The 60948-nt window shown below is 43.3% G+C and overlaps 1 protein-coding gene across 2 annotated transcripts; it reads left to right on the top strand.

Moving 5' to 3' along the window:
- Window positions 1-3559: 3559 nt before the first annotated feature.
- On the top strand, window positions 3560-20148 carry LOC139344074 (primary amine oxidase, liver isozyme-like). 2 transcript variants are annotated; one of them, XM_070981999.1, is made up of 6 exons: window positions 3560-5170; window positions 5919-6037; window positions 12285-12451; window positions 16545-16677; window positions 16767-17100; window positions 19966-20148. In XM_070981999.1, the coding sequence occupies exons 1-5, from the start codon at window positions 3598-3600 to the stop codon at window positions 17058-17060; spliced, it is 2286 nt and encodes a 761-aa protein (XP_070838100.1). In that variant the 5' UTR covers window positions 3560-3597; the 3' UTR covers window positions 17061-17100; window positions 19966-20148. The 2 variants fall into 2 exon arrangements, with proteins under 2 accessions (XP_070838100.1, XP_070838099.1); XM_070981998.1 differs by lacking the exon at window positions 19966-20148 and having other exon boundaries at window positions 16767-17239.
- The last annotated feature ends 40800 nt before the right edge of the window (window positions 20149-60948 follow it).

The following is a 60948-nucleotide window of genomic DNA, read 5'->3' as shown; positions in this document are numbered from 1 at the left end:
TTAATGAAATTATAGAAAGGCAGACTACATTTGCCCGAAATGATTATCACCATTATGACTACTCCTTAAGATATGTCTCATAAAGCACAATCAACTTAAACACTACGAACCCTAAGATGGCCGGATGGCTCCATGTGGAACCTCAGACAAATTTTGTAAGAAAGTAAAAATCACAGCTTTGTCATTTCATAAGCTACAAATACGGGAAAAGCATTGATATTATACAGATTATGAGCTTAGTAATGTCAAAACATCCAAAGTCAAGTCAAATATAGAGATTCAGTTATCCTGGCAGACTAGAAAATGAGGCACCCAAATCTACAAACAGTTTGTTTCAGGGCTGTCCAATTTACAACCCATCTGCATAATCTGGTTTGTGGATTATTCTGAGGCCTGGCCTTTGTTCTGCTGGTCAGTTTTATTGTCAGTATTTCCTATTGGCCATCATGAGGGAGCCTTAGAATCCTCATGACAAACATTGTGAGCAAGGTAATCTTTGATGTGAAGGTGTTGGTAATTTCCCTTCTTGTTAATAGCGTTGGTAAGATGTCTCTGACCCAGACATCCTGTTTCCTTTTATGGGATAACCTCTACTTGTGGACATTCCAGATGGTAAATAATTCTTAAAAGTTAGTCTGTTTTACAACTGCATTTGTCCTGAGAAATGCAGAGAGGAGGGGAGAAGGTCAGTTAGAGGCCAGTTCTGCTACAATTGTTTGACTTTATCAGTCCCAGAAGAAAGCCACTGTTCACCCAACTTTTCCTCCAGGTGTAGTCAATATGTACAAAGCTGCTCAGAGTGAAATGTACATAAAAAAAAATAAAAATAAAATGTGCTTTTCTTAAAATTAAGATGAAGCGTGGAACTCCACCATTTCTCCATAACAGCATTTGTTTCAAGGTGTTGAGGAGCACTAATGCGTATGTAGTGAGTTGGTCTCCGTCTCAGTCCATCTATTAAACTTAGTGCTATATTCCATGTTTGTACTGCAGATGAGAATACTGTTTGTTTGTGTCACACAAGCATCTTCCTAGTTTCTCTGCCTTTTCCTCTTTTTCACTCAGGCCTCTCTGTGCTGGACAAACAACTGTCTCCAGGAGATTCAGAGTCTCCTTTTCCCTCTCTCGTCATTGTATGTATGCTGTCCTTATCTGTCCCCCCCACGTGTGTTTGTCTTGTCTGTGCTTTTTAAGGGTCTCTATGGTGGAGAAAAGTTTGTGTAGCTCAGATCTGTTTGGCCACACCAAGTTGCTTGATATGCTCCCGGATATACTCTTAATATATGTTTAGAATTGATCTCCAATTTGTCATTGTGCTTGCCCATACTGTAATTTTAGCATGTTGGTCTGCTCTGTATACATGACATCTATTGCATGTCTGTGCACCCTGTAAGAGGGACCCCTCATCACTTTTGTCTTTAATTTTTCCCTGTGAATGGACAGGATAGGCCCAAACATAGGGCTCGCCATATTCTCCACAGATTGTGAAGCTGATTTCTGATTCTGGGCTATAGAAAAATAATTTGACTTGACTTGATTAGCAACAGGCTGAACATTTTACTGATTTGAGGACGGACAGAATCAACACTGAACATCTCTGTCTGACTGATGTGTTCACTTACTGACACAGATACTGAGGTGCATTTGAATTTTTAATCCTTGAACTCAAGTGAATGAAGTGAATCACATCAGCAAAGATTTGTCAGTTACACCTATCATGTTAATTTACGTAGGCTTTGAGTTCATCCAATTCAGAATTATTACTCTCTTCTTTATGGCTTCATCCAGTTAGAGTAACATGTTATTTCACTTAATCGCAATTGGATTTTTGCTTCTATTATTTCACTTTGAGCAAATGCAACTCTTTAATTTAATTATCAGCTTTAGTCAGTCACATTTAGATAAGTGACAGAATTTTCTATATTAGCCTTACGACTTTAATGCTTTATGCAATAAGGGTTCAGGGACTGACTGAAGTGAATGGTTTGCAGTTTTAATTTCAATCAGGGAGAAGAGCATCTCACTCCTCTGAGAGAAATGGATAAAAGGACACATAAGAAGGAATCTTTCTTTCCTCTGATACATAATGTCTCCACCATAACTCTTCATATCATTCCTGCATCATTTTAACTTTAATGCAATGCATGCTGGGAATGATATGTGAATATGCTAAAATTGTTTCTAAATAATTCAATTTGATGAGTTACATAAATGCTCTGTTGGAAAGTTCTGAAAGTGATTGATTTAAACTGGAAAAAGACAAATGTTTCTAATTACATTCAGTTAATAGTTAAATAAAGGCTCATTTAAAACTTGTATGTGAGACTTTGCAATGCAAAGGAGTCTGGCGCTGGGCGCTGACACAAAGTAAAAGGTGTTTTTTTTTCTGCATTTCCCAACTAAAGAGCAGAACTTTCTAATTTGTAATGAATAACAGATAAAGAATTCAAATTACTTGCTTTTGTTGAAGCAAGAGACCAGCTTGATTTGTTAGCATATTTTCAATTGTCACTAGGCTCATAATTTAGTTTTCTAAGGCCGGACAACTTGAAATTGACAGTGTACAACATAGGCAGTGAATACCTCTTGGTGATATTGCTAGAAGTTATCAAGGTTTGTGACAGGAGGAGGAGTGATTTTTCTGATTATACATATAAACATGTGAGATTTTTCATGTTTGATTCTGGAATTTTTTAGACAAAGTATCTTACATTGTTCAGGCAATAAACTATATAATTTAAAAGGGATTTGGAAATCTCCATCAGGAACGCTTACTGGAAAAGGCTGGGAGATTTTAGCTCTGTGTAAGTAGATACGATTATCAGAAAATGTATCTGAACAGTTATTATATAGTGAAAAAAAATGAAAGTTTGTCATTTCTTAATTGTTTACAAAATCAAACAGAATTCATTTGACAGCATCTCTGCTTGGGTAGCTTGGACCCCTGGCTATGACCACAGAAAGTGTATTTAGTGTAGAAAATGATATATGTGGTGCTTCTGACATGTATGACTTTGGACAGTCAGATTGATAAACTCAATATTAACATAACACGAAAAACAGGGTTCATGAAATATATTCAATTTCAGGGGGTGATTATTTTCTCCCCACCCTCCTCAGACTGTGTTCCATTCACCTGTTTGTTTGTTTGTTTGTTTGTTTGTTTGTTTGTTTGTTTGTTTGTTTGTTTGTTTTAATTTTCCTTTTCGCACTGTTCTCCTTTATATGCTTTAGAAACACAAGTGCATTTACTGGTCTCAGACAAAGAAAATAAATTAGTTTTTGTGTCTATGGAACTGTGTATGTGTAACTCATAACCTCGTTGTGACATTTCCATTTCATCTGATCGCGACGATTAGCGCCTATGACTGTGCGTAAAATCATGTTGGTCTGTGCAGCTAACAGAGGTTGGATGAAACCGTACCTCCATTACTCTTCATGCAAGACGGAGGGAGGGGCAGGGGCTTAAAAAATCCATGTGGAGAGGGGTGGGCAACTGCAGAACTGAGGGCGCGCCTCTCCTTACCAAAACGGTCAGACAGCCTTGGTCAGACTAGAACTTATTCCTCTCCGCCTTTTCTCCAAAAGCCGTGCGCAATGGTAGAGAGGAGAATGAACTCTCTCGTGAAATGGGCGCTGATCCTCTTTGTCCTCGTCTCCGTCATCCTCAACATCATCCTGATCGGTATCCACTCCAGCAGGGCGCCCAAATGTACCACTCAGCGTGTCCACTCGCTTCGGGGCAAACATGAGGAACGCAGCCTCGTGTTCGCTGACCTCACCCGGGAGGAGTACCTGCGCGTCCAGCAGTACATGATTAAGCAGAAGGGCTTGGACATATCCACCAACCAGATCACCAAGCCATCGGAAAATTTCTTGTTTTTAATAGACCTATCTCTGCCCAAGAAAGCGGACGTGCTGGCTTACTTGGACGCGAAAGGTGCCAAGCCGGTCAGAGAGGCGACAGTGGTGGTCTTCTACGGCGCGCAAGGCTACATTAAGGAATACATAGTGGGGCCGCTTCCCAACCCAACATACCACAGAGATGTCACAAAGGAGAGGTATAATATGGATCTGCCTATCAATGCGCGCACTGTCACCATCGGGGAATACACCTTGCTTTTCGGGTTTTTTGAGATTGAAATCTTCTCCAAACTGAAGAAGCTCCTGAAAGAGAGCTTCGACGTGGGTGAGGACAAGAAGCTGGACGCGTTTGAGCAGATGCCCCGTGGAGTCCGATCCGGAGACAGGAAGACCTGGGTGTCTTTCTTCAGGAATATGAATGGCATGTATATCCACCCCGTGGGCTTTGAGGTGCTGGTTAACCATGAGAGCGTAAACGCGTCCGACTGGAGAGTGGAGCGGCTGCTTTATAACGGCCAATACTTCGACACCGCAGAAGAACTTAAACAGAAATATGACGCGGGATCTGTCAAGAAGATAGTTTACAAAGAGTCGCCTGACTACGGTTCACTGAAACCCAGACAGAAGCCTCTGCAGATCGGCCCGCAGCTGTTTTACTCCGAGGGGAAGCGCTTCAGCGTCAGCAACAACCACGTCCTGTACCTGGACTGGAGCTTCGCCTTCGGACTCAGCTCTCTCACGGGCATGAGGGTTTTTGATGTGCGTTTCAAGGGCGAGAGGATAGTCTACGAGCTGAGCGTGCAGGAGGCCATGTCAGTGTACGGCTCTGTCACTCCAGGGATGATGCTGACCAAGTTTCTGGATTCAAGCATCGGGGTGGGGCGCTTCGCGCACGAACTGGCCCGTGGCGTGGATTGTCCCTACGAAGCCACCTACGTGGATACATACCGCTACATTGATGTCCCAGCCCCGGTCAGATTTAGGAACTCGATATGTCTCTTTGAGCACAACATGGGTCAGCCCCTGCGGAGGCACTTCTCTGACTTTTTCCACAACAGTTACGGGGGGATGGTGAACAGCGCCCTGGTGCTCAGGACCATCACAGCTATAGGAAACTATGACTACATGTGGGATTTCATCTTCTACCAGAGCGGATCAGTGGAGGCCAAGGTGCACGCCACCGGCTACATCACCTCTTCTTACCTGATGGACGGTAGCCTGAAATACGGACACCAGGTGGCGGATAAGGTGCTGGGGAACATCCACACTCACTTCATCAACTTTAAAGTGGACCTGGATGTGTTGGGTGAGTGGCAGCGCACAGAACACTAAAGAGCAGGGAAAAAACGTTGTCAAGTGATAAAAGTTCTATTAGCACAAAGAGAAGAATCTGATTTCATTATAAACGTTTAGCTATGAAAAAAAACAATTGATGCATCCATGTCCAAGGGACTTCATGACTACAACCATAGCCAGGATCAATTTAAGGTCCCCACATCACTCACAAAACAATCTGAGCCAACACTATGGCTGCTGTGACCTCATGGACCACAAATAGATGTGAAAAAGTAATGCCTTTGATGTCCAGGCTTTACAAAGGAACAGGGATGAACCATTATTAATCACAGAACTTGGCTGTGTGTCTGTTGTGGATTGAGCTGAATTTAATGTGGGAATAAATATGCAAAAATATGAATGGATAAGCAGTATCTAATTTTCAGGCTATACAATCTGAACATAAAAACTGTAAAACCAAAACAATGAGCTGAATGACTGTAGAACACTTTGTAAAGCTGAGGGGAACTTCAGATTTGGTGATAATTCACTCTGGGTTCATCAGAACAAGAACCCCTTTTACACATGGCCATTAGGTCCACTGTTGACTAAAAATATTGATTAGTGCAGTTTGAAAATTAATTCTTAAAAGAAATAAAGAACCACCTGACATGGAGCTATAGGAGCATGCAGGTCCAATGCAGCTGTCTTATTGCTTGGAAACTACAGAACAGAAAACAATAATTATTGCAGACATTTTTGCATAATTTCCTCTGCAGGGGTGAGGAATGTTTTCCAGACCAAAGACATGGAGTATGTCAATGTGTCACTGCCATGGATGCCTGATCACTACGCTATGGTCCCTCAGCTAGTGGAGAAGCAACTCAAAACAGAACAGGTCTGGCTTCGTCTTCTTTTACTTCTTTGAAATGTTTATTTACATTCAGGTTTCATTGAACCACATTAAGGAGTACAGTAGGACAGTAAGGACTCCTTAAGGATAGTAAGGAGTCACAGTCATGAGAAGTTCTTTCAGGCTTTTGTGAGCGTGAAGAAAGCATGAACAGTTCTCTGCAAAGGCACAGTGTTATTTATTTTTGTGAAGACTTCATGTCTGTGAACAGTGTTATTGGATATTAACTGATTTGTTCCACTTTTCCAGTTTTCTGAGTATGTGTTTCATTGTCCAAATATTGTAAAAGTAACAAGGTATGATTAGAAATTATCATTTGTTGTTACTTTGTCCACACTAGCAGACTCATATTCACAACACAGTTTGAATTTTAGATGCACCTGTTGCTTGCATTTGCATATTTATGAATCCACTGTATCCACTGCCCAGCAGTAGCTCTGACAGACAGAACTGCTGACGCCAGTTTGCAGGATGAATAGTTCATTAGGCAGTCAACACAGCACATTGTAGCACATTAAAGGTCCCATATTATGGAAAACTCACTTTTTCTGGAATTTGGGGTGTTATTTTGCATCTGGTATTGTCACACGCATACAAAGTGTGAAATAAGACCATCCATGCTTTTTTGAGTGAGATACGAATTTCTGAAAACACCCTGCCTGCAGATTCCAAACAAGCCAATCAAGTTCGGCGCCTACACTGACAAAACAAGCAGGCACATTTGCATATCCCCACCCACTTTGAGGCTGACTATTTCTCCAACCTTGAACAGTAGAAGGCAGGATTAGCCAGGAGACTTTTTCTAAACGAGGGGTTGTAACAATTCTCCTTATTCATAAAAAAAACCTAAGGGGAAAAGCTGCTACGCGCTAATATACAGCTCACAGGCAGATTGGATGTATGCGAGTCAGGCCACCCCAAGAGACTGATCAAACAAATTACACTCATAAATTCAAAGCACAAACATGAACCAACCCACAACCAAAATGAATGTTGAAATTACTAATTAACAAAAGTGCTTCTGAAACTTCTGATTACCAGAATTTATTCATGAAAACAAACTTAAATCGCGTCCGCTGCCGTACGGCAAAGACAGTGCAGGTAGTCGCCATAAACAATTCAAAAACAACATAAACACATACACCCAGTTCAGTCAAATCAGTCAAATGAAAGATTGATTTCCCCCCAGAAGTCTGAGTCCAAAGAAAAGAACCAAAAAATGTCCCGTTAGAATCCAGGTCCCATTTGCAGTGATGCAGAGATACAATTCAGACCCCAAAAACAACACTTCATACCTCTGTTAGAGTCTTCAAACCAAGGAAAGTTAGGCTGATTGTCCTCCCATGCCGCTGACCTCCAAACGGCGACATAGCCTTGTCTCTTCTTCCTCTCTGTCTGTGTTTCCCGACCAATGTCACTTCCTGTTTTAACACCTCCGAAGCAAATAAAATAAATAACAACAAAAAGTCTATTTCATAGTCCCTTGTATTCATGCTACAGCAATATGGCCACTGAGTCTGAGTCTGAGGTTTTGTAGGAGCCTCCCCTCCGTCCTCAGGATCCGATTCAGGTTTGAACACATATGATTAAACTACTGAAAAACTAGGTGTGTTCATTGCCGACATGTCTGTTACTTTCACACGGCAAGTGCTACGTCTACACTCCCCCGTTACCATGGTAACAATTTATGAGTGGGGCGTGGGCAAATGAGCAGTAGTTCATTTGTATGTAATGGGCAATGGCTCATTTGCAATTAAAGCTACAGACACCACAAACAGCACATTCTGAAAGGGACTGAAACAGAGGGAAATAGAGGTAGGTGAGAATCTCTTCCTAAAAGCTTTTTCCAGCAAACAGCTTCAAAAACATATTTTCTAGAACCCATAGGCCCATGTTAATTTGTTGAGAAAGATTTATAATATGGGACCTTTAAAAACCATGTGTGGTGAAAGATACATCTTGCGGATGTATCTGGATTCCCTGTGCAGGACTTTCGTGTTCTTCACACCATGAACTCTTCGGCGAGGCCACTGAATGGAAGCTGCAGGACGCTACTTGTGCCATTCAGAGCAGAGACTGCATGGTAGACCAAGCCATCTTCGCAGGTAGCTGCTGATGTTCCTCTCCATGGCCGCAACTGTTGTCATGGGTAATGTGACAAGATGGAATGCTGGTAAATCCAGGCCTTGAACCTCCCTGGCAGACCTGATTTGTCAACTTGAATCAGCCAGTCCTCAAGTTCTTTGCTGGTTTTCTGGATGTACGCAGAATCTTTGAGGCTGCAGTCAAAGTACTGGAATTCTCAAGGCTCTTAACTGGCTGCTCTGTGATGGATGGGATGGCGGCTCCAGATAGTGAGAAGCGGAAGTTGTCCACTACTTTTCCCCTCTTGAGCACTAGAGACCTTGATTTTACTGGGTTAAAGCTCATTCTTGCCCAGGTGATGAGCTTCTCTAGGCCTTGGAGAATCCATCTACTGCCTAGGACAGATGTGGTGGTGAGAGTCAGAATGATGTTTTTGGAGTCCTCGTCCTTGAGGATCCACACACCCTCTGCGCACAGCCATTGGCCTGCAACTTTTCCCTGCGCCAGATCACCCTCAAGATCTTCCAGGTGTCGAAGGTGTTGGGGGCAGCACTTGTACACGGTGTATGGAACACCGTTGGGGCCTGGGGATGAAGCTGTTCTGGCTCCCTTCACAACCTCCTGAACCTCAGTCCAGCTAGGCTCCCTTGTTACAAAGTTCACTGTTGGAGGCTGTGAGCTTATGAGGGCCCTCTGCGGACCAAGCTCCTGGTCTCTCTCTGGGTTGCTCAGGGTGTTATGCAGGAAGGAGTTTGCATCCTTGGTTGAGTACATGAGGTTGCTACTACGCCTGTCCCCCAGCAGCTTCTTGGTGAAGGTAAAGGGTTGGAGATGAAAGTGGTGCGCTTCCTCACTCTTTCGTTCCCCTGCCTTCAGTGCCACTCTGCCGTTGCGAAGCTCAGCAAGCAGTTGTTTTTCTTCTGCGCTAGCCACCTTGTGCTGTTTTCTGAGGCTCCCAAGTTCTTGACGCAGTTTGTGAATCTGGGTGGCTCTATAGTTCCTGTAGTTGGTCTTGACATTCCTGCTCTCACTGTGGCCAAACCTCTCAGCTGCATACCTGACTATGATTGCCATCATAGTCTCAAGACACGGGTCCACCTCCCCCTTGGCTGTGGTCTCCAAGATCCGACTCACATCTGCATCAAACTGTGTCCACACTGCCTGGCTGTTAGCTGAAGGCCAGGTGATCAGCTTTTGTTGGTCTGTTCTGCAGACATTTGGAGGCTCTACTGCTTGTAGGGATTGGACTTTGTGGGGTGATTCCTGGCCGGGCTCCTCCTGCATCTCACCAAGATCTGATCCTGTGCATTGCAATATATTCTCCTGCTCCCTGCACTTCATCCTGGCCAGATGTATTTTTAGGCCATGCGGGTTCTTGCACACTTTTCCACAGATGCAGCTTGCATTCATGGTCGAATTTTTGTTCGCATGGGTCAGTATCGTTAGGTCCGTCCTTTTAGGGCTGTCATTCTCCCCCCTTCTCGGGCTCCCTTGGGGGTATATCTCAGAGGGCCTTTTTGTAGCAATTTGGGTTTCTCCCTCGCGGAAGATACAGGTTGGGGTGCTAACCCTCCCTGTCTCAGGTGCCGTCTGTTCGAGCCGTCAACTGTCTTTCCAGTCGTCACCAAACTGTCCCTGGTTGCCACCCAGTCTGTCCCTGAGTGTCACTGGCTAGGCCAGATTGACAGGTGAAAGAAACATCTTGTGGATGCGCTGGGACACATCATCAGTAATGTATGCATGTTAACATAGCTGCATGTTTTCTCAGTCAGTTTTGAGGCTGGGGTCATGCTGTCTGCCTGTGGCCTGTAAGCTACAGCACAAACTCGTTTACTTTGCCCCGCGCCCCCTGTTGGGGTTCAGGCTGTCGGCTCCGCTGTCAATCAAGCACAGACATCAACATGCTCCCTCAGAGACTCTAATATTATTTTTTACACGAAAAAACCAGCAACGAGTCGGCCCAGGCCAAGTTGTGTAAACAAAGAAAAATCTTTTTTTTTTTTTTTTAATTAGTGATTGTCATTGGTGTTTCTATGGTGAATTTGGATGGGTCGCTGAGCTAATGACCGGCATAACCATGCAGTTCACCGTTCCATCTGATGAATGAGCAGAGCATTCACAGAGGACTCTGCTCAGCTGCTTGAGGTGTTATTTTACTGTTTTATTTGCATTTCGTCTTTTTATGAGAGCTAAGAACAGTAGCAAGCTGAAAAGAGGCTGAAAAGTGTTTTCAACAGAGGAGTTTAACAGTACTCTGCCCTGATGCACCTAAATGAGCACCTGGACATACCTGTGTTAAAACATCTGTACAATTGCTCAGGTTCATTTTTTTAGCATGCACTTTTGCACAGTCACCTTTTTGTCGAGTAAAAATTCAGCCAGATACATTGAATGGAGTGGACTTCATTTTTGTTATGACAATGCTACAATTATGTTAGGCTTCTATAGACCTATATGCACAGCATTTTTTTTTAAATGACGGTAATGAAACTGATACCGTTGCTATTTTTAGATATTGCAGGATACCTTATTACCAGATTACCGCCCAAACCTAATACTGGCTTTCTTTAGCTATTCATGTGCTTCTGTTCTTTTTTTGGCCAATCATCTGCATGTTAAAAGGGAACCACATGGCTATTTATGCAGCTTCTGGTTATGCTGACGGTGATCTCACTTCTGATTCTGAGCCCGAACTAGAAGAGGAAACTGAAGAAATCGATGAGAGCGACTGCATTACACTGGAGAACATCCCTAATCTATAGTTGCGCACCAATGTGCACATACAGTCGTGGGACTCTTTTTGACATCGGCAACACAGCAAACTGCAAATTAAACCCGGCACACGTTAAGTTAAGCTGAGTTACTTGACCTCAGCCTACTCCAGTGGCCTGTTTCGACACCAACCCCCACTACTGCAGCGCACCGACAGAGGAAGTGCCACAGGCGTTGTGAGAGAAGGCGGAAGTGGGGAAAGCACGTGGGTATCCGGGCTAGGCTAGCGGCGAATCCACACAAGCCAGCTATACCATCTATCGTACTCACCAATGTATGCTCCTTAGACAACAAACTGGACTATATACACCTTCTGAGATCGACCCAGTAGACCGTGATAGAGTGCTGTGTTTTCATTTTTATGGAAAAATGACTCAATAACAGCATACCGGACTCCGCCATCCAGCTGGACCGGCTAACATGCTAACACCACGGCGACGAGGTCTGAGTTAACATCAGGGATGCTTGGTGTCAAGAAGCTGTGGTGATTTGTAGACACTGTTCACCCCTCATGGAGTTTATGATCATCAAGCGCCAGCCTCTGTTAATGTCCTGTATGTATAGCAACATTGACAATAAAGTTGACTTGACTTGACTCATTCAGGTCATTCAGAAACAGACTGATCCATCCCACTGCACTGCAGAGTGACAGAATTTATTTTATTGTATTTAATATTTGAAATAAGTATTTACATTTGCTCCTTCTAACTCTTAAGTATATTACCTTTCTTGTTTTAAATTTTTATTCAGGGGCTTTTTGTAACAAAAGAATTTCCATTTCCATTTGACAACCATTGTTCAAACTACTACAATAGTTTGAACAATGATTAGGGGGTTGGACTTATGTAAATGAGATGCAATGAGCAGCACTGTGTTACCTAGCTCCCCTGGTAGGTGAGAATCTTTCAGGCTCGATTTCTCAAAAAACTAGTTTGAGGAGTGCCTAGATTCAAATGGCCACATCTTCCTCAAATATTTTCAGTTTTCCATATGTTAGACATCATTGGAAAGCTTAGAAACTACACACAGAGTCTGTAAATAACTGAAAATGTCCCCTGGGAGACTTGTTGCTGGTTTTCTCGTGGCTGCCATTGTTTTTTGGTTTTTTTTCGAAAGTTATTAGTTGTAATTTCATTTGGACTTAAATTAATCAGTAATTTCAGATGTACAACTGTTTATGTTCTATTATTGTGGTAATATTGCAGGATATCAGGCAGCTGAAAAGGCTGTCTATTTAATCGTACAACTTGTCAAATAACCCATTTCTTACTTATTGCCAGCAACCCATGATGCAATTCTTAATCCTCCAGTGCTACAGTCAAGAAAGTATCTCTTGAATCTTGTGACACTAATGTCTACTGTGACACCTCTGCAGGAGGCCGCTCTGCGTTATGACACCAAGAGTCCTCGCTACCTCCACGTTGCCAGCCAAAAAACCAACCGCTGGGGTCACCAGCGCTCCTACAGGCTGCAGGTGTTCACCTTCGCTGGAGATCACCTCCCAGAGAGCCAGGCCGAAGAGAGGGCCATGTCCTGGGCAAGGTGAGACCTGACATTTGCAAAGTCAAGAAAAAACTGTGACCCAAAAGTTGATGATTGCGAACACTTCTTTTGTTTTCATGATTATTGGTTGTCGGACAAAATGTTTTGTTTTGTTTTGTTTTTTTTCAAAAATATTTATAGGGATATCTCAGAATATCACCTGCAGCAGGTTCAGTTTAAACTGAAGGTAAACATTTCTGGAAATAATTCCTCTGAAAATCACAGTCAGTACCTGTTATGCAGCATGGCTAGAAAGTAACAATGAGAGGATGATAATCCCTGTGGACAAGGAAGTCCTGGAGCCAGACTGCTTTTTCTCCAGTAAAGTGCTATGCAGGCAGGAAGAGACACATGCGCTCACTGACGCCAGAATAAATTTGCCAAATTTGGGTGTGAGATACACGCATTTCAACCTATTCACACACTCATACGCCACACCTTGTATTTCTCATGCAGAGAAATTACCAGGATAATGCCCACCAAGTTGCGCCGCTATTTTTTTATAACAGTGGAACAAGTAGAGGAATTAGTGATGTGTCGGTCATGGACGAAACTGCTCTTAGAGCCGCTCTTTGAAGTGAACGATCAGAGCCGGCTACTGCCTTGGAGCCGGAACGGGTTTGTTTTTTATTGTTTTGTTTTTTTTCTCGACTTTTTTTCTGTTCAAGCTGCACATGACTGGTCAACTGGTGGTGGCTTCTGTGTGTACACACTGAGCAGGAGGGGGAGGGGCGAAGGTTACAGTCACAGCACACACACGCCTGCACTAAGAAATGCTGAATTAAATAAATATTTTACTGGTATGAATTTATGTGTCATTTATGAGATCAGACCCTCCGTCCCCGTTTAAAAAGTAGGGAAGAAATGTTTAAGTCAAGTCTGATGCACAAAAGAATGATCCCAGTCTTTTCCACACAATGAGAAATACCGTTTGTTAGGTAATTCAGCACTGTTTTTCTGTATCAGCATTTGATCAGTATAGGCTGATTACTAAACCTCATATATCGGTATCGGTATCAGAGGTAAAAAAAGTAGATTGGCGCATCCCTAGCTGTTAAGTGCTTTGAGTGGTTGGTAAGACTAGGAAAGCAGTATATAAAGGCAGTCCATGCAACAGAAGTCTGTGGAGTACATCAGACTTTCATGCAGGAGACAAGCATTAATGTCTCATCATTAAAAGTTAAATGTTTTACCAGCGGTAACCACAATCTTTCCCTAACCTTAACTATGAGGTAGATAACAGCTTGCATTCTTGCTGCCATTGTTTTTATGTACTTTTCGACAGTCTCTTTTGTTATTGAGTTCCAAATAGTTTCCAGCTGTTCCCACAGACTTGCTTTAGATCAAACTTTTGTGCGATCAATCTTTGAATCTACTAAATCCCAAATTTGTTCAATAGGATTCAAATATGGACTTTGGCCAGTCCATCATTTCCAGTACTCCAGATTCCTTTTTCTTGGTCAAATAGTCTCTGTGCAGCTTTGAATTATGCTTGGGGTCATTGTCTTGTTGGTATATGAACCCACGCCCAGTCAGATTCAGTCCAGAAGGGATTCCATGAAGCACTGAGATGTTGTGGTAGACGGTCTTGTTCATGATACCGTCGATTTTCACTAATTTGCCCAGGTCGTTTCCACAAATGGAACCCCATACCATAATGGAATCTCCACTGTGTTTCACTGTCAGTGCAATTCATCTGGCATCAGAACGTTCTCCAGCTTTTCTTTGGACATAAACATGACGATGCTGACGGAAGAGTTCAAACTCGTCCGTCCAGAGTTCCTTCTTCCAGTCATCAACAGTTCAGTGTTTGTGCTCTCTAGCAAATCTGAGGCATCTCTGGATGTTTGCAGGCCTCAATAATGGCTTCTTAGCAGCTGTTATTCCTTTTAAGCCTTGTTCCATCAGTCGTCTGCTTATGGTCATTCTGGAGACTTTCTCAGACTCTGATCTAGAAGTATCTCTGCCTGAAGATCAGATCTGTCTCTAGTACTTAAAATCTTGATGTGTCTGACATCTGCTTCAGTTAACTTTTGTTTCCTGCCTCTTCCTTGGCGCATTTTGTAATTATCAGTCTCGGCAATTGACTCCAAAGCATACTTGACCACACTGTGAGAACACTTCATGTCTTTCCCTATTTGTCTCAGAGACCATCCAGCATCATGAAGTGCTTTAATGCGGACTCTTTCATTTTCAGTGAGCTCTCAGCGTTTTACCATTTTGAACAGGAAAGAGGAATTTCAAACCGAATTCACCTTTTTATACCCAAATTTGAGCCGGCTCACTGGGCTTCTCTGAGAAGTCAGAAATTAATCAAGCATAACATTCAACCACTAAAACAATTTTTTATGTTCAGGAATGCAAGTAAATAACTATAATTTGACATATTAATAAAGAAATAATAATAATAATAATAATAATGTGCTTTACTATTTTTTCAGTTTTTTTATAAATCAGTAAATTTGAAAATTCATGGTTAACAATAATATTTATGTTTTAGCATTAAAAATATCATTCCGGTTAAAGAGCTTCTACATATTGGTGTATTAACCATTGCAGAAACATAAAAAGTGTTGAAATCACCTATTAACCACAAGGGGCTCTATTTTCGACTCCGCTGCGCCGCGCCGCCGACACAGTAGTATTTTCGAGCGGCATAGGCAGGCACACGGCGCACTTGGTATTCTGGTAAACTAAGGCGTACAGAGGTGCGCCAGGATGGGCGTTGCGGCGCAGTAGGGAGGAGGTGTCGGCATAATGAGCCGGCGCATTGGAATTTTTGACCATTTTGGTCTGTGCCGGCGGCGTAAAAGTGCGCTGAAAGCTCGCCACCTCAGACCTGGTCAACTCTGTGTGCCAGCGGCGCAAGTGGATTTTCGTAAACCGGCGGAGTCGTGCGCTTACGTCACCAACACCTCACAGGCAGGTTTCCACAGTGTCTGGCATTTCACTGCAATCAATTATTAGCAACAGCCACAATTCAATGCAACTATCTGAGTCAGCACATGCAGTCAGACCTAAATTTATATACTTTGATCAGCATCTCATCTGACGACATCGCAAGCGCGTTCGGCACGTGTAATGGTCACTCACCCTGACCGAATGTACACAGGTGAAACAGGGATGCGAACTAATTGGTTAAAGTCGCTGTGCCAACCAGAAACGTGGAAAGCTGTGAAATCCTACAGAGCATATATACTGCATCTATCTCAGAGCACTGGAGAGACAGAGAGAGACAGACACATGGAAAAAACATAAGTGATGATCGTTGTCCGCTATTACCCACGTCATTTCATTCCAAATACCAATGTAATCATAGTAATGCTTAACGTTATCTCCAAAGATGGAGTACATCATTGCTTTGAGGAGGATGAGGAGTATGCTGAAGATTTACCATCTAAGGACCTCATATTTAGACATCAGAATCAGAATCAGAATGAGAAATTCTTTATTTATCCCCGAGGGGAAATTGTTTTTCTTGCAGTGCTCCTTTTAAGAATAGAATTAGAATAAAATTAGAAAAGAAAGAAAAGAGAGAGAACTATATATATAAAAAGCAAATATAAAAACAAAATATTCATATTGAGAATATATACATCAACAAAATATACCACAAAATATAGAACAGAATATAAAACAATATATAAATACTGAGAAAAAATAAACAGTATATACAAACGGGTGTGCAAAGTAATACAAACGGATGTCAGGAGACATGAGTGACATCAGTCTCCTGGAAACTTGCCATGCGCCTCACCAGCGCCGTTCTTAAAGGTGAGGCGAGGAGCTGCTGTGATTGGTGAAGATTTGACTCGGATGTGCCAAACCCACTCCACGCCTTCTCCCCTCCCTCTTTCCAAGTTGCACCGCTAGGTGGGACTGAGATGAGAAGGAGGAGGAGATGCGCCGGCGGCGCAGTGCACTAAAATACCAAAGTCTGCGCTACCACGCCCCATCGGCACAGCGGACGTGACTTTGCGCCACACTGCGCCGGCGCCGCGCCGGCAGTGGGGTCGAAAATAGAGCCCAGAGTCTTCATGCATGGCTCAGCTGACCATCCATTGCCATCTTTCTCTCTTCTGTCTGGCTGCAGGTATAAGGTTGCTATCACCAAGCATAAGGACTTAGAGCAGACCAGCAGCAGTCTGTACAGTCAAAACAACATCTGGACTCCAGCTGTTGATTTCAGCAAGTATATTGAAGACAACGAAGGCATCGAAAATGAGGTGTGTTGAGATAATGCAAACACATATGAGTCTGAAAGTGGATAACTTAGCTGAAAGAATTTCTGATGTGTATGAAAATGTGCCTGCAGGACCTGGTTGCCTGGGTGACCACCGGGTTCCTCCACATCCCTCACTCTGAGGACATCCCCAACACAGTAACAGTGGGCAATGGGGGTGGGGTACTCCTGCGGCCCCACAATTACTTTGATGAGGACCCATCCATCCACTCTGCTGATGGGGTGTACATAGAGGTGGGCAGTGAGCACAGCTGTGACAACAACAGAATGGCCTGCCTTGCTCAAGAGACCTGCAGCCCCGTGCTGGAACCCTTCACTTTCCAAGGCTTCGATGGAGTCATGAAGTTTGAAAATTGGACTGATTGATAGAGCACTATTTAGTTTAAAAGCCCTGGTGAACACAGATGTAAACTTTGGGTCGTTTTCTGATCTATCAAGAAACTGTCAATTTTAGCATGTGTATGAAGACAGCGTGGGACAGCATCTTTTCTGCCATAATTATGTGTTTTAAAGCTGCAGCAGGCAATAAATTGAGTAAAGGGCTGTTCCACCATTTTGGAAAATATGCTCATTCGCTTTATTATTATTTGGGAATATGTACCATGTAAATATAATATCACTGCAAGACTAGGTAACAATGCCATTTCCAACTCATGGGACTTATTTCTTTGTTGCTTTTCTTTATATAGTGTATTAGTGGTATATATTACCAAACAAGTTGATAAAAATCATCACAGCATGATAAATAAACCTGGGTGCCTTTGGGCTCCTAGGCTAGTTTTTGTTGCTGGTTGTTAGTCCAGCCTTGGCACAGTTCACAGTTAGATATGTAGAGCAACATGTGGGGATTGAATCAATTTAAAAAGATTGATAATTATAGTGATAGAATTCTAATCTGGAAATCCACATAAAAACAAAACATCTGATAATGTCACAGTTATAATTAATAAGTTAAGAATGTGGCCTTTTGTTCTCTCACTGTATGAATAGTACAGTGAAAGAATCCTTACTATCAGCAGTCTAAGCACATACTGTAGAGACAAGAGCCACACTGCCTTACCTGATGACATTTCATTTTCTTTACAAATAACCCTCAACTTTGCTATCTGCAATTAATTTACTGCTGCTGTTCAGCTTGGATCAGTGAGAAATCATCATTCATAAGGCTCCTGTTGTGCTATGTTTTTCCTATTGTCAGCAAATCCCATGAAATATTCATCTCTCAATATGTTCTCCTTACTCTCACTCCAAAGACAATTCATTCCTACTCAAGACAAATCTTCAAAAAAAGTCTCCCAAAAAAATTGTAAAAAATTTTTTAAGCCAATTTAGGAAATCAGCCCAGTGATACTCACTCAAACAGAAGAATAACTTGTTGGGCATTTTTTTTCTTCAGCAGAGTAATCCACATGTGGGCTCTAGTGAGTATTTGGGTAAGCAGGACTGTGTATGTGGAATCCCATGTGCATCTTTTTCAAGGAATAAAAACCTGTATAAACAGATACAGTAGTGGCATATGAATGCAGAATCTGTAGGCAAGGGACAGGATTTTGGTATCACAAGTAGTACTGACCAATCACGTTTGAGTGGGCTTTGGTTACATGCATGTAAACAGTCTCTGTGGAGAGCAAAAGAGGTGGATTGCATTGGTCAAAACATAATCTGTGGATTTGCTCAATCATTATCCAGAATATGCCACTGTGGTCACCACACATCTGACATTGCTTTTATTCAACAGTTGTGCTACGATGGTATTGGACAAACCATTGCAGTGTTAAATGAAGAGATAATGTTACAACTGGCCTCTGCCACCTTATTTCCTAAACCATCACATGTTGCTAAGCAACAGTAAACAAAACTAGGAGCTTGTAGTTATCGCTACAATCTATAAAACTGATAGTAGGCTGGTACTCTCAATAATGTTTTAATGAGAAAAAAGTTCTGATCTCCACATCATTTTTTTTGCATTGGTTCTTGCACACATTATATCCCGCAGGACCACCTAAATTAATATTTGTTCTGCTGACCATTGCCCCCAAAGGTTAAACTGTTGTCAGATGATAGTCGATGGGTTCCAAGATCAAGGAATAAGATGTATGGGATTTGCTGCCAATAAGAAAAATAGAAACATCACCAGACTAACAAAATGTTCAAGAATCTCCTCTGCATGCCATAAAGAATTGAAGTAATACAGTACAGCAACTGTTTAAATATAAATGATACAAATGAACATGCTTCTCTGTTAACACAGTAATTATTACATGACTGAGGTCAGTCGCTCCATCAGTCGCTCTCTTTAGTCCAGACTGAAATATCTGAATAATTATTGAATGGACTGATTCATGGACATTCAAAGTTCCCAGAGGATTTTTGACAAAATATCTGCAAAACTAATTTACCAGATTCAGCTGTGTTCAGTCCTATTACGTCATGTTACCATGTTAACATACTAAACTAAGACAGCTAACACAGAAAACATTATATATGCTTTACATCATGCTAGCATTGACTTTGTGTACATGTTAGCATGCTGTTTTTAGCATCTAGCTCCACTGTGCATGAGCACAGCCTCATGGAGGTGCTAGTATGGCTGTGGGGCATGTTTTGTTTTGTTTTGTTTTTTGCGGGTTTTTTTCTCTTTTTTCTTTTTTTGGTGGTATCAACAAAGCTAGCAATTCATAGTGATGGATTTTGTTAATTTTTAGTTATTAGTAGTAAGTAGTAAGTAAGTTTAGTAATTGTATTTCTAAAACTAAATGTGAATTTGTCATTGAAATAAAAGGTGAAGTTGTAGGTATAATTAGGTTCACAGGAATAAGGTTTGTGCCACCACAAGTTATATTTTATTGGAAATGAATTACTTTACATGTACTTCCAAGAATGTTCTTGCTAAGCTGATACTTTATCAGCAGCCATTGTTACCAGGGATTCATCACTATTTTTTTTTTTTTTTTTTTCAAAATCATTTGAAGACATCCTCAGAAATGTGACATGGTTTTAGATTTTGCAAGCAAAGAGGCTATCATCTATCATTTCAGAAATGTTTGCAATTGGAAAGACACAATTCTTTGTTTTTGCTCTCTTTCTTTCTTGCTGATGAACTGCTGTGATATAAACTGTGATAATACATTGTGAACTGACACTGTATAGTCAGCTGTGAGTAAATGTGTGCACTGACAAATATGAACCATTCAGCCCAAAACAGGGTCAGTCTCTAATGTGGCCTGAGGCTGGGGTTACGAATCTGACTGATATCTGATTCATTTTGTAGATTTTTGGCTTGACCGCAGAAGAGCGGGGCCAGCTCTATGTTAAGCATAAACAAAGCTTTCCAGTGAGGTGTGGACATTCCTCAATTATGTCCTCAGGAGCACTTATACTGTAGGTTTTGACCTACTGTTGTTGTTGTTGTTGTTGTATCCTCTCAAAATAAAAGAAATTATTTGTTGAAGTAAGGGTCCACAGATCTGCTACATTTGGTCTATGCAAACACACACATAGACGTTTTAAGAAGATTCTCACAAGATTTTGTAGAATGACAAAATGATCAACATGTTGATTTGCACATTAGTGTTAGTGTAGTCACTTGCTTTGAAGACATTTAAGGATATTTAAAGCATAAGGCACAAAATAGAAGTTCAAGATGCTGTGAATATACACACATGCATGGATGCATGGATGTGTAGGTTCCACTCTTCCTCATGGGAGGAAACTGAAATCTGAACAAAATAGGGGTTAGAAAAAAAAAAAAAACACCAGACACACACACACACACACACACACACACACACACACACACACACACACACACACACACACACACACACACAGTGTAATCTCCTACACATTCTGTAAGGTCACTTTCACACCCGAGCTGTTTGGTCCACTTTAATCGGACCAGAGTTCGTTTCCTCAGATAGTCCGCTTCGTTTGGGCAGGTGTGAAAGCTCATCCGAACTCTGGTGCAGACCAAACAAGCAAACTCTGGTCCGCCTGAAAACGTGGGTCTCGGTTCGCAAGTGAACCCTGGTTCGGTGCGTATGCAGTGTGAAAGCTCACTGGACCAAACACAGGACCAAATGTACGTAGTGACGCTGTACACAGTGCATACGCAGTTATAGGTTTACTAAAATCATGTATTCTGTGCTAAAATACAATGTATCTCATCTGTATTTATAATATAGCTTGATTCTGCATCTCTATTTACAGCTCATTCGTCCTCAGTGAATGTTAACTGTTGCGATGGCAACAAGTGACCACTGACATTAGCAGTTGCTAGCTAGCTTAGCTCAATTGTCTGAACAACAATAACCCGTAAATTCACAATTTGGCATATCAAAAAAAATCAAATCACAACTACCAACAGTCGCAGTCCTTAAACTCTGAGCTCATATGTTGTCACATGTTAAATCGTCAAAGTTAGAAAAATAAGTCAAACCCTGACAAGCTACGATAGCATTATAGGAACAGTTGCGTTCACTGTCGTTTTCCGGGTCGGGAGGGAGGGATTTCCCCTCCTACTTTGTCCAATCGACGAGCGCCCCTTTCCACCACGTGATGCTGCTCAGAAAGTTCGGTGTGCTTTAGAAATCACAGTGTGAAAGCAGAACCGAAACTAGTGATAAATGCAACAATGTTGTGACTTTCAGCTCCCCAATCGAACCGAGTCCGCTCGGTCAGGTGTGAAAACGACCTAAATGAAGTTTAATAACTAACTTCAGGAACGAGACCACGCCTCAAACACACCCTATTTCCACACCAAGGTATTGAAACACTCCTGATTTATTAATTTCCCCTTCAACTTGCTTTCTGCATGGTCTCGTTCTCAGCAATCCAACACTGTCAACAATCTATGATGATGTCACAACATATCACAGGTACACTTAAGAACTCAGCCTTCCTCATCAGCCTTTCCACAGGGCCAGGTCGTATCAAATAATACTCAAGCTCATCTTGTTTCTAAGCTCTCTCATCCTCTCCCCCTTTCCACCCAAACTTCACAATCAACCCCAGCACATGCATTCTTTCATCCCAGCATTCTTTCTTCTTCCCTGTCTCAACCTTTCCTATTACATCTTCATCAGCCATAACAGCTTCTCGTATCATATTACCAGCCAGCTGTGTAGTGCTTTCCACCCTCCCAACAGTGACTAAGAAAGCTGTTATTACCCACACGTTTCATTTTCGTTTCCTCCCATTTCTCTTTTCCCCCACCCCCTAACTTCTAACCCCCATGTCTTCAGTGTTTTCATCACTCATTTATTGCACCTTTTCCTCCCACTGCGTCACAAGTAGCAGATGCTTGCGCCCTCCCCGCTTACCTCCCTCTACCTAACAGTTTCTCCCTAGCCACCGCTCTACCTCCAGCACATCATATCAGTCTGACCATCACTCACATCACCCACGCCCAGGCAACACATCCTCACCAGTAACTATGTCACCCTCGCTTTACTGATCTATCCATCCACATGTAATCCACATATCCCAAGGGAAATTCAAACTGCTCTAGGCCCCTCCACCTCAAACAGCCAACCCCCACTCATTCCAAACAACTCACAATAGCCCAATTTGCATTCCTTTTTCTCTATACCATGACAAAATCCCTTTGACTCTGTCTTTGCACAATACGTGACAAATGAGCATTATAGCAAATCGCTCACTTCATACCATAGAGTAGGAGCTCATATTCAACCCTTCAGACAGCAATCTGTTCAAAGATTATCAGACTCCCAAATTCCTTTCCATCTCCTAACGTTGATCTCCTCTCTGGGTTGTGCTCGACAAACCACATTTCCTGACGTTCGAGGCCTTCAGGCTCCGACAAGGCTGATGTCATCGGTCGCTCACCTACCCACCTCCAGCCGTGCACGAGGTCTAGTTTCCTCAGCGACAGGTGAAACCACCTTGATGTGCTTTAGCCAATCACAATCACAACACCGTCCAGCTTCAAACATATCCACGTGGACATTAACTTGCCAGAAGAACGATCTCTGACAGTGCACTCATCCCCTCATCTATATATCCCTCACCCCTCGTCCCTCACCCCTCACCCCTCATCTCTCAACCCTCTTCACTGATCCGAAACGAAAAAACAAAACTATTTCAAACTGCTGATGGAAAACACAATCACCTGGAGCAATTACAGGTTCACAGTGCAGCATCCATGTTGATGCAGATGACATCACGGCACCTTCCACATCAGCCCTCTGAGGGCCAGATTGTATTAAATCTTCTTCAAGCTCTCCCAATTTCAAAGTTGTCTTATCCTCTTACCCCTTTTCTCCCAAACTTCACAATCAACCCAAACACATGTAGGACCTTATCTTACCTGCAGCCATGGACAAGGTGAGAGAGGTTTGGATCAACAGAAAAGTATAACTCTGTCAAATGACACTATAAGTAGGCAAATTGAAGACATGTCGGATGACATCAAACAACAGACCACAGCTCGAATTAAGGCAAGTGGTCATTTTGCATTACAAATGGACAAATCTACAGACATAACAAACAAAGCAGTTTTACTCGTTTATGTGAAACATGTGAGGGATGGGGACTTACAGGAATAATGGAACCATTTCTCTGCACAACAGAGCTCCCTACTACTATAACTGCAGAGGAGATTTTCAGCTCTGCGGATTTGTATTTGAGTTCAGTGGGCCTAAACTGGGATGTGTGTGTTGTTATCACAACTGATGGCGCTGCCGCCATGAAAGGAAACAACCTGGGGGTCGTGAGGAGAAAACTTGAGAAAGCTCTAAATGCAACCATTGTTTTTTGTATCAGGAGACCCTGGCAGCAAAGGATATGGTGCCAGTGCTTCATGGAACATTAAAAGATGACTACTTCTCAGTAGTTGGACAGTGAGCTGGCATGCCCACACTGGATGCTGCCGACTCACCTGGACAGGTGGAACAATTGTTAAACAAGGCATACAAAAAGATCATTGACCTTCTTGAGGACAAAAAACGGATATCGAACGAGCTGCAGAGGAAGGATTGCCTGCTGACCACCATCAGGTCTCATTTCCCGACACTGACCAACTGGCTGGAGACATCACGGATCAGTGAGCCCGCACCACAGAACACCACCTTTGCACTCAGGCACACAGTTCTCTGGGAACCATCCTCCTCCTGTCAACAACCTGCCTGCTCCACTCCAAACAAGGGGACCCCCTGGACCGAAGTGGTCCTCCACAGACAGAAGAGGGCTCCAAGCACGAACAATGGTGGGGCTCCCTCACTCCCAAGCCCGCTACTCTCCTACAAGTACACGGCTTTGTCCGTGAGCAAGAAGCCGGCAGCCCGGGACCAGCACCAGCAAACTGCACCTCTTTCGCGGCCTCAGACATCACACCTCCATTGACGGACACCTCAGCTTTCCTTCCACTCATGGCCGCAAGAATGGCGCTGTGTTAGGTGGCAGCCTGTTGCAGTAGCTACATCGTTTTCGTTCTTCTTTTGTTCATTTAGTGTGTTTTTTTACGTTTCTTTTTTCTATTTCCTTACTGCATTTTTGGAAATTGCGTCACGATGTTCACGCACAGTTTTACAACATTTTTGGTAGCCTTTCTGTTACTTTTTACACTCTTTGTAATGGAGGGCCATACAGAGGGGAGTAGGGGCATTGTCTACACAGTTGAGCAGCTGATCGTGCTGTGTAAACCTACGTTGCTGCCCAGAGAGAGGATTGTAATCCCAGACGAACTGAAAAGACGACGACGGGGATGCAGAGCCAGAGCCAAACAGAAGGCGAAAGCTTGGAGATACAGACTGTCCGTCCAGGCTTTTAACTGACCTTTAAATTCCTCTTACGTTCTTATCATTTATCTTATGTTATCATTTATCTTATTTTGCTGTTTTATATTCTGTAGTATTTTATCCTATTTAATCTACTTTTTTATTATCTTATGTATTTTTCTTCCTTTAACTGTTTATTTTAGTTATCTTATATCATGCCTTTTACTTTTAACTGCAGTATTTCCTGTTTCCCCTGGATCCTCCACACTGACAGTTGTGTCTGGTCTGCTGCTGGGGGTGCTGATCCCAGGTCCCTTCGGCCTGGCTGGGCGGTGGGCTCCCCACCTTGGTGTGGGGGTCGGGGGATCCAAAAGTCCAAGTCCCAGGTGCCAGCGCCCCCTGTGGTCATAGTCTGCGTCGACTCCTCTCAGTGTGGACAGTCCTAAAGGTGGCGTTTTCCCAATCCTCAGTGCCTTGCTATGTCTCACTACTGTGTATGTGTGTGTGTGTGTGTGTGTGTGTGTGTGTGTGTGTGTAGTTGTGGGTGTGCATACAGAGGGTGGGAGGGATGGGTTTTCTCTGTTTTTATGTTTACCTTTATAATGTTTTTAACTGTCATAAAGCACTTTGTGTTGTATTTCATCATGTATAAAAAGTCTTATATAAATAAAGTTTGATTTGATTTGATTTTAAGAGAGGCTGAAGTTACTGAATTGTTATGTATGTTGTATTACGTTGTGTCCTGAAGATGCACTTTTTGGTTTTTAATTAAAATGCGGCTAATTGAGTGTAAAAGGGAATATTTCTCTCTCTAGCATCACCACCACTGTTTTGGTTTATCAGTAAACTGTTCAAACTGCCCCATCTTTCATTAAATAAATTTGAGAATATGAAAATGTTCCTCAATTTGGGTCGCGGCTTGTCATTAAGGGGTACGTCCTGAAGTCAGACCAGTTGAGAACCACTGCTCTGTACCGTGCAACAAAACAATGTTCTTAATTATCCATACCCTACCAATTTTCCATTGGAAATATTATTTTCATACTCCCTTTTTCAGAACATACATACACGTAGCTGATATTTTATTTGTATCTCGTATTTCTATTCCCCCTCATGTCTCTTTTATTTATTGGTGCTACTATCGATGTTGTCTGTAACACCTTAATTCCCAGATTTTCAGAGGATTGTGCCACTTGCATTATCCCCCAAGGCCAATCATTTGTGTCACACCTCCTATGGCACCAATTCCTATTGTCCTGGAACAGCATCTCCTTCTACAACAACCACGTCACCAAGCAAGAAAATATGCACACATTCATAGACGCTGCTCCTTCCGTTGGATTTGGTGGTTACCGCGGGGGAAAGCGGTTCTCAGCCAAGAACAGTTAGTGAATTCGCAACACTCTCCCCTTCCTCTACTGTATGTGAACTGTATCCAGTCATCATAGCAGCCATTTTTGAGAGCATGAATGGTCTAAAAGATAATCATAATCCACACCAACATCAAGGCCGTCGTCGACGTAATTAACTAAGGATGGTCACACTGTTTAGACGTTACGCAATTTGTGCATCCCACATCCCAGGCCAACTTAATTGCTGACTCACTCTTGCTTCTCTTTCCACGAATTCACGGATCGCTTTGCAAGATTTAATCCTTAACAGTGTATCCCTCGAACACTCTCCTCTTATTTGACTAGATGGAAAAAGCTTTCCACTCCTTCTTCAGCCCTCTTCTCCCATCTCTCAGCATTGCCTCACACCTCCGACCTTCTGGCCCGCTGCATATTTACCCCATGCTCATATTACCTGTCTTCATTCTTAGACAATGTACTAGGAACCATGTTCTTATTCACATCCTTCAGTTTCCTATGCTGTTTTGAATTCACCACCACTAATCTAGACTACCAACCATCCCAGCACACAGCCATTTCCATCCTCTCGTCTAACTCTCTCATCTTCCACCTCAAACACAGTGAGACCGACTTAATCTGATCTGCCTCAACCCATTTACTTCTTCCGATTAAATCCATTTCTAAGTCCATACGAACCTATCTGCGACTACATAGGCTTCAGACTAGCCATCAAGCTTCACCCCAAGATCTTTCCTTTATCTCAGAAATGGGCCACGTAGCCACACGCTTCTGATTTTACCATCGCTTCCACCGAATCTTATTTAGACCCAGAATTCAACCTGAACGGGACTCAGGTCACTCGTTTCACATAGGTGCTGCCTGCCAGCAGGGAATTCCCGCTCACATCATAAAATTCTCAGCCACTGGTCTTCACCTTCATATCTCATGTATATCCGTAACAATCCGAGAGGCTTCAGAAACACCTGTGCACAGCTCTCATCTCAAAGTTCCTTTGGGGCTTAACTAGAGCCCACGGACATCAGAAGAGACAGCTGCCCTACCCTGAGTCTCTACCTTCCCCACTTTCCTCTCGTCACCAAACAAGCTGTTGGGCTATGACTTAAAATACAATAGTTGTTGGACTCAAAATACAGACCAGAGACAAGAGTTTGGAAAGAAAAGCATTTATTAACAATAAGTTTGAACAAAAAGCGCACTCATAAGGAGTGGAAAGAACAACAAAAAACAGAGCTAAACAAACACAGAATGCACTAATGAGTGGAGACAAACAAAAGAACACCATACGGTGGGTTGAGGCAAGACAAATACTTGAAACAAAAGAGCACGTGTGAGTGGCAAAAGAAAAGGACTATTCTAAGTCTAAGACAAAAAACACAGAGAGCAACTGGCAAACGACTGGAGATACTCACAAGAAAAATATTCTGGAAACTCATGGAAGAGGTCAGGATCATTTGGCACAGACAAAGGTGAGAGCCTTCCTCAAATACTCATACTCTAATCAGGCTCATGCACCCTTGTTGTGCTGCTGGTAGAGTGGAGCCAGTTGAGTACAGGGACACACCCAGCTAAAACAGACAGGGGAACAGACAGACAGACACATAACACTAAGGGAAAGGGAAAAAAGAGAACACTAGGACCAGACAAGTTAGCAGATCCTAACAATCACCCTCCCCTCACCAGCAGCCAACACTGATCTGATGTCGTACCCCGTTCATCCAAGACCCAAAGTCCACCATTCATTCTTTTGTCCCCTCCTTCCTTCCCCTTCCCCTTTTCATCCTCTTTAGCCTCACCCCTTCATCCTTCATTCCTTCATCCCGTGACCCTCATCCCTTCATCCCTCCACCCATCAACCCTCATCCCTTTATCCCTCGACCCCTTGACCCCTCATTCTTTTTCTTTTTCCCCTTGTGACTTGAACTTGTTGGAGGAAGGCTGTGGAAGGATGTAAGAAACGAAGAAGAGCAGAGCTCTTTCTGGAACAATCCAGAAAAAAACACTCAAAGACCAAGTTAGACCATGCTGAGACTGAGGTTGTGTTAAGAAAAAGTACAGAGGTATTATCAAACTAAGGTAAGGAGTAAAAGTAGTGGTTATACAGTAAAATTTCCCCTGCAGCTGATTTCTTAATCTATGACATTATTAGATTGTCAGTAGTGATGCATCAATGTGGAAGCAACATTTTACTGCTGCATGAGTTGTCCTGAGATGATTAATGGGAGATGTTAGCGATTTCAAAATACAGTATAGCCTTACTTTAATCAGGTAATCTCATTGAGATCAAGGTAAGGCAAGGCATTTTTTTTTTTTTTTAATTAAAGACATAGAGGCATTAAGATATAAATGAAACATGAAACAAGCAAAATAAATGGGATTTTAAAGAGTAAAACAAAAATAAAATAGAACACAAAACTCAGCTAAGATGCAATAGGATAAAGTAGAATAAAATTTACAGTGTTACTACCCTACCGTGCATGCAAGATATGGTTAAATAGTGCAGAGTTTAACGTCAAAGGTAGTGGCTTTTTCATAATGGAGCAGCAGATCTTGGCTTTAAGTCATTCAGTGTTTTAGAACCAGCAGTAGAATTTTCCCCATGTATGCATTTCAAGCAAGGGGAAGGTTATCTTCCCTTTTTGAAAACTTCTCCCAAGGTAAAGTTTTAGGATCTGCTAACTTGTCTGGTACTAGTGTCTTCCTTTTCCCTTTTCCCTAGTGTTATCTGTCTGTCTGTCTGTCTGTCTGTCTGTCTGTCTGTCTGTCTGTCTGTCTGTCTGTCTGTCTGTCTGTTCCCTGTCTATTTTAGCTGGGTGTGTCCTTGTACTTACCTGGCCTCGCCTAACCAGTACCAGCACACCTGGCGTGCATCAGTCTAATTAGGGCAGTGTATTTAAGGAAGGCTCTCGGCTCTACCTGTTATCAAATTATCCTGATCTCTTCCATGAGTTTGAGTTAATGTCCTTAGTGAGTATTTTCCAGTCAGAGAATCCTGCAGGAGAATTTTTTAACAAATCATAAATCACAGTCATAAATCACAGTGATTTTCATTCCCTCTTCCAATGGCTTGACTCCTCCTCCTCCTCCTCTGGCAGCTGGTTTCTGTCTTAGCTTGTAATTTCCCATCTTATTTTTTGTATTTATTTTAATTTTCCTTAAACTTGAAAGTTTGAATATTTGGCTGAATTGGGCATCAACAGAAAAAGCCTGCTTTGGCCTACCACCAGAAAAAGCCTGCTTTGGCCTACCAACAGAAAAAGCCTGCTGGCAGCTAAAGCTAACTAGCACCAAGATGCCTCTTTTCTCCACAGATGACCTCTACAAACTTCTGCAGCAGGTTGCAGTGTTGGAAACTAAAGTTCAGCGTCTGGAAATAAATGCAGAAGTGAACAAACCTTGTGGAAATGACAGCACTTGGCCGCTGACTCAAAACAGCGGACTGGAGAATGCTAACATCCAGCTAATAAGCTGTGATACAGCTCCCACAAAACTGAAAGGCTGTGCACTGGCCAAAAAATCAGCCAGTATTAGTTCTCCCTGGAATGCTCATTGTGCTGGCCTGCGTTATCATCCTCCTCAACACCTGTGCAGAGTAAAACACAGCCGTGGATAAAAGCTAAAGGGAAGATGAGCAACAAAGCTCCCAAACCAACAAGTGTGCAGTTACAAAATTGGTTTGCTCCACTACTGCAGGACCCTGGATCTCCAACTGAAAACCTGGATAACTTCTTGGACTCACAGAGAAGGGTAAGGCCTGACAGGAAGTCAGAAGATAGAAAGCTACAAGGAAAGCTACTGACTGGTCCTGAGACTCTGGTTGTTGGTGATTTTGCTATTCGAGATGTGGGAAGAATGTACAGCAGAAACACAAAAGTGTTGTGCTTTCCTGATGATACAGTCTCCAACATGACCAACAGAATCCTCAGTATTGTTGCAGAAATTCCAAATCTGAAATACCTTGTACTGCACACAGGGGCAAATAATAATCTGAAGTGCTCAAACGAGATTTAGGTAACCTGCTAAATGCAGTGAACTCTCTGAATGCTGAAGTCTTCTTCAGTGGGCCCTTACCACCAGTCAGAAGAGGAGGAGAGAGATTCAGCAGATTGTTGGCAGTAAACAGATGGCTTTCAACTGCATGTGATGTCCACTCAGTGCATTTTATTGACAATTTTAACTTTTTCTGGGACCACAGACAACGGACAGACTTTCCCTAAACAAGTCAGGAGTAAAACTTTTTGCCTCCAACCTATCTTTCTTCCTGCGTCACACTGTTCCCACTCCCAAGGATAAGAGACAAGAGGAATCCAAACAAAAGCAGCAAACACCAAAACATGAAGGAGAACCAACTCTCCCCCCGCCTGTGTGCTCTAACCATGAGGGATGCCAGAGCAAAAATGGGGATGCCTCATGTCCTCCACCAGGGGCCACTGCTTGTGAGGATTCACCAACTCCAACCACTAAAACTCCACCTAGGTCACCATCTCCAACTGCCCAAACTCCATCTAGCTCATCATCTTTATTGGGTTTCCTATCACCCTCATGCAGACATGATCCCCATCTGGGATCATGTCCCCCCCAAATTCCACCCCGCCCCCTACAACCACCCTGTCCCCCTCCACCACCACAGTGCCGACGGGCACCATCACCACCCCCTCAATGGCTTTATCTGAACCTACTCCAGTCCCCTTGTAAGAGCCCAGCACAGCCACCTATTTGTGTTGGTAACTGATGTGTTCTGGGTCCAGCTTTTAAGGCAAATGTTATGCCTCACTTTTCCAAGGAAAGGCCAGGGCCCATTGTGCCGGAAGCTTAATTGATTCATGTCTCATTAGGTAGGAGGAGAAGATTGGTCACACTTAACACACAAATCATTCTTAATCAATGACTTTATTATCAAGCACAAGCTTGATTTTATGTTTTTAACTGAAACTTGGTTAGGACAAGATAATGGCGCAGCAGTTCTCAATGAGTCAGCCTTTCCGAATTTCAGTTTCATAAGTGAAGTAAGACTGCATAGGAGAGGAGGTGGAGTCGCCATTTTGTTTAATGATAGCATTCAATGCAAGAGAGTCTCTAATGGTCAGTTTGAATCTTTTGAATATGTTGCCATTCAATCAAAGTCTTCCTGTCGATCAGTCTTTGTAACCATCTACAAACCTCCAAAATACAATACAAAGGTTTTTGATGAGTTTGCCCATCTTCTTTCTATTGTTTATATTGATTTTGACTGTGTTGTGTTTGTGGGTGACATTCATGTTGATAATCTCAAAGATGGATGTGCTAAAGAACTTTTAAACATTCTGGATCATTTTGGCTTAACTCAGCACGTAACACATTTGACACATAACAAAGGGCATATGTTAGATTTGGTTATCTCCAAAGGGCTTAATATCTCTGAGGTTGTGGTGACAGATGTTGCTCTTTCTGATCATTACTGTGTGTCATTTCAAATGGCAACACCTGCTATTCTTAACAAAAGTGGAACAGAGGTAATCAAAAAGCATTATATTAATGATAACACCTGTTCAGTCTTCAGTCAGTCTTTTACACCATCACCAACACTGCCCTCAGCTTCAACTGATGACCTTGTAAATACTTTCAGTTCCAAAGTTATGACTATTATTGACTCCATCACCCCAATTAAGACCAAAGTTTTGTCAGGAAGGAAAAAGGCACCTTGGAGAAACACCACACAGGTCAAAGTCCAGAAAAGAGTCTGCAGACAGGCAGAGCGCAGGTGGCGAAAAACCAAACTCCAGGTTCATTATGAGATTTACAAAAACAGTCTCCATGCCTATAACCATGAACTAAAGAAGGCGAGGCAAGCATTCTCCTCAGAGATTATCAACAGAAACTGTAATAATGCCCGCACTTTGTTTTCTGTTGTGGATAGACTGACAAACCCCACAGCGTCAGTCCCTCCCAAACTGCTATCCAACAAGTCATGCAATGATTTTGCAGCCTTTTTTACAGATAAAATTTCAAGGATAAGACAAACAGCTCAGACAAAATGATAAGTCCATCTGTGCCTTCTTGTTCTCCAGTTAATCTGGCACATTTTAACCTTCTAGACCACACAAGGCTGACAGAAACTGTATCACAGTTAAAATCCACAACATGCTGTCTTGATACTCTGCCAACAAACTTTTTAAAAAATGTTTTTCATTGCACTGCTCCAGATGTGTTGCAGATAATAAATAAGTCTCTTCAGTCCGGTCAGTTTCCCCAGGCCTTGAAAACTGCAGTAATAAAACCTCTCCTGAAAAAGACTGATCTGGATGCTTCAGTAATAAGTAACTATAGGCCAATATCAAATCTTCCCTTTCTGGGAAAAATTATTGAAAGGGTTGTTTTTCAACAAACACATGCTTTTTAATGCATTTCAGTCTGGATTTCGTCCACACCACAGCACTGAGACTGTACTTATGAAAGTTTTAAATGACATACATCTGAATAATGATGCTTCCAAAACCTCAGTCTTAGTATTATTAGGTCTCAGTGCTGCCTTTGATACAGTTGATCATGATATACTTCTTGACAGACTGGAAAAGTGGGACTTACTGGCACTGTACTACACTGGTTCAAATCCTATTTACAGGTTAGAGACTACTTTGTGTCAATTGGTGAGCATGTGTCTGAACAAAAAAAGATGATGTGTGGGGTGCCACAAAGGGCCATTCTCGGACCACTTCTTTTCAATATCTACATGTTGCCCCTAGCTCAGATTATGGAGCATCATAATATTTCTTATCATACTTACGCAGATGATACACAACTTTATATTTCTGTGTCATCACATGACTACAGTCCCTTACTGTCACTGAGTGTATTCATCAAATCAATGAGTGGATGTGCCAGAATTTTCTTCAGCTGAATGCAGATAAGACAGAAGTGATTGTATTTGGCCCCAAAAATGAAAGGTCAAAGATCAGTGCTCACCTTAACTCAATGTCACTGACAACAACAGATAAAGCCAGAAATCTTGGTGTAATTATTGATTCTGACCTGAATTTTAACAACCATTTAAAGCTTATTACCAAATCAGCCTACTACCACCTGAAAAATATAACCAGAATCAAGGGATGTCTGTCCAAAGAAGACATGGAAAAACTTGTTCATGCATTCATTTGTAGTAGGTTGGACTATTGCAATGGAGTCTTTACTGGCTTAAACAAAAAAACAATTAGGCAACTACAGCTGATTCAAAATGCTGCTGCATGAGTCCTTACAAACACCAGAAAAATGGACCATATCACACCAGTCCTCAGATCACTACATTGGCTTCCTGTGAGTCAAAGAATAGACTTTAAAATCTTACTGTTGGTCTATAAAGCATTAAATGGTCTAGGACCAAAATATATTCTAAATTTATTAACCCCATAAGAAGTATCCAGACCTCTCAGGTCATCAGGGACAAGTCTATTGTGTGTTCCCAGAATCAGAACCGGACAAAGTGAAGCAGCTTTCAGTTATTATGCTCCTCACCTGTGGAACATTCTCCCTGCACACCTGAGGCCTGCACCAACTGTCAGTTCATTTAAATCAAGGTTGAAAACATTATTATTTGCTAAAGCTTTTACTTAAAGCAAATGCATTTGCTCAATGATTTTAATCATTCTAAATGCTAAATTATTGTCTTTTACTAGCTTCCATCCATCCATCCATTATCTATACCGCCTATCCCTTTCGGGGTTGCGGGGGGCTGGAGCCTATCCCAGCTACAATGGGCGAGAGGCAGGGTACACCCTGAACCAGTCGCCAGCTGATTGCAGGGCCACATGCAAGGACAAACAAACATTCACACTCACACTCACAACAACAATTTAGAGTCATCAATTAACCTAATGAGCATGTTTTTGGTCTGTGGGAGGAAGCCGGAGTACCCGGAGAGAACCCACGCATGCACAGGAAGAACATGCAAACTTCACACAGAAAGGCCCCGCCTGGCCCGGGGATTGAACCGGCAACCTTCTTGCTGTGAGGCACGCGCACTACCTGCTGCGCCACCGTGCAGCCCCTTTTACTGGCTTCTGTTTTTAATTTTCCTTTAAATGTATTTTATTTCTGTTTTTCTATTCTCTTCTAATCTCTTTCTTTCTTTCTTTCTTTCTTTCTTTCTTTCTTTCTTTCTTTCTTTCTTTCTTTCTTTCCTTGAAATGTATGACTTTAATGTACTTTTATGCTTGTGTAAAGCACTTTGAATTGCCTGGTGTATGAATTGTGCTATACAAATAAATTTGCCTTGCCTTGCCTTGCCAAGGTCCAGGAAGGTTACTGTCTCTGCTTATGTGACTGTGTATTAAAGATCTGAGGACTGCATTTTGACAAGTGCTGGAATTCCTGGAAGCACTTTGGTTTGTTTATTCAACCTGGCACATTGTATATGTGTGTGTGTGTGTGTGTGTGTGTGTGTGTGTGTGTGTGTGTGTGTGTGTGTGTGTGTGTGTGTGTGTGTGTGTGTGTTCATGCTATTAGTAGCATTTAGCATGAAAACAAACATCACATGGTGCGAACATTTCCTTTCCTCAGCTACTTCCTATCAGATACAATAGGCAACAGTGGGTTTGAGGGTGGGCTAAATACAAAGAGAGTACAACAAAGGCAACAAACAAACACACTCCCCATCTTTTGTAGTTTGTCCTGACATGAAGCAGTTTCAGAATCTCATGTCTTAAAGTACACTCTTGCTGTTCATCAGAGGGAACTACAAAACATTGATGTTATTAAATAGTATAATGCTACTACATATTCAGTAAAATGTAGGCAGTGGCAGTCCAACAGTAGAGGCTGCCCACACTGGGACACACTGCGTCACTTTGAGATCTGACTTTTATTTAACCTTCCTGTTTACATCTAACCACAGTATGGTGGCCTCATAGGACATGCCTATCTCATTACCACGATGTTAACCAATGCCAGGTCCACTGGTCCAGTCCAACAGATGGTGGCAATATGACAAAATTAGAGCAGTCAATGACAAGAAGGCTGGTAGGCTAAACTGTATGCTGTTTCCACTTTTTATATGCGTTGTTGCATATTTGCATTGCTGTAACAATCACAGAAACAGTAGGCCTTTAATTACTAAGCAGCGAAACAGAAAATGACAACCAATTCAAGACTTTCTGTGTAAATGAACTAAACTTGGTTGAAACCTAGTGTGTTGTCATCAGTAGTGTGTATAATGTAAATTCTTGGATATCAAATGTTCATCTTCTATTGTTGTGGTCCCAGTAATATTTGTTATTTAAGTATACAGTAGTAGCATATCACATGACTTAGTTAAGCTATGATGGAGTAAAAAAAAAAAAAGCGCTTGAGAAACAGGTGGAAACAGGTAGAAACAATCAGGACGGGGCAGACAATCAGACAGGAGGAAGACACACAAGGGAAGGGGCAAGTTACCTGAAACGAGAGGAGAGTGGGATGTCAAAATAAAAGCCACGAGACAACATAGACACAAGACAAAACTAAACATTGCTTAAAATAATTTTCTAGACATGACAGATTGTTATCTGGGATGCATTAACTGTGCACTTTCCCTCGTACCACTCAGCATGTCGGCAGCGAAACACCCCCCCTCCAGGTACTGTAACAACAAGCAGTCCATCGGTCCACTACCCTTTCCACCTTTAGTCCAGCCCTCCGAGCCACCTTCACCCATCACACTGGTTATTGGTGACTCAATCGTGAGACACATCAAATCTAAGTCGTCCGCAACTTACTGTTTCCCTGGTGCCAAGGTCCTGGACATGGTCAAACAGATCCCTGCTCTCCTGAGTAAAACGTCGTGATTCACATCGGAACCAACAATACCGCGGACTGTTAGAGTGAAATTTTAAAACAGGATTTTATCAGTCTTTTTAACCTTCTTAGGGACTGTAACAAATCCGTTTTTATTTCTGGACCACTCCCCTCCTTCCATCGAGGCATAGGGCGTTTTAGCAGGCTACTGAGTCTCAACACCTGTTTGCAGTCAGCTCCTCTCACAATGTGGTTTTAATTGACAATTTTAACCTCTTCTGGAACCGCGGACCATTTTTTAGCAGAGATGGAATTCACCCCAGTCCACATGGTTCCCGTGCCCTGGCTGCAAATATCTTCCATGCCGTTACTACAAACAGTCGAAACAGTCACGCATGACAAATTATTCCTGAATTGCACCTGGACACCACAACAGTCACTGGACACAACTCTTCCTCTCTGTCGCCGTCATGCCTCAGTCTGCTGAGGAGCTTCCCCTGCTGTGAGTACACAGACACTTCCTGGTCATCAATCCCTGTTTTAATCACCACTAGACTCACCATCAAACGGACTTCTAGAATAAATCATAATAATCTCAAGACTGTACACAGACATAAACCACCAATAATGAATCCACCACTCAACACCACACTGCACATGGCACTTCTAAATGTCCGGTCTCTTTCAAACAAATCATTTCTTATCAATGACCTGATTTTTGATAACAATATCCAATGCATGTTTTTAACTGGGCCATGGCTTGGCACATATGGTCCAGCAACACTTATGGAAGCATCCCCACTCAACTATAGTTTTTTATACTCTTCCAGGACTGATAGAAAAGGTGGGGGAACAGCAACCATCCTCTCCACAGCAATAGATTTTAAGGACTGTACATTTGATAAATATCCATTTTTTGAATATCATGCATTTGTTTTTAACAGCCCTCCCATTCTATGTATGACTGTTTACAGGCCACCTAAGAGATGTTCCTCTTTTATTTCTGATTTTTCTGAAGTCCTTTCAATCATCCACACCAACTATGATAAGAGTATTATCTTAGGCGATTTTAAAATTCATGTAGACAATCAATCAGACTCTTACCTCAGACTTCGTAAACATGTTGTACTGTATGAATTTTAACCAACACCTTGCCAACCCACAACAGAGGCCATACATTAGACCTTGTAATAACCCACGGCTTATCTGTCAGTGTCTCCTCTGTTGTGGATGTTGGCATATCTGATCATTACTGTGTATATTTTACGGTCAGTTGTTTTATAAAACAGGATATTCCACAACAAACCGTGGGGAAACGCTATCTTACCTCGGAAATGGCTGCAAATTTTACTCACCTTTTACATGACATTCCGGACGATTTTTTACCCTCCTCCGGTGACTTTATGGTTGACAGTTTTAACAGTAAACTCAGATCCACTCTTGATTCAATTGCCCCTTTAAAACTGAAAACAATAGTTACTAATCCAACACCTCTTTGGATAAATGAAGAAATCAAAAAATTAAAGAGACACTGTAGAATAGCTGAGAGACGATGGAGGAAAAACAAATTAACCATCAACTACCAAATTTATCGTGAACAGCTGATTATCTATAATAAGGCAATAAAGCAATCAAGACAAGCACATTTTGTCACACTGCGGTGAGGTCGTCCTGTCTTGGGTTATTGTCTTGTCATTTCCTGTTTTATTTTGAAAGTCTAACTCTCCTCTCGTTTCAGATCACTTGCCCTTCCTCTTGTGTCACCTGTTCGTCATCCCTGATTCCTGATTGTGTCCACCTGTTCCCCATTACCCTCATGTGTTTAAATAGTCTGCGTCTCCCTTTGTCCTGTGCCGAAGTGTTTCGTCTTATGTCCGATCACCAAAGCCTGCATCATAGCTCACAGCCACAGTCTGTATTTGTAAGTCTTGTTTCCTCGTCAGAGTGATTTTTTGTTGTAACTTCTGTAGTTTAGTTTAGCATTTATAGTCTTTTGAGTAATTTGCTTTCTTGGTTTGCCTCCCTTTGGAGTGATTTTCAGTTCATATAGTTCATAGTTGAAGTGAGTCTAGCCTCCATCTTTTAGGAGAGTTTTTTGTTTCTGTCCTGTTCTTTCTGTTTCTTTGTTAGCTCTTTCTCCATTCGGAGAGACTTTAGTTTAAAGTTTTGTAGCCTCTTGATTTTCCTCTCTGTGAGTGATTTTGATTTTGATAATTTTTATAGATCCGTGATTGAGATATTTTCCTCCTTTGGAGTGTTTTTTGTTTTCTCTAGAGTAGTTGAGTATTTTCATAGATCAGGTTTCATAGCCCCTTTGTTTGCTCTGCATAGAGGTTGTCTCGACTCAAATAAAGTCTGCTCACTGTCATTCTCTGCTCCTGAGTCCTGTTTTGAGTTCGGGCCTGACAGTACACTTCGGCCAGTATGGACTCAGCAGAGGCTGGCCGGTGGGCGGCCACGTTACAGGCTCAGGAAGCCCGCATCTCTCGTCAGGAGGAGTTCCAGACGGCGATGGTGGGTCAGCTTGGCCAGCTTTCGGCCCAGGTGAGGGAGCTGACGGACCACCTGCGGCAGACAGCCCCACCATCAGCGGCGCCGGAACCCCCAGCTCCTGCTGCGGCCGCGTCCCAGGGCGTGGCCGGGATGGGAATCAAGTTGGCTTCCCCGGAGCGATACTCGGGGGAACCAGGACAATGCAGGGCTTTCCTTATTGATTGTTCTATACATTTTGAACAGCTCCCGCACGCATTCATCACAGACAAGTCGAAAATTGCATTCATGATTTCCTACCTGACAGGGAGAGCCAAAGCTTGGGCCGCCGCTGAGTGGGCTCGAGACTCTCCGCTTTGCTCCTCTTTTACAGACTTCAAAACTGCTCTCATGATGACTTTCGATCCTGTGTCGACTGACAGGGAAAAGGCCAGGGAGTTGAGCAGAGTGACACAGGGCCGGGGCTCGGTGTGCGACTATGCTATTCGCTTTCGCACCCTGGCGGCGGAGAGTGGGTGGAATAACACCGCCCTGTACGATGTCTTCCTGAAGGGGCTGGCGACTCATATCCAGGAGCTGCTGTTGCCCCTGGATTTGCCTGCGGACCTGGATTCACTCATCTCGCTTGCCATCCGGACTGACAACCGGGTTCGTGAGCTCCGGCAACCGCGGAGCAGTGGTTCGAGGTCGGAGAGGGCTCCGTGTTTTCCTGCCCCGGGGGGGCAAGTTCTCCGTGATTCACCGCCTGAGCACCGTTTTCCCTCCTTCCCCACCAGGGAAGAGGAGCCCATGCAGCTTGGCAGGACACGGCTGACACCGGAGGAGCGACGACGACGCCAGCAGGAAGGCAGCTGCTTTTACTGCGGCAAATCTAATCACCTCGTCGCTACCTGTCCGGCCAAAAAGATCCAGGAGGTGAGTCAACCCCCAGCCACGGACCGCGCTCCGCGCAGCCTGACGCCTGTTAAGGTAACGCACCATGCCATCACTATGAACATTGAGACACTCATAGACTCTGGGGCCGATGAGAGCTTAATTGACTGGGGGCTGGCGGAGACATTGGGGTTAAAATCGAACCCCCTGGCCAGTCCCATCAAAGCCAGGGCTCTCAACGGTAAAGAACTGTTTTTGATCACTCACGCCACTGAACCACTGGATCTGCAGATCCAGGGGCATTGGGAACTCCTGACCCTTTACTTAGTTACTTCACCCTCTCAGTCTCTGGTTTTAGGTTACCCTTGGTTATGTCAACACAACCCCCACGTGAACTGGGTAACAGGGGCTATTATGGGATGGGGGAAGGATTGTGTGGACCACCGCAAACCGGTTCCGGTCCAGGGGAATAACATGACTGCTATCAATCACTTCTCTGTCACCTCTGCCACAGACTCTGAAACCTCCGACCTGAGCTCCGTGCCTTCCTGCTACCACCACCTCCGAGAGGTTTTTAACAAAAGCAAGGCCTTGTCACTTCCCCCACACCGGCCCTACGACTGCGCCATAGACTTGATTCCTGGCTCCCCCATACCCAAGGGCCGGTTGTACTCCATCTCCGGGCCAGAGAAAGCAGCCATGAAAGATTACATAGAGTCATCATTGAGGGCGGGGCTTATTCGTCCTTCCTCGTCAGCAGCTGGGGCCGGATTCTTTTTTGTAGGGAAAAAGGACGGATCTCTCAGGCCCTGCATCGACTACAGCCCCCTAAACGCCATCACCGTCAAAAATCGCTATCCCCTGCCCCTGATGACGTCTGTTTTCGACCAGCTGCAGCAGGCTAAGGTATTTACCAAGCTAGATTTACGCAATGCCTATCATTTAATCAGGATCAGAGAGGGGGATGAATGGAAAACAGGGTTTAATACTCCTAGCGGCCACTACGAGTACTTAGTCATGCCTTTCGGTCTCACTAATGCCCCAGCTGTATTCCAGACTATGATTAATGATGTGCTCCGGGATTTTTTAGACCGGTTTGTGTATGTGTATTTGGATGACATTCTCATTTACTCATCAGATCTAGAAACTCACAGAAACCATGTATCCCAGGTCCTCCAACGGTTGTTGGAGAATAAGCTCTATGTCAAAGCAGAAAAAAGTGAGTTTCATGCCGACACCGTCTCCTTCCTGGGCTTCATTGTAGCCCCTGGAAGGGTGCAGATGGATCCGGCTAAAGTGAGCGCTGTGGCCAAGTGGCCCACGCCTGATAGCCGCAAAAAAGTCCAGCAGTTCCTCGGCTTTGCTAACTTTTACAGGCGGTTTATCAGACACTTCAGTGCTATAGCGGCTCCGCTCCATGCACTCACCTCCACGAAGCAGCCATTCCTCTGGACTCCGGAGGCAGAGGCAGCCTTTCAGCACCTCAAGACCCGCTTCACCACGGCTCCCATTCTCACGATGCCTGATCCTCTGCGGCAGTTTGTGGTCGAGGTGGACGCCTCCAATGAAGGGGTTGGGGCAGTCCTGTCCCAGCGGTCGGAACAGGACGGGAAGGTGCATCCCTGCGCCTTCTTTTCGCGGCGCCTGTCCAGGGCGGAGCGGAACTATGACGTCGGCGACCGGGAGCTGCTGGCGGTCAAGCTGGCCTTGGAAGAGTGGAGACACTGGCTTGAGGGGGCGGAACATCCGTTTATTGTCTGGACCGACCATAAGAACTTGGAATACATACGTAAAGCCAAGAGACTGAATTCTCGCCAGGCCAGGTGGGGACTCTTTTTTAACCGCTTCTCCTTCTCTCTTTCTTACAGGCCGGGGTCCCAGAATGTCAAGCCCGATGCCCTGTCACGAATCTACGACCCCGAGCCTGTTGCCAAAGAACCAGAGCCAATCCTTCCACGGACCTGTGTGGTTGGAGCGGTGACTTGGCAGATAGAAAATGAGGTTAAGCATGCAAACGGTGAGAGCCTGCCACCTAGTGGGTGTCCCGAGAATCGATTGTTTGTCCCGGCTGAGCTGCGCCCACAGGTGATCCACTGGGCTCACACCTCGCTGCTTTCCTGTCATCCGGGGGTACGGCGCACCATGTATGCCATCTCCCGGAGGTTCTGGTGGTCATCCATGGAACGGGAGGTCCGGGAGTACGTCGAGGCTTGTTCGGTCTGTGCCAGAAATAAGACGTCCTCCAGGCCACGTATGGGACTTCTTCAGCCGCTGCCCATCCCCTCCAGACCATGGGCCGAAATCTCCATGGACTTCGTCACGGGGCTCCCGGTCTCCCAAGGTAACACCACGGTTCTTACGGTGGTAGACAGATTTTCCAAAATGACTAGATTCATAGCCTTGCCCAAATTGCCCACAGCCAAAGAAACGGCTGAGATTATGATTAACCATGTCTTCAGAGTCCACGGATTTCCTAGGGACATTGTTTCTGACCGGGGGCCCCAGTTTGTGTCACGTTTCTGGAAGGAGTTTTGTCGTCTCATCGGGGCCACGGCTAGTCTCACCTCAGGCTATCACCCGGAGGCCAACGGCCAGACCGAACGCATCAACCAGCAGTTGGAAACCGGCCTCCGATGTTTGGTGTCCCAGAACCCCTCAACATGGAGCAAACACCTGGTCTGGGTCGAGTATGCCCACAACTCCCTCCCCACCTCAGCCACAGGTTTTTCACCCTTCAAATGTGCGTATGGTTACGAGCCTCCTGTCTTCGCGGACCAGGAACCTGAAGTGTCGGTGCCCTCCGCCCATGCCATGATCCGCCGTTGCCGACGAATCTGGGCGGCCGCCCGGCAGCTCCTTATCCGCCAGGGAGACCGGGTCAAAAAGGCCGCGGACCGGAGAAGACGGCCCGCTCCTGCATACCAGCCAGGCCAGAGAGTGTGGCTCTCAGCCAAGAACCTTCACCTCCGAACCACCTCGAGGAAATTGGCACCACGCTTCGTGGGGCCATTCCCCATCACTAAGGTTATTGGTCCTGCAGCAGTTCGCCTGCGTCTGCCCCGGTCTCTCCGTGTCCACCCCACGTTCCACGTAAGCCAGGTCAAACCAGTCAAGGACAGTTCCATGGTCCCGGCCACCCCGCCCCCTCCTCCTCCGGAAGTTATAGACGGGGGTCCTGTCTACAAGGTCAAGAGGTTGCTGGCAGTGCGCACCCGGGGTCGGGGCAAGCAGTACCTGGTTGACTGGGAGGGTTATGGCCCAGAGGAGCGTCAGTGGGTCCCGTCCCGCTTCATACTGGACCGGTCCCTCATAGACGACTTTGTCAGGGACCATCCTGAACTTCCTGGGCCGTCAGGAGTCGGCCCTTAGGGGGGGGGTACTGTCACACTGCGGTGAGGTCGTCCTGTCTTGGGTTATTGTCTTGTCATTTCCTGTTTTATTTTGAAAGTCTAACTCTCCTCTCGTTTCAGATCACTTGCCCTTCCTCTTGTGTCACCTGTTCGTCATCCCTGATTCCTGATTGTGTCCACCTGTTCCCCATTACCCTCATGTGTTTAAATAGTCTGCGTCTCCCTTTGTCCTGTGCCGAAGTGTTTCGTCTTATGTCCGATCACCAAAGCCTGCATCATAGCTCACAGCCACAGTCTGTATTTGTAAGTCTTGTTTCCTCGTCAGAGTGATTTTTTGTTGTAACTTCTGTAGTTTAGTTTAGCATTTATAGTCTTTTGAGTAATTTGCTTTCTTGGTTTGCCTCCCTTTGGAGTGATTTTCAGTTCATATAGTTCATAGTTGAAGTGAGTCTAGCCTCCATCTTTTAGGAGAGTTTTTTGTTTCTGTCCTGTTCTTTCTGTTTCTTTGTTAGCTCTTTCTCCATTCGGAGAGACTTTAGTTTAAAGTTTTGTAGCCTCTTGATTTTCCTCTCTGTGAGTGATTTTGATTTTGATAATTTTTATAGATCCGTGATTGAGATATTTTCCTCCTTTGGAGTGTTTTTTGTTTTCTCTAGAGTAGTTGAGTATTTTCATAGATCAGGTTTCATAGCCCCTTTGTTTGCTCTGCATAGAGGTTGTCTCGACTCAAATAAAGTCTGCTCACTGTCATTCTCTGCTCCTGAGTCCTGTTTTGAGTTCGGGCCTGACACATTTTTCAAAACTCATCAGTGATAACCGGAACAACCCAACAATTGATTGTTTAATTAATCCCGTTTGTAATAACACAAACATGTCATCTATCTCAAAGTGTGAGGAATTTGCAGCTCATTTTAATACTAAAATAGATATCATAAGGTCAAACCTATCCCACTGTCAAACCTTGGATTTTAACACCCATGAACCTCTCTTTGCAAGTGGGGAAACATTAGAGAAATTTGTCCTGGTTGATGCTGAGATGTTGATAAAGATGATTTCTCAACTTAAACCCACAACCTGCATTTTAGATCCCATCCCCACATCCTTTTTCAAGTCACTTTACGGCTCTTTGGATGAAGATTTGCTCAACACTATTAACTGTTCTCTTCAGACAGGTGTTTTCCCATCCTCTCTTAAAACTGCAGTAGTCAAACCCCTTCTGAAGAGAAACAATCTAGATCCATCAGTTCTCAATAATTACAGGCCTGTACCAAATCTGACATTTTTAAGTAAGATTTTAGAAATGGTAGTTTTTAATCAGCTGAATGATTTTTTTAAACTCTCATGATATTTTTGAAAAATATCAATCTGGTTTTCGGGCCAAACACAGCACAGAGACGGCATTAACGAAAGTTGTGAATGACCTAAGAAACTTTCTGTTCTTGTTCTGCTTGACTTAAGGTTAGCATTCGACACAGTTGACCACGCAATTCTCCTGGACAGACTTCATACCCTGATTGGCCTCTCTGGTACTGTTTTTAATTGGTTTAAATCATATCTTACTGGCAGAGAATTTTTTGTAAGCATGGACGAATTTTCCTCAAAAATCTATGAACTGAAGTGTGGTGTCCCCTAAGGCTCAATTTTAGGTCCAACTCTTTTTAATCTTTACATGCTGCCACTGGGGGACGTCATCAGGAGACACGGCATTAATTTCCATAGTTATGCTGATGACACACAGCTTTACATAGCCGTGTCTCCTGATGACACTGGGCCAATAGATGCCCTTTTAAAATGCATTTTAGATATCAAGTCATGGATGGCAGGTAACTTCTTACAGCTCAACCAGGACAAAACAGAAGTACTTGTCATCAGTCCTGAAGCACACAGAGACAAACTTAATTTAAAACTCAAAGCCCTGGCCTTTAACACAACTGAGCAGGTAAAAAACCTTGGTGTTTTTTTAGATTCAAAATTACATTTTAATGCTCACATCAGGCTACCTGTCTGCTTCAGAATCGATTTTAAGGTCCTCTTAATGGTTTTTAAAGCTCTTAATGGTCTTGGTCATTTGCTTTTGACATATGTGCCCTCTAGATCTCTCAGGTCTTCAGGCAGCACCCTTTTAATTACTCCAAAGGTTTTAACCAAAACATATGGTGAGGCCTCCTTTTACCATTATGGTCCGCGCTTGTGGAACAGTTTGCCTGAGGACCTGAGGAAAACAGAGAATGTGGACATTTTTATAAGCAAACTCAAGATGTACCTTTTTAGTCTGGCTTTTAACTAAATTTTATTTATTATTTTTAATCTTTTAGTCTGGTTCTTTGAATTTTATTTATTTATCTATTTATTTATTTTATCTTTTTAGACTGGTTGTTAATTGAATCTTATTTATTTGATTATTTTACCTTTTAGTCTGGTCTTTAACTGATTTTTTTTTATGATTTATCTCTCTGGTGTTTCCTCACTTCAAAGTGGCGAGTGGATAGCTTTTCCTCAGTTTTCAGTTTTTCTTAATTACCTCAGTGTTTTTAAATTTGCGTGTGTGTGTGTGTGTGTGTGTGCGCGCCTACCTATGTGTGTCTATGGTGTCTTTTATTTGTTGTATTGCTTTTATGTAAAGCACTTTGGGCTGCTCCTTTGTATGAAAAGTGCTCTATAAATAAAGTTTGATTGATTGATTGATTGATTGATTGATTGATTGATTGATTGATTGATTGATTGATTGATTGATTGATTGTCTGTCTGTCAATTATGTAACATGAGGGGAAAAAATGACTGACTGAAATTTTTGAACATGCCTCTGTGACTTAAGCAATTTAACGCCTTTAATTCTGTCAACAATAAAGCATAACAAACACACTAACTTAACACAATGCTGAGGAGGCATGTGCATCTCCTCACTTCTCCTTCCAGCTCTACTTTGCTGGGTTCTTGACTGATGCCCATTAATGTTGCAAATTGTCAAAGCCAGCATCTAATGGTTCTTTCAGGGAGACCAAGTGCAGAGGAAAAAATGGTAGGACCATGATGAACTGCGTTGGGATCCCTCAGTAACTTTCTTTTGCTTTCTGTTGACCTTTGTCAGGGCCATTGCAGGGGGGGTGCCAGGCCCTGTGCGAACTTGAAATGCGAGGCCCTGCTCCTTCACATGGATGCGCAATTGCGCATGAATAACAGTCACATGGACACAGCTATTCTAGTTCTACTGCACGCATAATTCAGCTGCAATAGGTTTTTTTCAAGTAGAATAATACAGCATAATCATACACATAGTCTCAGCTATGACTTTTTGCTATTTCTTTCAAAGCGGGTAAAAATCAATTGTGCAACGAGTGGCTTTACATCAAGTCAGCTCAGTCACTTTATTTTTGGCATCTTGACATTTTAAAGAGTTAGGTTAGGACACTTTTCATTCATATTATACGTTCATTTTCATTACAATTAAACACAACATATTTACTGCACTGTAACTCTAACAAATGAGATGGGCTCACCATTCATAAATTGTGCAGAAACTGATGTGTAATGTGATGTGATATGATATTTATAATACAGTTTGGATGCAATGTCCTTTTCCACTGATAGCAGGGCAAGCCCACAGTCTGTCCTGTGACATGGACTTCAATTCAGTTCAATTCAATTCAGTTTTATTTGTATAGTGCCAAATCACAACAGAAGTTGTCTCAGGACACTTTCCATATAGAGCTGGTACAGACCAAGCTCTTTTATCTACAGAGAACCAACGATTCTCCCATGAGCAAGCACTTGGCAACAGTGGCGAGGAAAAACTTCCTTTTAACAGGCAGAAACCTCGGGCAGAACCAGGCTCTGGGTGGGCGGCCATCTGCCTCAACCGGTTAGGTGAGAGAGGGAGAGTGAGACAGACACAGACAGACAGACAGAGAGAGACAGACAGACAGAAATGCAGTCAGAGAGAGAGAGAGAGAGACAGAGAGACAGACATGCAGTCACAGTAACAGTGACAGTGGATGTAATAACAGTAGTAGCAGTTGCAGTGGATGTCAGGCAGGGCCAAGGCAGGAGACGCAGCTGTCATCCACAATCCAGATTTAGCCACTGTGTAACCTGCAAGACGACCAAGCACAGAGACTCCGGGGAAGGAGCTAAGTTAGTAACACGACGTGGTAGGAAATGAAATGTCACGGGGAATACCTGGATCCAAATGCAGCACCGACTGGATGAAGAAACAGGTGAGTCTCTCCGATAAAGTGGTCCAGAAGGGGGCAAGACAAAACTCGTAGTCGGGGTCACAGAAACAGGGGTCTTTATGGGGAAGCAGGAGAGCAGACAAGGTTGAAGGCAGGCTGGGTCGAAACCGGGGAATCAGTCCGAAAGTGTACGCTGGAGAGTCTTGCATGAGAGCTAGAACAATCTGGCGAAGAGCGAGTGAGTGGAGGCTGCTTAAGTATGGCACTGATTGTGATTAGCATCAAGTGTGTGTTGGCTGAGCAGGTGTGCAGATGAGAGAGAGAGAGAGAGTGGCAGCGGATAAGAAGCTGGCAGACCATGACAGAACCCCCCTCAAGGGACGGCTCCCGACGTCCCCAAAACATAGTTTTAAACGGAACAGCAAGGGTGCGAGGAATCTGGAGGAGAACTAGTACTCTTCTGACAGCTCCATGTCCGCCTCATCAGAGTTGGTCTCATCCTCATCCGAGAGTGGTTCCTCTTTGTCCGAGACGTCCAACGGTGGTGTAGTGACGGTCCCCGGATGCCTCCCTCTCGAGGGTGCAGAGGCTCTGGTGGGCTGATCCGGATGTTGTTAGTGGAAACGGGTGATGAGCCTGCGATCAAGGATGTGATGAGCAGGTACCCATGACCTCTCCTCTGGTCCGTATCCCTCCCAGTCCACCATATACTGTAGACCCTGCCCTCGACAGCGGGAGTGCAGAAGGCGGCGAACAGAATAGACGGGACCTCCGTCAATGACTCAAGGAGGTGGAGGCGGAGGTTCTGCTGGTATGAGTGGGCTCTCCCTTACTGGTTTGACTTGGGAGATGTGGAATGTAGGGTGGACTCTCATGGAGTGGGGAAGTTTTAGCCTTATGGCCGTGGGGCTGATGATCTTCTGAATGTGGAAGGGTCCAATAAACCTGGGAGCTATCTTCCTGGAATCCACTCTGAGAGGAAGATCCCGAGTGGACAACCACACCTTCTGGCCCTTGTGGTAAGCTGGTACCTGAGTGCGATGACGATTGGTGGAGGTTGTGTATCGACCCACGGCACGTAGGAGGGAGGCTCTGGCCCGGGACCAGGTGCGACGGCAGCGGCGGATGAAAGTCTGGAAGGAGGGACAGGAGACCTCCTTCTCCAGTGCTGAGAAGAGTGGAGGCTGGAACCCATAGGCGCACTGGAAAGGTGACAAACCCGTGGTGGAACTGGTCAGTGTGTTGTGGGCGTATTCCACCCACAGGATCTGCTGAGACCAGGAGGAGGGATTCTGTGAGACCAAACAGCGAAGAGCCATCTCCATCTCCTGATTCATCCTCTCAGTTTGGCCATTAGACTGGGGATGATACCTGGAGGATAAACTGGCTGTTGCTCCCAGCAGGCTGCAGAACTCCCTCCAGAAGATGGATGAAAACTGAGGCCCTCTGTCAGAAACTACATCAACCAGGAGGCCATGGAGGCGGAAGACATGCTGCAGCATAAGTTCGGCAGTCTCCTTGGCCGATGGAAGCTTGGGGAGAGGCACGAAGTGAGCCATCTTGCTAAACTGATCCACCACGGTCAGAATGGTCGATGGTGTCAAATGCAGCACTAAGATCCAATAAGACTAGTACAGAGACAAATCCTTTATCAGATTCAATTCAATTTTATTTGTATAGCGCCAAATCACAACAGAAGTTGACTCAGGACACTTTCCATATAGAGCTGGTACAAACCAAGCTCTTTTATCTACAGAAAACCAACAATTCCCCCATGAGCAAGCACTTGGCAACAGTGGCGAGGAAAAACTTCCTTTTAACAGGCAGAAACCTCGGGCAGAACCAGACTCTGGGTGGGCGGCCATCTGCCTCGACCGGTTGGGTGAGAGAGGGAGAGCAAGAGAGGGAGAGTGAGACAGACAGACAGACAGACAGACAGACAGACAGACAGACAGACAGACAGAAATGCAGTCAGAGAGAGAGAGAGAGAGGGAGAGAGAGAGAGAGAGAGAGAGAGAGAGACAGAGAGACAGACATGCAATCACAGTAACAGTGACAGTGGATGTAATAATAGCAGTGGCAGTTGCAGTGGATGTCAGGCAGGGCCAAGGCGGGAGACGCAGCTGAAATCCACAATCCAGATTCAGCCACTGTGTAACCTGCAAGACGACAAAGCACAGAGACTCCGGGGAAGGAGCTAAGTTAGTAACACGCCATGGTAGGACATGAAAGCCTGCAGATGGAGAGGGACAGAAGGACAGAGGAGCTCGGTGTATCTTTGGAGGTCCCTCCGACAGTCTAATCCTATAGCAGCATAACTAGGGGCTGGTCCAGGACCAGGCTGAGCCAGCCCTAACTATAAGCTTTATCAAAAAGGAAAGTTTTAAGCCTACTCTTAAATGTAGAGACAGTGTCTGCCTCCCGGACAAAGACTGGAAGATGGTTCCACAGGAGAGGAGCTTGATAGCTAAATGCTCTGACTCCTGTTATGCTTTTTGAGACTTTAGGAACCATAAGTAGACCTGCATTCTGGGAACGCAGTGTTCCAGTGGGGCAATAAGGTACTATGAGCTCTTTAAGATAAGAAGGTGCCTGGCCATTTATGGCTTTGTAAGTAAGGAGGAGAATTTTAAACTCTATTCTAAACTTTACAGGGAGCCAGTGCAGAGCGGCTAGTATTGGAGAAATATGATCTCTCTTCCTGGTTTTTGTCAGGACACGTGCTGCAGAGTTCTGGAGTAACTGAAGAATATTCAGCAACGAATTTGGGCAGCCTGATAGTAAAAAATTGCAATAATCCAGCCTGGAAGTTACAAATGCATGGACTAGTTTTTCTGCATCATTTTGAGACAAAATATGCCTGATTTTTGAGATATTACGTAGGTGAAAAAAGGCAGTCCTTGAAATTTGTTTTACATGGGAGTGAAAGGACATGTCTTGATCAAAGATGACTCCCAGATTCTTTACAATGGTGCTGGAGGCCAGCGCAATGCCATCCATAGCTGCTATGTCATCAGAAAGTGACTTTCTAAGATGTTTAGGGCCTACTACTATAACTTCAGTTTTGTCTGGGTTTAGCATCAGAAAATTGCAGGTCATTCAGGTCTTTATGTCATGAAGACATGCTTGTAGTCTAGTTAACTGACTGGTTTCTTCCAGCTTCATTGATAAATATAGCTGGGTATCATCTGCATAGCAATGAAAATTTATTGAGTGCTTCCTGATAATCTTACCTAAAGGAAGCATATATAAGGTGAATAGAATTGGTCCAAGCACAGAACCCTGCGGAACTCCATAGCTGACTTTAGTGAGCACAGAGGAGTCGTCATTAACGCGTACAAACTGAGAGCGATCTGACAAGTAGGATTTAAACCAGCTTAGCGCAGTTCCCTTAATGCCAATGAAGTGTTCCAGTGTCTGCCATGGTCAATGGTGTCAAATGCAGCACTAAGATCCAATAAGACTAGTACAGAGACAAATCCTTTATCAAATGCAATTAGAAGGTCATTTGTAACTTTAACCAGTGCTGTCTGCTGTGCTATGATGTACTCTAAATCCTGACTGGAAATCCTCAAATAAACTATTATTGTTTAGAAAGTCGCACAGCTGATTGGCAACTGCTTTCTCAAGAGTTTTTGAGAGAAAGGGAAGGTTGGATATCGCTCTATAGTTGGCTAAAACCCCTGGATCAAGAGTAGGCTTTTTAAGGAGCGGTTTTATCACAGCTACTTTAAAGGACTGTCGTACGTAGCCTGTTGATAAAGACAGATTGATCATGTCTAATACTGAAGAGTCAATTAGAGGTAATACTTCTTGAAACAGCTTAGTCGGGATTGGATCTAAAATACAGGTTGATGATTTTGCTGATGAAATTATTGAAATTAGTTGGTGAAGGTCAACAGGAGTAAAACAGTCTAAAACTGCGACAGACTGAGTAACAGTTTCTACGGTTTCTGTGTTTGAAGACAAAACAGTACCTGTTGACGGCAGGAGCCGATGAATTCTGTCTCTAATAGTTAGAATTTTATCATTAAAGAAGCTCATGAAGTCATTACTGTTCAGAGCTAAAGGAATACATGGTTCAACAGAATTATGGCTCTCTGTCAGCCTGGCTACAGTGCTGAAGAGAAACCTGGGATTGTTCTTATTTTCCTCTATTAGTGCAGAGTAATAGGCTGCCCTGGCACTGCGGAGGACTTTCCTGTATATTTTAAGACTATCTAGCCAGGCGAACCAAAATTCTTCCAAATTTGTAGAACGCCATTTCCTTTCTATTTTCCGTGAAGTTTGCTTTAATTTGCGGGTTTGAGGAGTATACCATGGAGCTAACCTCCTCTGTTTAATTTTCTTCTTTTTTAGGGGAGCAACAGAGTCAAGTGTCATACGCAATGAACCTGTTGCACGATCAACCAGGTTGTCAATCTGGGAGGGACTAACGTTAGCATAAGAATCCTCTGTTGTATTGAGACATAGCATTGAATTAAATACTGATGGGATCATATCCTTAAATTTAGCTACAGCACTATCAGACAGGAGTCTGGCATAAGAATTTTTGCCTACTGGCTGGTAGTCTGGTAATATGAATTCAAAAGTTATTAAATGATGGTCCGATAAAAGAGGATTCTGTGAGGAGACTATTAAGTCTTCGATTTCAACGCCATATGTCAGAACAAGGTCGAGGGTGTGGTTAAAACAGTGAGTCGGTTCATGTACATTCTGATGGAAGCCAACTGAGTCTAATACTGAGATAAACACAGTGCTAAGGCTGTCATTATTAACGTCGACATGTACAATAAAGTCACCTACAATAATTACTTTATCTGCTTTAAGTTTCCTTTGAACATAATGGCATCCATATGCCTCTGTTGAAAGCCATCCATTGTTGCCTGGTTTTGACAAGGAGGCGGTGGAGAATTCGCATTCGTTGTGTGTTTGGCCATCAAGTGGTATTTCAGACTGGATGTGCTATGGTGATAACTCAGTTCACACTGACAATACACACTGATAACTTTGGTCTTGTCAGTCGACCCATCTGGCAACTTTTTGAAACTAAACTTTCCATTCAGAATCTTGTTCGCATCCATTTCGGCACTTCACACTTGACATCCACACGAACCAGTAGCCTACTGTTTTTACAGTGAGACCAAAAAAGTGCGTGAGGCGTGCCTATTGTTTTGTTTCCGGTTTACAATCGGTTCCTGTAGTTTTCCTTACGTTACTAGCCGTGGCCACAGCTTATAAAAAACTACAAGTTCACTAGGTCACAAAGAGCGTTAATCGCACTAAAAAAAAAAAAATGACGCCATTAAAATTGATTTGCGTTAACCCGTTAATAAAACAATATTTTTGACAGTACGATATAATATATATTAATATATAATTATACATAATTTTATTTATTCATTCATTTATTTTCTTTGCAGTGATTTAATCCTGTTATGTGAATCACTGTGGGCTGCACTTTTTATGAAAGGTGCTATATAAATAAAAATGAGTTGAGTTGTTCTAAATGCCTGTAAATCAAGTGGCTTTGGTTTAATAGTTGCTAAAATAGTTAATATAGACTACCTTCTAAGACTTCCGCCAAGCAGAGTGAAACTGCCAGAGTGCCTGCCTAGTTGAGGGTGGAAGGTGGAGGGGACACGGCAATGGAACTCAGAAGTCGTACTGGAGGTAATTGATATTTCAAGGAGGAGGCTCAGAAATTTAGAGGTAAGTGTTTTTTTTTATAAGTTCAATGTTAACGTTAACATGTTAATGCTAACTGGGGCAGCTGTACAGTAACAACTCTTTGCTATTCTTTTAAATGGAGTAGGGTGAATTTGATATGATATGTCTTGGGTGAACATGCTAATTTACATGACGCAAAATAATCCACTAGGGGAAAACATAAAGTGGCTGATCATACTGAGACTTTAGAGATGTGATTAATCCAGAATCTCGGATTTTCTGACCTGAAAATGTGACCCGCGTAGGGGAGGGGTTCATGGACGTCACCTGGCCTGTCCACTTTGTGTGGTTATTTGTCACTAAAGACAGCAGTGTTTTAATTTCGCAACTGAACGGAAGCATTACAAGACCAATCAGAGAGGGATTATGGCAAAATATGTGGAAATACTCGTGTCCTATTGGCTGACTGGTCTGTCAGTTCTTTAATTGATAGGTTACTACACCAAAGGCTAGCTAACTGAGCTGAGCTCATACAGTCAGTCAGTCATGGATATACCAAAAATGTTTTGTTTTGTTTTTTTTACCGGTAAATGAAGTGAAGCAATGGCACAAACATGCTGAGCCAGGAAAACAAGGTGTGTAAATGTCTGTTATGTGAACATGACAAGAATAGCAGAGCATAAATTCTATAATTTAGCATTACAGCTAACATATTTTGCATTGCACTGTAAATCGTTAACTTGTCTCCTGTTAGCCCAAACAGTTTTATATTTCAACGGTCTGGTTAAACGCACCTACAAGCACAGAAAACACCCCAAGGTAAATTTTATGGCCAATCCAGTTGGAATTACCATTGAATATCAGTGCTGCAAGGGATGCTAGATTGTCGATTAAATATCATAGTCCAATTGATTACATCATGTAATTTTGCATAATAATTAGCCATGTGCTTCTGTTTGTTTGAGAAAGGGGGGGTTAAATCCTCACTTCTAAAATGGCTAAACTAGGAATTCTTAAATTTTTTTTATTTAAAAATTGACTTAAATGATTAATCGATTATCAAAATAGTTGGTGCTTACTTTTCTATTGATCGATTAATGGATTATTCAATTAATTATTGCAGCTCTACAATAAAGATGAATAAACCTGGTCACTTGTTAATAGGGAAGTAAAAAGAATTTATTTATTTTTTTTTTAATGGCTGACGTAGATTCTGGTAGCATTTAAAGCTTGTAAAGATGGTTAGTTCATACCAAAATATAGTTAGACATGTTTTGTTCAGTAAGGAGAGAAAATGAGTCATCAAAGTTTTTGGCTCAGTACATACCAAATGAGGCCTCACTGACTGCACTGCTCAGACAACTGCTTAAGAAGGATGCAGTGTGGCAATGGTGTCCGCACCACAGTGCAGTGCTAGAGACTCTGAAAACTGCTCTCACACAGGCACCAGTGTTAAGGTATTATGACTACAAGAAGCCACTCACACTACAAGCAGACTCATCAAATGATGGACTAGAAGCATGTCTGCTACAAGATGGACAGCCTCTCTGCTATGCCTCATGTGCCGTCACGGGTACTGAAAAGAGGAACGCGCAAAATAGAGAAGGAGTTGTTGCCATAGTCTTTGCAGCCAAGAGATTCCACCAGTACGTCTTTGGCAGACCTGTGACAGTGCAGTCAGATCATAAGCCTTTAGAGGCTATAGTTCAAAAGCTGCTGAACAAAGCACCAGCACGACTACAAGGTATGTTGCTACAATTGCAGAGATATGATCTGAACATTACCTACGCCCCAGGCAAACACATGTACATTGCAGATGCACTGTCACGAGCCACGTAGAGCAGAGATGGTGACAATGTGAGCGAGAACCCCTGTGATGAGAAAGTAGTGTACGCCATGGAGGCCACGGATGCTTTAAGTGAGGAGACACTCAACCAGCACTGCATGAAAAACCACATTTTCGACCCGTAAATCCCCGCGAAGTTCGTTGATTTTCGGCGATTTACGGCAAGTTTACGGGGAACTTCGCCGGCTCCGAAAATCGTTGGAAACGAACCATCTGTCGGCGGGGGGCGTGGTTAATCGCGCCTTCACGAAGGTGCGAATAGCTCTAATTAGCACATGAATGCTACCGACGTTGATCTACTCAGACTGGCCTGCTGACTTCACAAACAACCATTGGATGATTCCACAGGCATTTTAAAAGGAAACCATCATGTGATTGGATAGCAACTCCAATCACATGAGTGAGTGATCATGTGATTGGATGATAACTCTGCTGCTATTGGCCATCTGTGCGCCACAAATAATAATAATAATAATAATAATAATAAATACATATTAAATTCATATATTATATAATAAATTAATATATTAAAAATAGTTATTATATTGTTATATTTATGTATATATATAATATATATGACATATATATTTTATTTGATTGATGATTCATTGATTTATTTGGCGATCCACCTTCTACACTACCACACAGTAGAACACAAAGAACACAGTTGACAGAAACATTTTGAAAAAAAGTCTTTAATGAAATTGTGACACACACATTAACAAGGATCAACCAAGGAAATTCAGTGACTACTGGGGAAAAAAAGCAAGGAAATGTGCAGAGGGGTTCACTGATAAGAGTCTCTGGGTTGGGCCATGCCGCTCGTCCATGGTGCATGAAAGAGTCTAAGGCCTCTGGAAATGCTTCTTTGCTGCCTCTGGGTCATACTGAGGTGGCACCTGTCACTTTGAAGGGGACTCGATGCGAAGCCTCTTGAGGTGTGTCGCCACATACTTTGGGTCGCTCTCCAGCCGATCTTGCAGATTCTGGCAGAGTTTGGAGAGCTAGGACACTCCTTCTTGCTTCCAGCAGCTGTAAATACAGGTATTAATATAATATTAGTACTGCTAAGAAACAATAACACATGATAACATATGTGAGCATGTTTGTCAAAAACAATGCAGCTAATAAATAAAATTCAGCCCACTTTTACATTGTTGTGAAAATAAAGCGGCATTCATGGGACTCTTACCTGCTTCCTTCTTTGTCTGCTGCAAGCTGAAATCTTCACAGTTGCTGCCTGAACTGAGAGAGCTGCCTGGGCATACCTGAAACTCCTCCACACCATCTCATAATATGTCTTACAGGCTGCTGGAAGAAAATATATATTGGTTTGAAATAATTAAGACAGGCTTCAGTAAAAACAACAACAAGAAACAACAGAAAGGGTTTAAAAGACTGCTGTCCACACCATCCATGTCTGGACTCCCAGTTAAAGTCGCCATCAAATATGACGTCACCGTTTCGTTGCGGGTCGAGTTTAGTCTGTAAAACACAAAAAGTACAGGTCATGCAACGTTTACGTTTACTTATATTCTGCAGAATATTTCCTGTGTATTTTATTAACTTACCCCTGCTCAGGTTCATATCGCCTGTCGTGTCCGTCACTATTGTGCAGACATCGCACCTTTTCCTTTAAAATACAAAATACATTGTAATGTTAAATGTAACGTGAACGATTACCAAACGTTCGGAACGTAGTGCAATAAGAATAATAAAGGTTTGGTGCCCTAAAAAGTGCACAATGTAGTACTAAATGCTAACGTTACTTATGTAACTTACGCACCCGTCTCTTCGTCTCTGCAGCTGCAGTTCGGTCAGGGCTGCTCCTCCAGAGCGAGCAGTCTGGCTTTTATCACAGTCATTCTCCTCGCCAACTGCGTGATCAGCTGCGTTAGCAGCCGAGACAATCCAGTGAAGGCGCTCAGCAGTTTCTTCTCTAAATTGTTTGGACTTTCTGCAAATGGTCGCTCCGCAGCCAGGCCATCCACTTGTCGCAGAGGAGAGCCTTCTGGGATGAACTGAAGACGATGTCCGACCATTGTATGAACAGAGTTAAAGTTTAGCAGGACCCGAAACGTAACTGTTGTAATCCAAGCTCGATTCGCGTTCACAGACGCGCCGAGGTCGTTTTCTGCCGACGTCATTGCGTCAGAGGAGGCGTCCAATCATATGCGAGGTCGCGCTCTTGGAATTTCTCGCAAGACCATTTTTGTTGCATCAATGAAAAACATGCTGTGATTTTGTTAGGTACTTTGATTTTCTAAATTGATTTTCTGAAGTGACATTATCGAAAATAAAAAAAGAAAAGTTACTTTGGTGTATTCCCTTTTTATTCCTACTTAAAGAATCATCAGTGGACTTACGCTGGAATTTTGCAAGCTAATCACACAAGCATTGTTCATCTGGTGTTGTGGTGGCAAAATGCGAAAAATTGTGACCAGTGTCCAAGAACTGTAGATGCTTTAATTTTCACAATTTTGATTTATCAATTTAAGTGGAAAATTAAAGACCTTTGAGAGTCAGGACACTTATCCTGTATGTAACCTATAAAATTATTTAAACACACTTTTAAATCCTCATGAAAAAAAAAAATCTTTGTATTCTGTAGGCACAGAACACACACACACACACACACACACACACAAAAATCCCAATTTGCATTTGTATAGCTTTGCAGCATTTACATTTGCATTTTAACACCTTACGGTCACAGTGGCTGAGGGAGAACTTCCACGGCAATTTACAGTGACGGAAATTGACGGAAATGTGACTTTTCATGCAGTGCAGCTGAAAACCGCCACTGCTACAGACAGCGTACTACAAGCTGTGTGTGAGAAACATCTGAACGGCTGGCTTGCAAAGAGACACAGCCTGGACAAAACCCTTTACAGCTGCTTGCCATTGTGACACAACATCAGCATCCATAATGACATCGTCATAGTTGGAGACAAGATCATCATACCACAGAGCTTCAGAAAAGTGATCTTAGAGAAGCTTCACATACAGTAGCTCACCAGAGTGTCCAGCGCACAAAGGTCAAATCAAGAAAAGAGACATAGAGATGACAGTGGAGAAATGTGTGCAGTGTCAGCAGTTTCAGCCACAACAGCAGAAAGAGCCACTTGTAACTCATGAAGTTAGGACTATTAAGACGGTGAAACATGCATTGAAAAAGGCAATGCAGTCTGGCACAGACCCACATCTTGTTCTGTTGTCACTGAGAAACACACCATTGACAGGACTCAACATGACACCTGCACAGATGTTGATGGGAAGAGCTCTGCGCAGCACACTTCCATGTTCCACTGCTTCAATAAAAGCAGTCCACCCCACAGCACATACACAGCAGGACACAGGATTTACAGTCGCGCCAGCGTCTGTACCGTGACTGAAACGCCAAGCCGTTGCCTGCATTGGACCCAGGTACCACCGTACACATGCAGACATGATGTGGTTGGGAGCCAGCCATAGTGATGGGCCGGAGACAGGAGCCACACTCCTACGACATGCTGACTCCGGCAGGAAAGGCTTTGAGGAGGAACAGGAGACATCTGAGGAGGATACAGCCAAGTCTGTTCAGAGACACTGATTTAGATGAAAAAATAACATACTCTCGGACACATGGGTCTACTGACCTGCCACCCCAAGTTCCACCACCACAGGTTTTGTTGCCTTTGAGTGTGAATGGTACAGCAGAATACTGCACCAGAAGTGGCAGAGTAGTGAGACCTCCTGTCAGGTTCAGAGACTAGTTCATCGTCTACTGTCTGTGTGTTTCCAAAAAAAATTTACATTACAGACAATGATGTGGATGGAGAGACAGTAGAGCGCAGACTCACAGAAAGTATGACTGCTTTTCTCTTTGACAAGTCTTCCAAAAAGCAGCTAAAATTCAGAGACTTCACATACCGCTACAGGGAGGTCATCCTTACTGTAGAACCAGTCAACCCAGAATAACAAACATGTGAAGCTCCTGTGTCCCCAGCAATCCAGAAGTATTATGCATTAAATGTGCTGTTTTTTATGCATTGAGATGTTATTATTTAATCCTTTTAAAAATGGTTACAAAATGGCGGAGATAATGTCCATCTCCGGTTGTATTCCAGTTTGGAACTTACTCCCCACAGACTGCCTGCTGTCATTTCCATTCCACAATTCCCGCAAGATGTTCAGAGACGCTTAGATGCAAAGAACCAGTCCACAAGGAACAAAAGTACTGCAACAGAATAATTGGAACTCTGTATGAAATGCTGTCACGTTATGCTATCTAAGTATTTCTTTCCAAATATCATCCTGTCTGACTGTTAACACAGTTTTGGATGTGTCAATAATGAACAAGCCTGATTTTGAAGAGTTACCATACGTTTTTTAATGGCAATGAGGTTTGCTTTATCACTGTTTCAGACAGGTATCCAACCCACTCGGACTACGTTCAGGTCATCAAAGTGATGAGTTGTGACTTCCTTTCCTTTTCTCTCCTTTTTAAAAGGATAGTTCAGATTTAAGTGTGGTTTCATTAGATATTTATCTATAGTTGGTTTTCACCTGCAGTAGATTTGGGTTGGCATGCTTCCATTTTGGAAAAGCAGGCAGTAGTACTGGTGCTGATACTAATCAATGTTATGCAACTGGGAGCATCATGAGCCACATCTACTGCAGGTAAACACTGACTATGGATAAGTACCTCAAATAAGCTCACTTAACCCTTTCATGCATGAATTATGACAACCTCAGTCAGGATTTTTTTCCTATGTGTTTTTATCGCTCTTAGGGCATGATAAAACAAGATTTGAACTTGATTTTTTTTTTATCCTGATTTTTCAAAGATATTTCCTCATGTCCACTTGAGTGGACAACATGCGTTCTTACTGAAAATATACTGTATTAACAATAATACAATAATAACATAGTATTATAGTGTGTATTTGACAAACCAATGAATACAATAATATAAAATGATCTGAAAATTATCAAATACATACAAAAAACAACACAGCTTCAATTATTGCAATAGCAAGGAATACTTTATTACACTCTTCTATATAGATTCAGATCTAACAATGAATGTTTTAACAGTTAGCGCTGCCACAAATACTCTGCCAAACTTTGCCATAACATCAATGTATGGAAAAAGAACATACACCATTGGCATAAAGTTGGTCTGTCCATTAAAGCCTCTGAACTGAGGGTAGGGTCACACTATAACAAAATCCTATCATGTCCAGACTCGAGGTTTAGTGATGTGCAACATGAAGGAAACATTTACTGTGCCTCAATGTGTTTGCGCCTATCAGTGTATAAACTTCTTCATTTCAACTAGATTTATTGAATGGGTGTGTAATGAATCCCTTGCAAGCCTGTTATGGCATGCTTGTCTCATCATTGCTCTTTGCAGAGACACTTCGTAAGGGAACACTATCTTGTATGAAAACTGGAGAAGCACCCAGGGCACAAAGCCACAAGACACTGCATGCAGATGTACTTTGTTTTTTGGGTGCATGCAGCATCATGGCACCTGTTTGCATTCTTGGCTTCCAGGAGTTGGGGCCAGTGTTTCCCAGGACTAAACCGGATCTCTGAGGGTGCCTTGGACACTGCTCTGCACTTCACCGGTGGTGGGGTGGCACTGGGCCTGCCTCTGGCACAGATCTTCGTGGATCCTGCATTCAGTAGTGCACGAGCTACCGATGCTTTGAAGTGCAGGGGGTCCTTCTTCTCTAATCCAGACATTCTGTAGAGGTGCCAGGCATTGACGGTGGCAGTCGGATGTACCATCGTTTGTTCTTGCGTCTGTGGGGGTACATTGCCACACACTGATCCATGAGATCCACGCCGCCCATGTGCTGATTATACAGCATTACAGAATATGGCCTTTCAATGCTGAGCATCTTCTCTTCTTTTTTGCTCCATCTCTGGGCCACATTTGTTGGAGACTGGCCAGCGCAGGATGAGGCCATGTGGATCACTGAGCTATCTAGCCAGCGTGTGATGGTGATGTTTTGACCATTGGTGACAGCAGAGCAGGCTCCTCTTCCTTCTTTCTTGAGTTGCTTTTCACTCTTCAGTTTCTCTTGTGCTCCATGGAGCCTGTTGATCCTGATTGTGCCAGTGCCATAGATGCCCTGGTGTTGCAATGCCACAATGAGAGGAATGGTGCAAAAGAAATTGTCAAAAAATACCTTGTGGTTCTTTTGCTGTATGTCGTTACAGAGGCGCATAACTACATCTCCAGCCATTCCTAGTTGACTGATCCGACCATGCCCAGCTGAACCCTGATAGACTTCAAATCTGTACATGTATCCTGAGGATCAAGCTCCCACCCACACTTTCACACCCCAGGGTTTGGGTTTCTTGGGGATGTACTGCTTGAGAGACAGTCGGCCCTTGAAGGGAATGATTTGCTCATCTATCGACTGGAATTCTTCAGGATTGACTGCTGAATGGAAGGTTTTCTATTCATCCAACATCCAACACTGGTCTGATTTTGAAGAGCTTATCAGCATTTCCACCCTCCTGTGAATAATTATCAACAAAGTGAATGTACCTCAGAATCTCCTCAAATCTGTTTACTGGCATGGCATTTGCTATCAAATCTAGACGAAGACCTTCCTCTGATGACCAGTACATTCTTGATTGTGGGTATTTGAGGTATGACATGGCCATATTTATTCCTAGAAATGTTTTCATTTCGGCATTTGTCAAGGCCAGATTTTCTTTTCCTTTTTGGAGTGCGTACATGTTTGTATTCTGCACAATGTCATCTATCAGATCTTCGGGAAACAGATGCATAAAGAAATCTATGGGTTCTTTTCCCTCAATATTCACTTCTTCCAATCTCCTAAAAATGTAGGCAAGTCTCCCTCAAACTGGTTGTCTTTGATTTTCCAGGTCTGTCTGGTTTGGTTTTCTGCCTCTTCCCCTCGACCTCTGTTTATTGGCACATCCTCTTCAACTCCTTCATCCTCAGCTCCCTCATCCTCTGCATTCTTAGCTCCTTCAT

Source organism: Chaetodon trifascialis, chromosome 15, assembly GCF_039877785.1.
Source record: "Chaetodon trifascialis isolate fChaTrf1 chromosome 15, fChaTrf1.hap1, whole genome shotgun sequence".
NCBI classification, from domain to species: domain Eukaryota; kingdom Metazoa; phylum Chordata; class Actinopteri; order Chaetodontiformes; family Chaetodontidae; genus Chaetodon; species Chaetodon trifascialis.
Note: the sequence above shows the minus strand (reverse complement) of the source record. Positions and strands in the feature narration are given on the sequence as shown.

Bases quoted from the DNA above. Each gene is read 5' to 3' on its own strand.
- LOC139344074 (XM_070981999.1), top strand. From the start codon at position 3,598: ATGGTAGAGAGGAGAATGAACTCTCTCGTGAAATGGGCGCTGATCCTC. The intron at 5,171-5,918 runs GTGAGTGGCAGC...TTTCCTCTGCAG, and splicing joins AGTGGACCTGGATGTGTTGG to GGGTGAGGAATGTTTTCCAG. The intron at 12,452-16,544 runs GTGAGACCTGAC...GTCTGGCTGCAG, and splicing joins AGGGCCATGTCCTGGGCAAG to GTATAAGGTTGCTATCACCA.